Genomic DNA, 72,089 nt, shown 5'->3' with positions numbered 1-72,089 from the left:
TCTGTTTTGCCCGCGAACTTTTAAAATGATAAATGGTGGACCTATTTAATCTGTAGTGCTTTTAATAAAACGTATTTAATGTAGAAGTATAAACTATTGGTTAATTCTTAATGTGACCGCAATATTATTTTTTATTCATTATTATATGTGCCACTGAAGTTTTTCGCTGAACACCTCCACCCCCCCCCAAGTGAAAAATGTTAGCTAGCTAGCTAGCTAGCTAACATTAGTCAGCAAGTTTGCTAGCCTCCACTAACGTTACTGTCTTAAAGTAGCTCATGCCTGCTGGATTCACATTGAATGGCTGAGTCGCTGCCTATGCTTTGCTCCTCGTTATATTATATTTTAATGCCAGTGACGTTACTTAACGTTATATTAATGCGGAGCATGCCGCTCATTAGGAACACAACTGCATTCAGAGCAAAGACTGGAAAGCGGACATTTTGACCGACCCTCCCTCTCTCGCTCCCTCTCTCGCTCTCTCTCTCTCTGCTGTGTGTGTGTGTGTGTGTGTGTGTGTGCGCACGTGCATGTTTGTACGAGAGTATGCTGAACTCCGCGGGCAGCAGAGTAGAAACTGCACAGAGATGAAGAGACGGACTTTTAGTTATAGTTTACTCCTGTCGTAGAGTAAAAACATTAATTTAAAATGACAACAAATCCTCCAGTAGAGACGATATGAATTATTCAGACACGTGTATTTGACCGCTCCCCTCTGCAGTCAACTCGCTTCATCACTGGTATGTTTACACAGACAAACGGAGCTGGCAAATGGTTGAATTAACTATGTCGAACGTCAATTGTAGGTTAAACGCAAATAGTTGAGCCTTGTTCAGTGAAGGGTCGCCAAACAGTTGACATTTTGTTACAACCAGCCCCTCCTATTACCAGCAGTGTGTCTCCACATCAGCAGACAGGATCGGTGAGGCCATAGTGCTGTTAGCCAGTTTAATGTTAACTGTTGAAAAGTACAACTTTATGTAGTTTGTTTTTGTAATGTTTAGACTTGACATACATAATGATATATATTATGCAGGTTAGGGCCTGGCACTAAATGGTCTACAAACAAGTTGATACTAACAATTAAACAATAAATTATATACGTATTATTCTAGTAATCTTTGACAGGTTGGAGGGTTTCAGAGACTTCCTTTACTCATTCCTGAGACTTGCGCTGTTGAATTGGATTATATTGAGAGGCGGTTCTCGTACTCTCTACAAGTAAATGTAATACATTTCAACATCACAATCTATTGTCTCACTTATAACAAAACAAAGCTAAAACTGAATATTTTAACCATCATCAAGTTTGAAACTCTTGCAGGGCTATTATTATACTGCACACGATTTAGCTAACTCAATAAACTGAATAAGTGTATTTAAAAATTAGATGTATGAATCGGTTTATCCTTTTTTTCTAATCTCGAGGATGTTTGCTTCAAAATCACTTGATCCCTGTTTTTGTTTTAAGTATTTTGAAATTGTAAAGATTGATAATTTAATCATAAAGGAAATAAATGTTGTATTTGTGTTGAATACATATATTTGCTTTTTTCACTAAACATGCAATTCATTTATTTTTTTCTGTTTACAGATATCATCAAGAATGTCCAGTTCATGACGTGGAAATGTACGTTTTGTGCATTCTCCTCCAATGGACAAGGAAAAATAATCCAGCATTATAAACAGCATCATGGACATCATCGTAGGTGTTTAGGCCTTGTCTGTATTTATGATGAATGTTTGAAGACATTTCAAAACCAAGCTGAACTTAAAAGACATTTTAAGGAACATCTGAAAGAAGGTCAAAAAAGGGAGAGATCCATTTCTTGCCAGAGCCACCTGAGGGACAAACTGCCAGTAAATCTGAGAAGGATCGCGAGACCATGCTTCTAGAAGTGCAGAAGAAAGAACCAGATTCACAGCTTCTGGATTATCTGATGATTGCAACATTCTCGCAAAGAAGAAGTGAAATCATTGGTAACGAGCCACTCATCTCTGCAGTCATGGACAGATGGCCTGCATTGTTTAGTGAAAGACAGGTAATGTTTTGCCAACTGAGTATAGCATATAAATCCTGTATTTTCATTTCAATACTGCTCTTATTTTCCCTCACTCATACATATTTCTCTGCATTTTGTCATCTGTCTGTTTCAGCTGAGTGCCGAGTTCAGTAGGATTGTCGCTAAAGACCTGCTGGAGTCATTCCTGGATGGACTCGATGCCTTGGTGCCAAGTCTTCTAGAGCTGTACAAAGCAGGTGTTTCATCGAGTAGGAGATTGCGTCTGAGCGGTGTGCTGCAGTGTCTGCAAAAGGAGGTATGTACTGTGTTGAAAACAAGTTTGTTGTTATTGTGTATTAAAATTAGGATTATAGCTTTGGTGTCACATTAATCTACTCTTGCCTGTTCTTTTAGGACACAAACCAAAACCGAAGAACAGCCGCCTTGCTTGGTCTTCCATGCTATCTTTCAGAGGATTCCACCGACATAATCCGGATGTGTGACGTAAGAAACTGTATTTACACCTTTACTACACTCAATTTTTGTAATGTGACAATGGTAACATTTTTCATGTTCATTAGTTATTACCATACCCTTCAGCGCTCTCCCTGTCTATTACTATTGGTTGAGCTGGTAATGGTAGCTTTACTGCAGCAGAGCTGATGAGATTATAAGTCTTCAAATTATTGGAAGAAATAAATAAATTATAGTCTATTAATTAGAGTGGCAGTTATGTTTTAAATTTGGTGATGTCGGTTAAGATTTGAATGTCTTTATACATCTTCAGGCCCATGGAGAAAACCTTGACGTGATCATGAAAGGAATGCAGGTTGGACTGTTGATTGGACACAAAGGCACTCTGCATGATGCATTTCCTTTGGAAGTCTTCAATGTGGCTGTGGTAACTTTCGCGATACACTAACTTTTATAACGAAAACACAAAAAAAATCTTAAGAATTGTTTTATAAAGTTCCCAGTATCCCACATTTTACCTCTGCATCTCTTCTCTCATTCCCCCTTTCTCAAAGTATGCGATTAAGTCATGCCCTTTTTCTGTGTTTGTATTGAGATTTTATGACACTATTAATTATCTCACATTTTGCCTCATAGTACCTTACCTCAACACTTCTAGTTGTCAACATAAGTTATATGTTAATATTATGTGTTGAACATGACTGTATTGATGTTATGGCCTGTTTAAGGTACTAGTATGCAACATTTTTGTGGATGATTTTATGAACCTCTTTTAATTATCTCACAGTTGTATTGTGACAAATGTGAGATAGTTAAAAGAGGTCCATAAAATGTCCACAACCCCATTCTCTCAGATTGCCTCCACTTGTATGTGGTAACATTGTTTTAAACACAGCTATTTAGTGTCTGCATGTGTGAGATGTACTTAAACACAATGTTCAAGCTTGTGTATCTTTTCATCAAATAAATGCTATATTTTTAAATCGGCAGTAAGAATTATGGGTGATTTCATTTTTTTTATTTTCTGACAAAGCAAACTTGCAGTTAACTTTTATATGTAAGTTGAAACCAATTTAGAATTTAAATCCTCTTAACTTGAAATGGCAAGTTGTATGCACATGGTTAAGTTATTTTAACTTGAAACTGTGAGCTGCAATAATGCAGAAATGCGTGTTGGTTTCACTAGGTAAGGAAAGTTTTCTTGACCTGATAATGTAAAACAATTCTTTGTTTTAACTCTCTGTATCAAGTTCAAACAACAAGTGAAACAAAGTTCAATCAACTGACAACTTGAACAGTAATGTTGAGACAACTAGAACATTGCAGTTAAATCAACTTGATTAACTTTAATTTCTGAGTTGAATCAAAAGCAGTCTTCAAGTTAAGTTAACTCACATTTTCAAGGCAGCAGGTGAACTTTCGTTTGCAAGTTTAACTGACTTGAAATGTCTTACAGTGTACAAGTCATTGTCATGTATAAAACAGTGCAGCAGTGCATGCTTACAGTTCCTGTTAGTTAGAACAGCACTGTCATTTAGGAAAACATCAAATTAGGGTGTGACATTTATATATAGATTTTTATATCAACCTTTATATTTTTCCAGCTGTTAAAACACAATCTTGTAGGCTGTGTACAAAAATACACAAAATATTTGTGCAGTGTTAAAATGAAATGTTGGTGTTTAAACAAGCAAGAAACTGTAACATGCATGTATTGTTTGGGATAATTAGATTGATAAAAAAGAGTAAACATTTTTTTAATATAACAATGTTTTGATTCAAGTCGAAACCTCTTCATGTCATAATATTTGGAAAATAATGACCTCAATCAGATCTCAAACTCAATTAGAAGTACATCTCAAAGAACAGGAGCACAAGTCAATGACATCATATTTATACATTCCTGTCAAATTTGGCTCAAAGGGCTTTGCAGTCTGGAGCATATGTCACCCTCATTCCTAAGACCCTCGATTCGGCTAAGGAAAAAAAAATGAAATAAAAAGAACTCTAATATATTCCAAAATAAATGACCACTGTTAACATAACATATACATTATGGTTGAGACTTTGGAAAGCTATCTGGATGAGTATCCTTGAATCTCAGCATGTCAGAAAAGAAACAAACGTTATGCTTTGAAATACAGTTTCAATGTTTTAGTGTACATTCAATCTTTCATGAAAATGTAAAACACGACAGCAAACCTCTGAAACAAATGACATCAACCCACCAAATAAAATGTAACATCGATATCCCTCCTTAATGAACTCAAAATGATGAAATGGTGCTAGATCATACTTTAGTGCACACATTTTAATTACACTTATGTGTGAGTATATTGAGCAGCTGTTATAAGATGTTCTAGCTTCTGTATCAGATGATTCATATAGTCAGTGTATATTTTAGAAAGCAGGTGCCAGCAAACACAGATCCCAAATTTGGTCTATACTGGCACACTCTCTTGAACACAGCCGGCCTCGGCTTGGTTATATCCTGGAGCACACAGCAAAGTGGATAATGTGTCACAGAGTTAAGCATCATTTATCTTTATATAAAGGGAATTAAGATATTCCATCTCTCAGGTTGTCAGGGCGGAATAAGAATATCCTCTGAATCTCTGACGTTGAAGGAGGAGTTCAGAGATGAAAATGATCCACCATCATTGAATGAGTGATTACGTAACTGTCCTGAACATGATGAAAAAGGTCATTCACATTCTCATTATTTCTGTTCCTTGTGTGCATTGTCAGTCATGTGAAATACTTTGGCTGATGTGATTTAGGATCAGTTATCATAGCTGTGGGCGCCCTGTCTTTGTCAGTTGAGCATGCGGATATGAATTTAACAGATAAGCACACATGGAGAGGATTTTGTGCAGATGTTGCAGTCCACTCTGTGCACATTTAGTAGTAACGTAAAGTAGACTGCATGCTTCCATGTTTTTTGTCCCGGAAAGCGGATACAGTGCACATACAGCACATGTGTCTGTGTCTGCGCTTACGTGCCGATACACAATTACAGTACATATATTATAGGTTTGTATATGCATACGTGTGTGTGGTCAGTAATAACAGGAAGCTGCCCCTCCATGTTGACACAAACCTGAGCAGGTCATTGGCTATTTGAAATAAATAAACAAACAAGCGAGTGGCTCACTCAACCCACGAGCAGAAGAGCTCTCCACGAGACTAAAAATACGAAATGCGGAGCGCTCTACGCCGCCAAACCCAAACAGGAACACCTGCAGCTCAACCCTCGGCCGGGCCCGTCGTCAACACAACCAATTGCATCGCATGCAAATAGTTTATAGTAGGATGAGGACGGGTGGGAGAGATTTTGAAGATGCCAGATGGGCTTGAGTGGAGATAGTGCATGAGCTGCATCCGAACGGAAACACAGACTTTAAAATTAGAAGACGGCAGAGGTTGAAATAAAGAGAGGGAATCACAGAGATGATGAAGAGGAGAGAGGGGATGTATGGTGAACAGATAATGGGGATTTTAAAGACAGTGAGACCCAGTCTGGGATGTGGTTTGAGTAGGAGTTGGTGCTGGATTCAGAGTCAGCATGCGGCTGTGGAGCTCCGAAGCCACAAGGCTCACAAAAGGAATGTATTTGTATATGAACAGCAATCCTTCCATGTGGTAAATGGTGGAACACCCTCTTGTCGAACATATGGAGAAATTAGGGAAACTATAACATTACAAGAAGGGGATTTAGTTCAAGACAACCAGTGGGAATGTGAAAGAAATTATGCAAATGTGAGAGGAAAAGGAACTGGACTTCTGCACCAGTTGTCACATCTCAGAAGTATGATGTGTGCAGCTTTTGGTATGACTTCAAGCATCACAGGCCTGTCGAGCTCTGGATCTCACACCGTGCTGCTCTTAATGCATGAGGTAAGAGAAGTACTCTGCATCAGAGTCCGGAGGGTGTGTCTTTTATTTTCTGCCTTTCCAAAAAAAGAACTAATACAAGAGCAAAGCTGTGAGGAAAGGATTAAACAGTGTGTTTGCTCTAAGCCCATAACATGAAAACAACCCTTTAAAAGGTACCTCTTTAGTGCTCATTCAAACAGATGATTGTTCATGATTGATACTGTTATGTAGACCCAGACCTTTCCTATCTGACACTGGTATGTATTGCTTTGACTGCAGAGGACCAGTTATGTATTTAAAGCATTCCACAACACATATGATGTTGTGGGTCGACCCAGAGGGAGGTTCAGAGCTTTGATTTGGAATGTTTTGTTCGGCACTGTTAGTGGGCTCTTCTGGGACGTTAAGATGCTCCTGAAACAGCTGCAGCACCTGCTCATATTTCTCCCTGAGACAGTGTGTTAAAACACAAGTCTGCTTTCATACATAAAAGATAAACGCATGCTCACAACTCATGACATGGCAGGACAGCGCAGCTGCATCTGGTCTACATGTGTGTGTGTGCGAGTTAACATAGTTTGTCTTTCTGCAGATGTTTGCATTTAAATACACATACACACGACACATGTAAGAGGCCGGATGTTTGTTCTTTGGTGCAGAAGTGCATGCCTGTCTGCGTTTGTGTATTTCCCATGAAGAACATATTATACACATGTGTGCTTGTTATTTATGTATCTCCTCGCTATCTTGGAGTGTGTGAGCTCCAGATGTGCTGGGGGCTGCCCTCCACTGTCCAGATGAGTCCAGGTGTGGCCTGCAGTGTCACGCAGTCCAGACTCTCCTTAGACCCTGAAACAGGGTCAGGCACATTTCCAGATTCTCTGAATGTTTGAGAAGAAAATGTGAAAGAAAAAATTTCAAACATGTCACAAGCAACTGCACGAACTTCTCTGTGTTTGTGCTAAAATATATGAACATCTCTGGCTTGAATAAAGTAATCAGGCGATTCATCTCTCTGGTACTATCTCTGTCCGTTGATATCTATAGCAAGAAGAACAGGACAGAGCTTGAAGACAGAGATCTGGCCATTTCACAACAGGAGAAGGGCACTCACGTCTTACATTCTCTGGCACATGAAAAGAAGGGAGAGAGAGACTGAGACAGAAACAGACAGAGAGGGGTCTGTGGGGTTGAAAGATTCCGCAAGAGGTTGATGCGAAAGAGATGGAGGGATGATGAGAGTGGTTTGTTCTCTGTAAGGATTTGGGAAGTCTGTGGTGGAGAACAGAAGGATCGAGGGGGGCAGGAAGATGTGCTCTCCTTGTTATCTTGCCTCACTGTTTACTCAGATTCCTACTCACAGATAGTATCAGCAAATAAGCTGCGGCCAAGTCAGCATGCTTTCGGACCAAGCCAGAGCTGACCTTTTCCCTCTGTGTGAACACACACACACACACACACACACACACACACACACACACACACACACACACACACACACACACACACACACACACACACACACACACACACACACACACACACACACACACACACACACACACATTCTGTCCTCTACATTCTGCCCAGTTATAAACACTGAGCCTTGGTGGGGCCAAAGAAAAACAAGAGAGTTTCTTTCAGTTGAGGAAAATAAGCATTATGTTCATCTTACATTTTATTTAGTGAGGCACTGTGTGAGATTTTGTTGTAATTCATGTGAGATGACAAATATATATCGTTATGTTGTGTTTAACTTCTAGAATGTCGAAGCTCGGTAACATTGGAGAAACCAACGACAGTAAGCTTTATTTTGAGAGTATACAACCGCAAAACCCAGCCCAACTCTTTTCCAAAGAAAGTGGCAAGCAGCACCAGCTGAAGAAAGTCGCCAAGACAACAGCACTAACAGCCCGTCTCTTCAGAGCTCCCTCCAAAGCCAAATTATTATCACAAACGTAAACAGCTGTCAAGCTAGCAACTTGTGAAAGACTGCAGTGACGGGGAATGAGTGCACAGCAGCTGCAGGTAGGCAGGTAGGCAAATACCAGATTCTTTTCTTTTTTTTCCCCAGATAATTTGATTTATTGATTGCTGTCGGGATGTTGCCAACCCTTTAAATAGCAGTTGAATTTAAGTTTCAGTTCATCAAAGTTTCAAAAACCACATTTTGTTTCTGAGTGTGCCTCAAATGTACCCATCCATGCAAATAGTTTTGATTACATTTTTCTCATTGAAGAAATAATGTATTAAAACTGAGACACTGAAAGGAAAAGAGAGCTGATGAATTACGGTAATTGGACAATTTATGTCCAGTAACATTTGGAGTAGTGTGATTATTATTTCGCGGAAAGTACTGGTGAGGAGGTCGGGGCCGTAGATGGGTGTGTAGCGCATTTAGCTCTAATGTAGGCGAGTGGAGATCATGTCCTGTCAGAAATACGAAAAGAATGGCTGAGGTCAGGTAGAGATGGTGGTTTGGTAAGTCTGTGACGTGAGTCAAATTCCTGCATGACATGCAACATGCTGATCCACCACCATGAGCTCCACAGTCCTCAAGGCACACTACCCCACAGTAGTAGGCTACTGAACATTAGACGTAAATTGTGAGGTGAAGAATTGTCTGATTTGTTTTTCATTTCTAGGGATGATGGGCTGCTACAAGAGAGGGAATCTACTATTTCTGAATTTGGGTGAAGTGACCCCGAAACTGTTGCTCTTTAATCCTGGAACTCCTTTTGAAAAGCATGTTACATGACAAAATGCTGAGGTAATTGGTGGGGTATAGGCAACATTTATTGTCTACTTTCTGTCCTGTTAATGCAGTGAATGAGTACTGCGGTATCTATATCATACCACGATAATAGCTGTTTGATGAAGCAAGAAAAAGGTGGTGAGCTTTGATATGACTAGGCAACATTATACCGTATCTTTCACAAGTCCCCGCTCCCCTTAACCACTACGTCCCTCATTCATATTCTATTTCTTTATTCCTCTCTTTGCGACAGAGTGATGTGACAGTAGAGAGCAGACAATGTCGGGTTACCCTGGTCATTTGGGAAGGAGGACGGAAGTATCCTGGGCGGCCAACGTCCCTCCTCCGTGTGCGGCGCGAGGCCCGCTGATGATTCACCAGCCTGCACGATGAAGGTTGGTGACCCCAATTTGAGTAAGGCAGGAGGAGGAGGAGCGGGAGAAGAAGGCGGATGTGGAAGGGGGATAATAAGGAGGAGGGGAAGGCGATGGCTACGTCAGTGGCACTTGCTAATAGGCAGATGTCCTTGTCCCTGACACAAGTAAATCATGTCTCTTGGGGGAAAGAATAAAAGAAAGAGAGGAGGAGAGGAAGGCAGAGAGTGAGATGGCCGTGTGGAGGAGCGCGTCACTGGGGTTGGACGTGAGTGCGTGTCTAAGTGAAATCATGAGCAATTAGTTCAGCCTGAGTCCACTGTTAAAATGCTGTTTTGATGAAGGCAGAAAACACGAAGGAGGGAAGCCGGAGAAGGTGAAACGACTCCTTTAAAGTGTTTAAAGACATTTAGGGTGAGTGGGCTGCGTTGCCTGAAGAGACGGAGGAGTGGACAAAGGTGGAAGAGAGAAAATGAGAGGTAGAGGTTGAGAGAGGAGGAGGGAGGGGGGAGAAATGATTCAGACCCTTTTCTAAAGCTATGCAACATTATAAAAATGCACAATTTGTAAGTAACAGTCACAAGTACAAAGTAATGCATAAGTTAAGTATAGAAGAAGTCAGGTAAAGTAGAACTACCACAAAATTGAACTACGGGAGTACAAAGCAGAGCACTTGGGTTCAGAAACATCCCTTCATCCTTGTGGGAAACACTTCGAGTCCAGGTCTGTCCCACAGACTCAGTTAATGACCATAGGATGATAAACTTACACAAGCATGTGATCTTCCTCCTGATTAAATAGCTCTGTAGACAACCACCTCCTCTGCCAAGGCAGCTTCCCCTCTACAATCACCATCATTCAACCTCCCTCACAGACACCATAAGCACATCTCTTTAAAAGCCATGTAGTCATTTCAGGTCATGGAAACATTTCCAAAGGAATTTCTGTTGGCTGGAGTGTATCCATATGTTTTCCCACATAAGATGCTGATAATAATAATATGATCCGTTTTGAGAGTGGGCACACACAGCAGAAGTCAGGATTGGGTCTGTGCCTGCAGCCGGTTCCAACAGGAAACCACTTCTCAAATACCGCATGGCTACTTCCTATTTTTGTCCGATTAAAGGATGGTAGCACTGAAAAAGAAACTGCTTCGGCAACAGTCACTGGCTGACCAGTGGTTCTTCACTCTCCGTGCAATTTATGATTCAAATGATGTTTTAGAGGTGAGGCAGGAAGTCATTTTATGAATTAGAATCAGTAAATAACGAATACATAATACTTGCGTAGGCACAGTCCTGCTTGGAGTTAAATGCTAATGTGAGCATGTTTACGCTCAGTGACATGTGACGAATGGCATCCATCTATGGCTTAAAACAAACATTATTCACTAATTTGGCATTTGTGTAAAACACATGATACACATTTGACGCACTACCCCACAGTTAGCCTCACAAACCAGTCAGCAAAAGTTCCGCCCTGCCACTTCTGATTGGTCAGGATAAATGGTCACAGATGGTGAATTTATCCGTGACGAAATCGTTGGGTCTTCAGCTTCACAGACACTAATTAGCATCATCTTCCTGTGTTTACTCCTGTGGGAAAGGGAGTGGACCACGATGGAGTCTACAGACTTATAGATAAATGAAGATAACTTTAATCTCACTCCTAATGAGCACTTCCCTTCTCCTCCCACCTCCTCACATATCTTCCTGTCTAGACATCAGTTGTGCAAATGTGTCCCCCTTTTCCCGATGATCTTTTGTCTCTTTAAATTGGACATTTACAGCAGCATTCACTGACCTCACGGGGCTGCAGGTCATAATGTGACTGACACACTAAATATCTGATGAAGAAAACCACTGCTTTGATTTCTCTAAGTTGCCTAAAAGCACTCTAGTGAAACAATCGGCAACTTTATGCAAAACCAGCTGAATATGGTAAATGGAATATTGTAAATTAACATTATATTGACCTTAAACCTTTGTTTATGTTTGGGCCGGTGCTCAGTGGGGTCCAGCTGGCATGCTCCCCTGCCAGCCTCTTTATCTCGCTGGCCACTTGAGTCGGGGAAGTGAGGCTGCCACACAGCGCCTGGTCCTCACAATCGCTGGAGCTCCTCCAACATTCCCCCCCGGTGGCAACTCAAACAAAGCTGGGGACTGACGGTGACTCAGCCATTCCTCTCGTGTCTGCTTGTCTCGCGACCTCCAGTGAGCACTTAACCGTAAATATCACCATGTAGTCGTACTGAGAGAAACATATAAATGAATGATTGTACTGTATGCATTGATGTAGATGGGGTGTGTTCTTATTAATTGTGATTATTCATGACTGATGATTTTACACAATACATCTGTATACAATAATAAAAACACTCATGGACCGATTCCCTATTCCCTATAGTACACACAGTTAAGAGTACTCATTGCATTGTGGGATTATCAGCAGTTTTCTTTCCATTGTGAACATTTATCAGGGTAAATGCTACATGGACTTGTACTTGTAAAGCGCTTTTCTAGTCTTCCAACCTCTCAAAGATCTTTTACACTACATGTCATTCATCCATTCACACAACTTCATACACTGATGGCAGGGTACCATGCAAGGTGCCATCTGCCCTTCAGGACTAGCTAACACTCATACCCAAATATACACCAAGGCAGTCTTCGGGAGCAATTTGGGGTTAAGTGTCTTGCCCAAGGACACATCGCATCAAGGTAGGTATATAGTGCATGCAATTTACATTTAAGAGTTCAGACGCTAAAATAAAATGGCTGTACGTTAATGGAATGCACTAGATAGGAAATAGGTCTAGAACCAGCTCACAATGACAATATTTACATGCTGTTGATGGTCCAGTACATGGGGATGGTTTTGCAGGTATTTGGTCATAAACCATGACTGCACTATAGGCGAAAAGTCATGACAATAAAGTACCTAGGACCCATGAATGCCTGTACCAAATGTTTTGTCAATACATTTCGTACATTTTGAGATGTTTTAAAGGGAAATTGAAAATTTGACCTCATGGTGGCGCTACGGGAAAGATTCACCCTCAAATGTCTCGACAAAATTTCATGACGATTCACCAATATTTGTTGAGGTATTTCAGTCTTGGCAAAGGACCAACCGACGGTCATTGCTATCCCGAGAGTCTGGCCTCCGAATAACAACATTAACATACAACAAAACTGCACTGCGAGTGACGTCTTGAAGGAAACACATTTTCTACCGGATTAGCTACTTTTGTTTGTGACGTAGGTCCCATGACTCACAAATATGTTTCTAATTATAATCTGCGGAAGTCTGTGTATGGAGGACATTAGATGGATGGGTGGGTCGAACAAACACAGGACCTTCAACCAGGAGACTGCTGTTTGTATCCAAACCATAAATCTATTTTAAGCCAAACCACGATGATTTCACAAAACTAAGTTTGAGTTTTTTTTTACCTAATCATAACCAAGTACTTGTGTTGTGTTTTTGTTTTAATTTACAATATTAACCATGTGTTTAAAGCTTCAACCGTAATAGAGAATGCAGTTCAGTCGCATGGGACCATCATTTAGTAGGAGACGGGGTTGCTTAGAGCCACGCTGTGAGGCTAACAATAAAATGCACAGAAGAAGAGAATTAAAGCTGGAAATAAGCAAAAAAAGACAAGTCTACACCAATGTTATTTAAAGGTGGAATTAAAGTCAAATGATCAGCAGGCAGAGCCATTCTGTCACTGTTTTACTTTAGTTTCATTATGAGCCAGCAGTGAAGCAGAAGGCCACAAACAGGAAGAAGCGGAATGTGCTTCCTGTTGACCAGCGCTGTTATACAGGGCAGATTCCTTGGACCATCATAACTGACACAACCAACACGCGCACACACAAACACACATGCATACTAAGAGGTAGGAATGTTTTTCCACTGGAATCGGGGAGAAGCAGACTGTCAGGAAAGACAAACAGTAAGAGTAGATAACACTGAGACAGTGTGTCCCCGGGCCCGGGTACAAATTAGAGAACGTGAATCCAGCTCGAGCTCTTCAGAGCAGCCCATTCTTATGGCCGATCCACTATTAAAACATATATATTCTCACTAAACCGCTCATATCTTAATCATGTCATTTCTCTACAGTGGAAGACAAACAATCTGTGTTTTACTTAAACACAACACTGGAAAACCAAAGCAATGAGCTCAAAGACGCGAAGCCACTCTAGCTGTTGATGTATTGTGTAATACTCGTATTAATCACTCGGAAAGACCCCTCACATTATGCACAGTCACCTCATCCATTCTTACCATAAATCATATTGATTCGCAGCTTTAGATGACGCAATATGAGCCAATGATTCCTATATTATGGCAGCATTTGGCCAACATCATTAAATCAGAAATGTGGATGTTATTATGGCCAGATTGGAATGCGTCTAAATCTTAAGTCAAAAATCATCACTACTGATGAAATAAATAAGTTAACTTCACACCCTGCCCCTCTCTGTCCTTTCTTTGTATCCGTATTAATGCTATTCAAAGGTTGTATTGGTGATGCTATCTCAGTGTATTTTCTCACTGTCTCGTGTTGTTTTTTAATGTTTATGGTGACACCAAAAACTGTTTCCCAATTAAGGCACTTACTGAACGTGGTACTAATGATTTACAAGTTAATGCATGTCGTCTAAGAATAATTCAGATCCATATCTACTTAAGAACAGTAACACGACAATGTAAAAGCAGTTAATTAGACTGCAAGGGACTTAATGGTGTAGCTGCTTTAAGGGGAACTCATTTTAACTACTTTCTATACTCTTGGGCAGTTTCATCTTCACGATTTATCATATTTGATTAGATGGTTATGTGTTGAGTTGAGTAAAAATGTAGTCTGTAACATACCTACTGTACAAGTACAACAAAAACGTTATGTAAATGCATATGTTCATGTACAGTACGTGTTCTCACCACAGAGGAGAGAGTGAGAACTGAGGGAGCAGGCTTGTGTATATGAAATTAACATTGGTCGTCCTTGAGGGCTTCCTGATTGAATCACACAGGCTCGATGACGTAATGCAAGGTTTAAGTCATATTTCGGATTAGGGAGGGCGAGAGAGAGCGAGGATGAGTCACTGACTCATTGATGACTGTCTCCACTGAGTGGTCAGATAATTCAGGTACAAACAGAGACACAGGCACAGCACGCCCGCCTAATGGCACTCAAATAAAATGACTTACTGGGAACTCGCAAAATACACCTTTTAGTAAGATTAAATAGTATTGATGCCCGCTCCTCCTCCCCATGAGGCTGGTGCTAAACAATGAAGAATCCTGCTCTTCTGTATTATTTATGACCAAGGATCTAAATAAGTGACTACAATGAATATCTGTGCTGCCATCAGACGTGGGCTCAGTTTGTGTTAGATTACTGAAACATTCAGGAAGAATGATGTAAATTCACCGGATCCATCTCGGACTTCAGTATATTTTAATATCCCACTCTGTAAAGGTTTTAGATCGGTGACTGAACAACAACAAAGCTAAGTCATAGCTCCTTCTGGTGTTCTCCGGTTCAGAATTTACTTACGTTCTGTATTCATGTGTGGAGTACTGAATAGACCTACTGGACACAGGCCCTGTGGCCCCTATGCCTGAACATGTTTAAAGGGACTCGATGCAAAACAACCACAAAGAGACACATGAGATGACCACAAAGTAATGCACAACTACCTCAAGGGGGCACAACAAGATGCAAAACGACCACAAAGAGATGCAAATCAACTGCAGCAGAGTAGCTGCAAGGAGATGCAAACAACTAGACGGCAAATGGCTACAAAGAGATGCAAAACTACGACTACATAGATGCTAAATCTGTCATTATTGTGAACAGGGTTGCATTCAATAATTATTTTCATTATCCATTAATCTACAGATGATTTCTTTTAATTACCAATTTGGTCCATCAGACACCACAGGACAATGAAAATTACCATAATTCCCTGGAGCCCGGGGTGTTGTCATCAGAATGGATGTGTGGGGGTTACACACGTCAGTTACAACTTATTTTCTTAAGCAACATCAATCTTTATCAGACATGAATCTTTTCAGGTGTCGTGAATATTCTTCCAAACAAAAAAAAATACAAAATAGACAAAATAGAAAAGTGTTCTACTCAAAAGAAATGTTAAGTGCAATGTTTCATTTGCATCAGTTAAAGAATATAACAAAAGACATAACATGTCAACTCTAGCACAGTAACAACCTCTTTCTGCATCTCAAAAAGTAAGACAGCAGCGAAACACAGGCTTATCACTCCCTCTTGTGCTAAAAAGAGGGACTGCTCGTCAGCGTCTGACAGCAATCTCACAGAGCAGTATGATCGACTGACGCATACAGACTGAAAACAGCTATGTACAACCACACCTAAAAAAAATATAACACATTGTATGAACCATCTCACAGTGTGAAAACAGAGCTCACTTGCAACAACAAACGAGACTCCCAAGTGCCTCTCGTCCCAAATGGCGTATTCTGTTTAAACAGGGAACAAAACAAAAGTGTTCACGCATCAAAAGTGAATGAAATCACATCCTGACACCTGATCAGAGCCTCTTTTTGCACCCCGATGGGAGTGTGCAGGTCCGACACCTGAAAGTTCAGCACGTCGATGTCGGACGCTCTAAACGTGGCCTCCACCTTCACCCGCTCGTACATGTGAAACTGAATCTTCTTATTGGCCATGGCCAGCAGACACCGGAGGAAACTCTCTCTCAGCACGGATCGGGCGTGCTGCTCTCTCGGCAGCTGCTCAGCATCTGCAGAAGAGGGGATGGAGGTTCGACAGAGAGCGATGAAACGGGGGGATTTGGGGTCAAATCCGCGGCTGTTGGGGTCGGGTCCTTTTGGCAGGCGGAGCACAGACACCGGCGTCGCCATCTCGAGTCTTTCTGCCAATTAAAAATAAAACACAAATGATCAACCCAAACCAGGCATAATGCCTACTAAACACATTCATTTGGCGTATAGACCATTCACACAGATGACCAAGAAATATAAATTATGATTAAAGACTTAGCATTTTTGTGATTCGATTAAATCAATTACATATCATATTATACATATACATATACATATACATACATATCATATTGGGATGTGCATGCATTACCTCGAATCACTCAAAAACAATGCAAAAACAATTGATATAACAACCAATAAAATGTGAAAATAATGTTGGTAATCGATTCATTGTATTAGTCACTAATTAAGAAGCTTCTATCCCATGTGAAGGTGTGCTGCTCTCTCTGTTTTATAACATGAATTCAATAACTTCTAAGACAGTTCAGCCTCGTGTTTTAGGAACTTGTGATGGACATTCTTCACTGTTTGAGCTTCTGTTTTTGGACATTGTCTTGCTTACTAAATGACTAAACTTAAGAAGGCGTTAATACTGAAACTCGTGCGCATTTTAAAGACTCGCGTGCTTTGATGTTTGGATGTATTGCTGACGTTACACTTAGCTTCATGTGGTGTAAGTTACAACACGCTTCACATTGCTACAGGTTATTCATCCTCGGCTAACGTTGTAGCTTGAACCGCTGTTACAGCCAACGTTTGACATTTAAACTTTAATTTAGCAACTTGGTCGGAGCACGTTGCTAATTGCTCAGACTAGTCCGATACAAAATAAAATGGCACAACGTTTATTTGGACACGCTGTGACCGCAGAGCAAGCGTTCTTCCGCACAGTCGAGGCCAATAACGTGCAATAGACGAACGAACGTTTCACTAAACACTCATATTGTTCATCTATACATTTACTCACTGTTTCCTCCAGTTATCAACATCAGCGGTACCAGCCAGCGGGCACGTCGGCTTCTTCTTCTTCTTCTTCGTTGGACAGGAAGGTGGCTTATTACCGCCGCCTATAGACCGGAGGGTGAAGGCGGTAAAACGAGGAAATTAACGAATGTGATTCTCTGTTGGTGATGGTAGAAGTTCTCAATTTATATAACAATACCACAGTGTAGAAATAATCTGTTTACGCAAGTAAAAGTACAAAAGTATTCGAAATATACTTAAAGGGCCAAAAGTATAAAGTAGGTCAGAAGTCTCATCATTATGCAGAATGGCCTATTTCAGAATGATGTAGGCCTGCAACAGCCTATTGGATTAATGTGTTTATCACGTTCAGCTGGTTAAGGTGGAGCTAATGTTAACTACTTCATATACTTTATTTGCTGGGTAGTTTGAGAATATGAGTGCATAATACTGTTTGGTTTATATTATGCTGAAATCCTCCTCTTTAATCAATGTCCCATTATTCTTAACATACTGTTTGAATATGGCAGAGTCTGAACCTGAACCTGACAAATCTGTTTGTCCACATCCCCATTGCCTCCTGCGCCTACATGGGGACCCTATACAGTCCATACAATATATGAAAGATTTCAAACAAACTACTCTACATGATGATTTACCAGACACGACACACAAGAGGGCTATAAAACTAGACTGATATCACAATGGTTTAGTTATTTCCCGTCCATTCTAAAGCTGGTAATACTGCCAATAATTGCCCTGCAAACACAAACAATCGGTTCTCTTTTCAACAGCTATATCAAACGAAAGAGATGAAAAGTGCTGCACCGGTACTTACATTCTTTCAGTCGTCTGTAAATATGAGAGTGGGGGTATTTTCTAAGACAAACATGACTGTTTGTAAAAGATATATGCAAATAAATGAACAACCTTCTCCAGTGAATCGTAAATCATATCACAAACTTTTGAAATTCCAGTATCATTCATGTTGTTCATCAAGTGTGTGTGTTCTCATTGGCAGATAATATTGTCTTGAAAATATACTAGAATTGAGCATCAGACAAAGCCAAGCTGATGAAAATACAACATTATATCGTAAAGTATCAGATATCTATGAAGGAAAGATTCGTGCATTAACAACACAGAGGTTAGGTGTGTTGAACCAGGATTATGTAACGTAGCCGAAACTCTTATCCTGTCCAAGAATTTCATCATTTTCCAAGTATTTGTTGAGATCAGGTTGGCAGCTGAGTGAGTCCCATGTAAGGTGTGAATTGTTGTTAAACCAGTCAAGATACCAACTGGGTGTGGTATGTTGTGGAATATTTCCTTAACAAGTTCAGGAGTGAAGTTGGTTTTATCCAAAGTGTTTAACATAAAAACAGAGTCTTGATGAATGATCAAAGTTTCAAAAAGTCAATTTAATGTTTGCAAACAGAGAACACAAAACACAACCACGTATTGCAGTGAACTGTGAATATGCTCTCCCGACACAAAATCCAAACAAGATATTTATACCGGCCCGCAGAGAGGAACAGATAAAACACAGGAGACTAAGGCAGAAATGTTTAGTCTAACAAGAATCAGCTGATATAGAGAAAGACCACGTCGGCGGTTTGTCCCGACTGGGAAAGAAAAGTGACCTTCGTCCTAGACCAAATAGGTCAATGTGTTCAGACATCCAGACGCCCATACAAATTAACTTTCTAAACAGCAATATGTCTCACAGATAATAAGATGAGGAGGTTAAAACATTTTTTATCATTACACTCCACTCTTTTGGTTATACCATAACCACAATTAACATAATAAAAAAAATGTAACCAGACTAACTAGAGCACAAAGGGTGGACTGCCTTTGTCTCAACAGACCCCAGAGGATTATTCTGCCTCTGTCTTGAGAGGTCTGTCCCTAGCTAGATCATGCTTCATGATGAAAGGCCTGGGTGTGCTCCGTTTCGAGCCCTGCTTCTCAGGAACACGTTGAGGTGGTGATGGGTAGCGGGTTGTTGTCCTTTTCTTTTCCCTCGTGGTATTGATGAGTTGTAGACAGTTAGCACAGATCACGACGTGTCTGTCGGCCACTGCCCGTTGTGATCCCGTCCGTGAATCACTGCTTGTCCTCCTGCGATGGTTCTTTCGGTGGTGCCCGTTGGCTGGCACTTGATGCAGGTGTTTGCTCACCTGAGCTTCTCCTGGGTCGGGAACCTTTTTGCAGTGTGACGCGTGGACCCAAGTGGTTCTCTCAGCTACCTTTACTGCCGTGTGGGTGATGAGGAGGATCTGGAACGGGCCCAGCCAGCGCTGTGCTCTCCAGTTCTTCCGTCTGAAATCTTTCACCACTACGAAGTCACCGGGTTTCAGGTTGTGGAGCGGTCCCTCCGCTTGCCTCGGGAGGGCAGCTGCCACCTGTTGTCGTATGTTAGATAGAGCAGAGGACAGTTGCGCACAATATCTCAACATTTCATGTTCGCATAAGGCGGTGGATGGGAGCGGTGCCGTGGGTGCTTCCGTGCCTACATGAGGAGGAAAACCAAACAATATCTCAAAAGGACTCAGATTGCTGCGTGTTCGTTTCCTCATACGCATGTACATCAGCACTAGAGGCAGGGCTTTTGTCCATGGTAACCCAGTGTCAGCACAACATTTTGCTAACTTTGTTTTGAGGGTACCGTTCTCTCGTTCAACAGCGCCACCACTGGCAGGATGGTAAGCACAGTGTGTTCTTAAGTCGATACCCAAATAGGCGCTTAGTTCTGTAATGGCCTGGTTTACAAAATGAGAACCGTTGTCACTTGATATTTTCGTAGGAATGCCCCAACGAGGAATGATTTCCGAAATCAATGCCTTTGCCACTGTTGCAGCGGTCTGTTTGCTTGATGGAAAAACTTCAACCCACTTTGACCACATGTCCACCATCACAAGACAGTGTTTCTTACCTTCAGATGGAGAGAGCTCAACAAAGTCCATCATAATGTGTTCAAAGGGCCGTGTTGGAGGCGGATGTGCAGCTTGGCTGGACACCGCTACCGGCCTGCCTACATTGTGAGTAGAACCGGTTACACATGCAGAACAAAATTTTTGTGCATATGAGGTGAACCCCTTTGTGAACCATGTTTCATTTAATGCCCTCAACATTCCCCCTTTTGACACGTGGTCTAACCCATGTGTCAACTTGGCATAATGATTGAAATAGTGCTTAGGCAGACATGGCTTAGCATCAGGTCCCACCCAAAGTCCCTCTGTGTAAGTACACCCTGAACTAGACCACAGCCGTCGCTCTTCCGGAGTGGACAGAGTTTGCATTGCTATAAGAGAAGAAGGAACTTGCACGCAGCTTTGGCCGCCGCGTCTGCTCGTGCATTTCCTGTTGGTACGTCATTAGTCTGATTAGTGTGTGCTGCACACTTACATACTGCAATGGCTGTAGGCAAAAGAATGGCCTCTAACAGCTCAGCAATGAGAGTGTGATGAAGGACAGGCTTACCGTCAGACTTCAGGAATTTGCGATGTTTCCACAAAGCGCCAAAATCGTGCACAACGCCGAAGGCGTAACGAGAGTCAGTGTGGATGGAGTGGTCTCACCGACGTCACGATCTCCTTAGTTACGAGGTCGGTCGGCCATGTTGGAGTACATACAGAACCTACATGGCGGCGCGTAAGCAAGGAAGTGCGGCGAAAATACAATACTTTGAATCACTGGATAGTGCATCAAAGGTTCGCTACCTGGCCAAATTGAAGGTTATTGGTAACTTGGATCCCTATACGATGAGTGCAGATCGTTTCAGTGCCGATCCTACTTATCTTCCATCGGTAAACTACGCCAACATCTACGCGTATCTCGTGAACACCCCCAGTCCTTACACAAAAGACGAGCTGGAGTGCTACAAAGGGCTCGACGCTTATAATCAGTTTGTCAGTGGATGGGTCCGAGACGTCAAAGCAACGGTCGTCGAGAATTCTCATCTCGTCATTGGGAGGGTAAATATATACAGATCTGGTCAGATATTTAGCAATATTCAATGTTTACTCCGCGCAAACAGACACGTGTGTTTGTTTACATTGTACATGCACGTCATTGTGTGCGTGTGTGTAGGAATTCACTTTCAACTAACTCCTAACTTCATCCCCCCCCACACATATATATATATACATACATATATATATGATCTGACGTTAAACTCATATCAAGCAATGCTGAGGCTGCATCTCTGTGTTTCGCCTGTTGTACACGCTCGACACGTCTCTGGTACCGACTGCTGTCACGGGCCGATGAAGCTTCGGTAACCTTCTCATGTAAAAGTTTAATTTATATTTCCTTTATTAAATACTGTTAACAAACGAATTTGTAAATAAAATCACTGACCACTTATAAAGTGATCCGCACATACTCTAGTGTACGCCAAATTCTATTCCTTTATATCTCGAGAGATGCGTGACAGCCATTTCTCGCGAAGTCGCTTGGATAGCTCCTTCGTGTCATTTCCTTGATGTGTAATGACCGCTGGCAAAGGAAAGAATGATTTCTTGTCTCTATCAGCTCTGCTGCCACAACCAAAGACAGCACAAAAGTTCACCACCGATAGGTTATGCGACTCAGCCGTGCATGCCAGTGGCTTTGTGTGTACTCCAACATGGCCGACAGCTAAACTGTGACGTCACACGAGACCACTTTAGCCAGTTTACAGGCTTTAGTGAGTGCAATGAGCTCAGCTGCCTGGGCTGAGAGGTGACATGGTAGGGAACCTGAACACAGCACATCAGAGTCAGAAACAACAGCAAACCCCACAAGATTAGTACCAGTCTGAGGATCGCGAGAGGCCGATCCGTCTACATACATTACCATCTCGCTGTTAGCCAGCGGAGTGTCCAACAGGTCAGGACGAGGAGTGCACTGAGCTTGGAGCTCAGCCAAACAGTTGTGCTCCTCACCATCCCCAGGAATAGGAAGTAACGATGCAGGGTTAAGATTAGTACAGCGTTTGACCGTTACATTCGGCATGTCTAGGAGACATGTGTGATAACGCAAGTATCGCGCTGCAGAGAGATGAGAGGACTTTTGTTCGAGGAGGATCAAAGAGACTGAGTGAGGTACGAGCAGTGTCAGCGGCGCGTAACTCAGGCACAGTAGCAGAAGGACACATTAAAGCTGCTATAGCACCTAGCACAGGTCTGACCTGTTGGACACTCCGCTGGCTAACAGCGAGATGGTAATGTATGTAGACGGATCGGCCTCTCGCGATCCATGGTCCATGGTAACCTGACACTGGGTTACCATGGACAAAAGCCCTGCCTCTAGTGCTGATGTACATGCGTATGAGGAAACGAACACGCAGCAATCTGAGTCCTTTTGAGATATTGTTTGGTTTTCCTCCTCATGTAGGCACGGAAGCACCCACGGCACCGCTCCCATCCACCGCCTTATGCGAACATGAAATGTTGAGATATTGTGCGCAACTGTCCTCTGCTCTATCTAACATACGACAACAGGTGGCAGCTGCCCTCCCGAGGCAAGCGGAGGGACCGCTCCACAACCTGAAACCCGGTGACTTCGTAGTGGTGAAAGATTTCAACTTCTTACCCGATTTGTAGAAATTAATTCTTTCCGTTGGATACGCGTGCCGTCAATCAGGTCTCCCCGGTTTCCGCCGGTTCCCTCTCTCTTGTCTAAGGAGGTATGAGACAGGAAACTGGTTGTGTTGTCCTGGGAAGGGCCCTTCCTCCGGACGGTCCTCTGGAGCCTGACCAACGGTCAGCGTATCCTGTTCGTGACGCCAAATTGTTGTGGAATATTTCCTTAACAAGTTCAGGAGTGAAGTTGGTTTTATCCAAAGTGTTTAACATAAAAACAGAGTCTTGATGAATGATCAAAGTTTCAAAAAGTCAATTTAATGTTTGCAAACAGAGAACACAAAACACAACCACGTATTGCAGTGAACTGTGAATATGCTCTCCCGACACAAAATCCAAACAAGATATTTATACCGGCCCGCAGAGAGGAACAGATAAAACACAGGAGACTAAGGCAGAAATGTTTAGTCTAACAAGAATCAGCTGATATAGAGAAAGACCACGTCGGCGGTTTGTCCCGACTGGGAAAGAAAAGTGACCTTCGTCCTAGACCAAATAGGTCAATGTGTTCAGACATCCAGACGCCCATACAAATTAACTTTCTAAACAGCAATATGTCTCACAGATAATAAGATGAGGAGGTTAAAACATTTTTTATCATTACAGGTATTAATGCGAGTGGTGTTGCAGCACAGTGAAAGGCCCGTGACCAGGGGCGGACTGGGGGGAAAAAGTGGCCCGGGAATTACTGTCAGACCGGCCCACTCAATACACAGCGCGCTGCCCACTCAATGCTCGGTTTTTGCAGCAGCTCACTCTTTTATGCAACACTGTCTATGCTTTTCTCACTGTCCAGCATCTGCAAAACATCTGTCTGAGTAGCCATCAACATAAAAGCCTCCAGGTGCTGTTGAGAGAGCGAGCTCCTGAGCCTGTTTTTGATATATTTCAGCGTCGAAAAGCTTCGCTCGCATGCTACCTGTGTGACAGAGAGGGTCATCAGGAACCTGTATGCAAGGCCTATGATGTGGTATGCATCTGTCAGGAGGTTGTACTGCTTCAGAACTCGGTAGCAACAGATTGGACAGTCCTTGCAAGATGAGCACTTTTTGTAAACCATCTCTGCCTCATCTTCAGCCTCATCTTCAGCATCCTCCGGCCCGGCTTCTGTTGTCTTGGTTGTGTACTCCTCAAATACTGATGCCTTCAGCCTATCCCACTGTCGTGCCAGATGTTTGAGCTCGCTTTGTAACTCGCATAGTCAAATCAACGTAATTAACACAATGACAGCCACAAAGTCATAAGAACCAGTCACATATATTCATATGACAACAAAGCACATCAATCCAGCAGACCTGCAGCGGATCCACGCATTCCACCACACAAGAGCACGAGCCATCAAATATTATTCATAAAAACGTTACTGCAGATGTAAAAAAACAAACGCAGTTTGTCAATTACCAAATTCTTTGTTGACAAAGAATTTAATCCCAGTACATCGTTTCAGTTCCAGTAAGAAGTCCTCGATTCATGGACGCCGTGACAGTCGAGCCGCCCCTGTATTTCGCCGGTCTACGCGGCCATTCGCACCTCCGCGGCCCCGCCCCGACCGTCGCCCGGCACGAGCGCACGGCGCAGACCGCGGTTATGGAGAAAAGTTTTTAAAAGCACCGTAGTGTCCAGCCGTGCTATGGCGTCTCAGATCGCGAGGAGTAGTATAATGTCAGTTTATACTGTTGATACAGTTTTCACTGATTATTGACTTTCGGTATTAGAGTCAATTGAACGTGTTCTGTGAAGCATATAATATAGTCGGGGCCGGCGATGTCAGAGACCGGCCCAAACCCCGTCGGCCTACCGGGGATTCCCCCGGTATCCCCGATGGCCAGTCCGCCCCTGCCCGTGACAGAAGAGGGGAAATACATGCATCTGAATCAAAGCATGTCTTCAAGAGAACTACCGCTTAGGAGATCATGTATTTTATGATACCTAACCTTCCAAAAACGGCACCAAAATAGCTTAAAACCGACAATTTTAAGAGATAAGTGCAGGTTTTTTCCACATCAGTTTTAAAATAACATCAGTGGCCTTGAAACAGGTTTTGCTTCCTGTTCACATTGGACGCTAAGAGATCCTTTCCTAATGTACTTCAAATATAAGAGGAAATCCCATTTGGAGGTAACTTTGGAAGATAGCCACTTGGATCAGTACGGGCAGGAAGAATGATGACAGTGATCCTACTGTATTGAATTTGCAGATATTTGTTTCCTACTTGATATTAAACAGAAATATTTCCGTTGCTCAACATTAACAATAATTCAAAGTTGTCAAAGTTAAAGGTTGTTATGGGCTGTATGAAGAGCTGCATCATTAGGCCAGCATTCAACATGAACTCAAGTAGAACCTCAACTGACTCTACAAATATTCATCAATTTGCATTCCACACAACTTTGGGAGAAAAAAAGTGATAATGCAACTGAGTTATTAACAAGTGCCACATTTTACCAGATAACTGTTTAAATGCAGAATGGCACCTAACAGAAGAATTAGCGCCACAAACAGTTAATTATTGTTCTTCTTTTACTTTATGGAAGAAGTAATAAACTTCAAGTGGACAAATTAAAATGCATTTCTTCAAAGAGTTTTATAGCATTCAATGTCAGTGTTTTAAAATGATTTATGTTGACAACAATCATCATGACAATGTGACGACCCTGTCTGCCTGTGTGGCTGCTTTCCTTGCAGGTGTGGCAGAGGATCGTCAGGCAGAGTGGGGACACCTGAGGCAATTAACAACACTGGCCCTGTGTGCCAGTGCACCCTTTATAAGAACCCTCTGGATCCTCAGTGATAAAAACACTGCACCAATTTTCAGCGGTATGTTTTCACAAAGGAAACATACATAATCAGAATGATTTCAAGGATAACAACGTGAAACATAATTAATGGCTTTCAATGTCCAATTAAGTAATTAAAGTTGTAACCTCGACTATCATAAGTTCTCATAACATGAAGTCTCAAAATAGTAGAAAGATTAGCGTGACTCATCTGTCTTACAACAGCTACTAAATATACCCTTCCTCAATTTCATCATGGTGATCACTGTGCAGATCTGTAACATTAACAGAATTGGAAGTCCACATAAAATCATGAACAGTATTATTAGGATCTGTATGAGGGACTTTTCTTATAAAGGGATGCAGATGTTTCGTGACGGGGTCGGGGATTGTTCTTTCCCAGATGCATTCATAAACACTTAGTCACAGAATACTGCGTACTTCTCGAATCAGTTTCAAACCAGGACGAGGCACTGACTGCTATTGTACAAAAGTACTGTAACTGAAGTGACTGGATGTGGAACAGTCACAAACTTACCACTTCCATCTCTACAGGCTTACGAGTTCAAACATGTATATTGTTCTTTTCCTGTCCACCTTAAATACTGGCAAGTCTGGCAATACTCTTTTTTTATCAAAAAAATAATGAAAGGACTTCCTGTTTAGCCAGAGCATGTGTCTCATTTTTCAGTGCCAAAGACTTCCATTGTTGTCCCAAAACTGTTAAAACACATTGATGAGCCACACTGCTGCACTGGGTGACATATTCCCTCGTTCAACTACACAGTAGTTTGTTTTGAGTCAATCACTCACTGTCCTGCTACTGGAAATGGAAATACTCCATTGGCTGAAGTCCCCATAGAACATTTACTCCTGTTTGAGTAACATTTGACTCATGGAGATCACAGCTGTTTCATAAAACCACAGCCTTTATGAAACAATGTGCTATATATTCGTAAGCTGTTTTTAAGGATGAATGCCTGAATGGCCTGAGTGCCACAGACAGGTTCGTAAAGTCAGGAAGCATGTAGACTGCACTGCTTGGAAAGAAAATCAAGGAGAGAAACAATGAGTCAGGAAAGATAAACAGTCTGATTACAGTTTTGTCCGGTGTGCTCATCGCGTCCATGGCTGCTGAACATTAACCATTGACTCAGCCCACTAACCTCCGGTCACGTACACATAAATCCACTGTTTATTTTACTGTCGATTGAAGCAATCGAGAAATATACTGTATTCTACTTGTACAGTAATATGCTGTAAAGTCCTGCCAGCATTTCACTTTTATTTAGGCAAGGCAAGGCAAGTTTATTTGTAACATTTCAACAACAAGGTAATTCAAAGTGCTTCACATAAAACCATTAAAAGCATCAAAACATAAGGCAAAAGAAAAGGAGATTTAAAAACAATTAAGAACATTCATTAAAACATTAAAAAACAGTGTAAGAAATAAAATGCAGTAGTAAAATGCAGAAATGCAGGAAATTGATTAATATATGAATTGAACGTGGTTCAATTAAAGGCAGCAGCAAACAGAAAAGTCTTCAATCTTGATTTAAATGAGCTGAGGGTCTCAGCAGACCTGCAGCTTTCTGGGACTTTGTTCCAGATATGTGGAGCAGAAAAACTGAACGCTGCTTCTCCATGTTTAGTTCTGACTCTGGGAACAGAAAGTAGACCGGTCCCAGACGACCTGAGGGGTCGGGATGGTTCATAAGGTAGCAGCAGATCAGAGATGTATTTTGGCCCTAAACCATTCAGTGCTTTATAAACCAACAGCAGGATTTTAAAGTCAATTCTTTGTTGGAAAGGAAGCCAGTGCAAAGACCTCAGAACTGGGGTGATGTGATCCACCCTCCTGGTCTTAGTGAGGACTCGAGCTGCAGCGTTCTGAATCAGCTGCAGCTTTCTGACAGACTTTTTACAGAGACCTGTAAACACACCGTTACAGTAGTCCAGTCTGCTGAAGATAAATGCGTGGACAAGTTTTTCCAAATCCTGTTGAGAGATAAGTCCTCTAATCCTTGAAATATTCTTCAGGTGATAGTAGGCTGATTTTGTAATTGTCTTGATGTGGCTGTTCAGGTTGAGGTCTGAATCCATAACTACACCTAGATTTCTGGCTTGGTTTGTGGGTTTTAACATCAGTGATTGAAGCTGAGCGGTGATTTTCAATTGTTCGTCCTTGGTACCAAAAACAATTACTTCTGTTTTATCTTTGTTTAATTGAAGAAAATTCTGGCACATCCAGTTGTTGATTTGTTCAATGCAGTTACCTAGTATGGGATTATAGTCCCCTGGTGACATAGTTATGTAGATTTGTGTGTCGTCTGCATAATTATGATAACACACTTTGTTGTTTTCCATAATCTGAGCTAGTGGAAGCATGTAGATGTTGAACAGAAGAGGCCCCAGTATTGAACCTTGGGGAACACCACATGTCATTTTAGTCAGCTCTGATGTGTAATCAGCTACAGACACAAAGTATTCTCGGCCCTTCAAGTAGGATTCAAACCAGTTAAGTGCTGTGCCAGAGAGTCCCACCCAGATTTTTAGTCTTTCTAGGAGTATGGCATGGTCGACCGTGTCGAATGCAGCACTGAGATCCAGTAACACTAAGACTGAACTTCTGCCATTGTCTATGTTTAAGTGGATGTCGTTGAAAACCTTAACAAGAGCAGTTTCAGTGCTGTGGTGCTGTCGAAAGCCTGACTGGAAAACATCAAAGCAGTTATTTACAGCCAAGAAGTTGGTCAGCTGTTGGAAAACCGCTTTTTCAATTATTTTACTTAAAAATGGGAGGTTTGATATTGGCCTATAATTTTTCATCGTTGCGGAGTCTAAACTAGCCTTCTTTAGGAGCGGTTTAATAACTGCAGTTTTTAGGGCTTGTGGGAAGACACCTGAGAGCAGGGATGTGTTTACAATTTGTAAAAGATCAGTGGTCATGCAGTTTGAAATATTTTTGAAAAAGTGTGTTGGTAGAATATCCAAGCAGCAGGAGGATGACTTCAGATGTTGTATAATGTGTTCTAGGCTTCTACGGTCGATTGAATGAAATTGTGTCATGATATTTGAATGGATGTTATTCAGAGATCGGGACAACACATATCCTGTGGTTGGTGTGGAGGCACTGACTGCTTGTCTAATTTTCTGAATTTTGTCAGTAAAAAAGGAGGCAAATTGATTGCATGCCCAGGTGGATTGGAGTTCAGCAGCTACCGACACTGGAGGGTTTGTTAGCCTGTCGACAGTAGCAAATAAGGCGCGTGTATTGTTCTTGTTTTTGGTTATGATGTCAGAGAAGAATGACTGCCTTGCATTTCTAAGTTCCAAATTATAATTGCGAAGTCTCTCTTTATAGATGTCACAGTGAACCTGGAGATTAGTCTTTCGCCACCTGCGCTCAGCTTTCCGACACTCTCGTTTCTCTATTTTGACCAGCGTAGCATTTCTCCAAGGAGATCTTTGCTTACCCGAGACAACCGTCACTTTAGTGGGTGCAATGGCATCAATAATATTTTTAACTTTAAAATTGAAGCCATCTACAAGCTCATTGACTGAGAGGCAAGAGAGGGCTGGTGTGGAGGAGAACTTCTGAATAAATAGTTCACTGGTGTTTTCAGAGATGTAACGCTTTGTCACAACCTTGGTTTGGACATTTGTGTGCAAGGAGATTGCACTCTCAAAGAAAACACAGAAATGATCAGAGAGTGCAACATCAGTCACAGCGACCTTGGAAATGTTTACACCTTTGGTGATGATTAGGTCCAGAGTGTACCCCCTGTTGTGAGTGGGTCCTGTCACATGCTGAGTCAGATCATAGTTATCAAGGACACCACATAGTTCTATAGACTCTCTGTCCTGGGGATTATCAACATAGATATTAAAATCACCAACAATAACAACACAGTCAAAATCAATACAGATTACAGACAGCAGTTCAGTAAACTCATCAAAGAAGGTTGCACAGTATTTAGGCGGTCTGTAAATGTTTAGGAATACAGCTTGAGTGGAATTCAGAGCCACATATTCAAAAGAACTAAAATGACCAAAGGACATCTGCTTGCATTGAAGAGAATCATTAAATAAAACAGCAACTCCACCTCCTTTCTTATGCGCTCTTGTTTCGCTCATGAAACTGAAGTTGTGAGGTGTTGATTCAATAAGAACAGCTGCACTGTTATCTTGATTTAACCAAGTTTCAGTTAAAAACAAAATGTCCAGTTTGTGCCTAATAATAAAATCATTGATTAAAAATGTTTTTCCTGACAGAGACCTGACATTTAATAAAGCTAAGTTTAATGTGGTTAAAGCTTTCTTTGCCCAATTTATTTGGACAGGCTGACGAGGAATGTATGCTAAGTTTGATAAGTTTGCATGTTTACTGTTGTTTCTTCGCAGCCTCACCTTTCTTTTTCTATAAACTTGCAGGACAGGAATTGAGACGGCTAGCTGCATACAGGGCCCCGACTTTTCCTGGAGAGAGTCATTGGTGTCATTAGCCTTGTAGCCTGGACCCAGAAGATATCAATTATTTCCTTTATCGGGTAGGGGAGACAGAGGATGGTTGTGGATCCGTCGAGGAGTGTGTTTGGTTCCAGCAATGACCAGCTCTTTCATGCGGTCAGTGAACTCCAGGTGGGGGGAGGATGGGGAGAGTGTGAGAGAGGAAAGGGACCTGGATGGAATTTGGGGGGTGGAAGTATGTGCTGGGGAGGGAGGTAAAGACTCCTCGTCCAGGAAGGGTGGGAAAGTGGGAGATCGGAGGCGGTCCCTGATGATGAGGTTGGAGACTCCTCCTTTTGGCTGTCGTTAGGGCATCCTTCCCGTAACAGAAAAATGATATGTAGCTCAAGCGCAAGTTCAGTCAGGAAGACACTCACTAGTCATCTCTGTCTTTCCTCTCCTTGTAATTACTCTATCAGCTGATTGGGGGCATGCACTTTTAAGTAACCAACCAGATTCGGCACACCGGTTCCTCAAGCCAATCATATCGTTGCTGTCAATCTTTAAATAGTGTTCTCCTCTCTGCTGCTGTCAGTTGTCATTTCAGCGAAGCAGATGCAACCCTCCTCCACCCCAGTCGCCTCCAGTCAGCATCACAGTCATGCGCCTGATTCATCATCAGATTGCAGCAACTCCTTTCATCACCACCACCAGTGTCTGGACTCCAGGGCGGATTAGGCCTGTTGGACCTCAGTATCTCGGTGATAGTACTTCAGGATGGAGTCCAATCGCCAAAGACTTTGCACTTTTCATATTTGACGCTTGTATAATAAAGCATTGTTAACTTATGAAACAAGTCTCTCCTGATTGAAATACAGTCGGTTAGTTTGCAGACAATTTAGCTGTCAAATGGTTTTATTTTGTTAAGTCATCATGACTCTCCTACTATTGCTGTTCACGAGTGAGAGGATTAAAGTGTATTCTTGGCAGACATTTCGACTTGTCAGCAGTAGGAAAAAGTAGAGCTACTAATAACAGTTTCCCAGTAAGACATGCCAGTGAGTCTGCAAACATTCCAAGACAATGAAACTGAATTGACTGCAGCCATTAATCTTCATTTAATCGTCATTAAAGCTGTATTACACATTTTCAGAATCTGATGAGAACGTTGGTGATTTGGTTTATGTTGTCACTGCTAGACTTGAACAGTCAGAGCAGCTCTGGACAACACTGTTATCGAAGTGAAACGTATGAAATGGACTACAATTGAAAAATACAGAGACAGGGAAATATAAATGAATCCACGCAAATATGTTGTATCTACATTACAAAAATTCGAAATACAATATGAGTTGCATGAACTATTCAAAATGAATGCAAATATTATAGTAACTGTAAAAAATTCAAAATTGGTTCATGCAGGACACAGAAGTCATACGCCCCCAGCTGTAAACAGCTGACAGCCAGCCAATTATATCACAGCTTCCAATCGCCCACACACCAATCACAGCCCACTCTCACTTCAAGGAGGTTTATTTAAATATGACTCCCTCCTCACTGATTCATTCTATACGCTGTTACAGACCGTACTGCTGGCAAAGCTTTGCCTCCTCCTCCCCACCCTCCACCCTTTTTTAGTTCAGAGTTCATCTTTTATGGCAAAGAGTTGAAATGTATTTAACAAATGTACTTCTGGCTCATTCCTGTAAACCCTAGTGGGTTGATGCTCAGTGCTCCCCGTGTTAGCTTGGTAGCTGCTGGCTAATCCGCCAAGTTTAACTGTATTTCCATTTGTTGCAATAAATGGTTAAATATGACGAGAGTGTTCCTGACTGAAATACCGTAAATAAATGTACTTTCCCAACACATCATGCACACAGCAGATTTCTGAATGTTATCTCAATAATGCACATGAGATGGACCTATAAGACTTAAAATAGAGGATTTTAATATTGTTTTATGTACAAATCTTAAATTCCCCACCCATTCTGTACTGATGAACTCTAGCAATTTGTTTTACAATAAAGCTGATGCAATGCAAATGTGAGGTTGATGGACAATAAAAAGGCACACAATAAATTAACACACATTTTCTAGTAAAAATTCTAAGTGACTAAATGTGAACCTCTGGTTTAATTTGGTAAATATGGTTGAGATTAATTCATGTTTTGTTGCATCGCGACACACCCAACGTCCTAACGAATGACGAGTGCATGCTGCGTTTCCCTATTAAAATTGTATTTATTTAGTTTTAATCCTTCTGCGCACAGATGTCATATGATGTGTATACTCAGTAGCAGGTCTGAGAATTAGTCACCCAAAGCAGTGGAGATCTGTTTGACAAAGAATCCAAAGAAGCCTCCATTCATACATGTGTGTTTGGTTTTGTCCTGCCTGAAAATTTCAGGAGATCAAAAACTTTCGGGGTTCACCTTTAAAGGTACTTTAGGCTATGATTATTATCAGGAGTGTAGTATTATTAGTATTATGAATATTATTAATAATAATATTGTTTTAGTAGGCCTAGTATTTCGTTTGATTTTCTTGAATAAGAATGAAGACTTAATATTCTCCACGTAAACAAACATTGTATTATCCACCCTGATATGAAAAAAGTGAAAGTAAAGATGTCCTAACATGTGATGAGATCGAGATGGCATGATCGAGATCATCGCGCTCCGTCACAACACTGCTAATACAGAGACATTGAGTATATGCAGTATATGTTTGTTTTAAATGATCATTATTGCGCTTTTATTTCCAACATAATCTCACATCCTACGTGCTGCTACAACTGCATTCACATTTTCGTTATTTTGTTACTGGGGGTGAAATCTGTCGCAACCGGCCTCAGCAGATCCACGCTTTCTAAAGAGAGTAAATTAATCACAGGAAATATCAGAGGAAACAAACGAAAGCTGTGGTTTAGGTTAGAGTTATCGTTTTGAATGCGTTCAGCTGCCAAACGCATTTAAACGGATTTACTCGTTAAGTGATACAATGGGCTAAGGGCGCACAGTGAACTGAATAATGCATGACGCTTCAAAAATCAATTCTGTTTTAATTTTAGATTGCGCATTTAAATTCGACTTATTTTTAAGAGAAACAATTGTTTGCACGATATGGTTCAGGACGGGCTTTTTCTTTTCTTTTCTTTTATTGCGTAAGCGAAAAACAGATGACATCGCACTTTCTCGATAACACAAGTTCAGACTGAGATACTCCTGGATAATTTTTGTACAGGCCTAATTATTTGTTTTGTTCCACGCATTCCACTGTGGGGTTTTTGCTTACAACCTCATACGGGAAGCAGCTTTTACAATAGCCTTAATAACGTATCAGGCTAACGTAAAACATATGAAACAATGAAACATGAGACAGAAATGTACAGTCACACTCAAATGCGGTGTCATTTTCAAATGAACAGTCCGACAGACTTTGACCATCAAGCATATTTCATCAGAGTAAATTGGTGGTCCTCTTAAAAATGCAAAAAGACATCCTCAAATATTACTCGTATTTTCTGTTTGTCCTCCATTACATTTCAGAGGAAATATTTTACAGTGCGAGGTACAGTTGATGATTTGTTCTTAAAAACATGATTTTTATCAGATGGTGTTCAGTTTGACTCGAGTCAATTTCAAATGCAGGACTTACCTGAGTGTTTACATGGTGGTTACTAGCATGTGGGAAATGAGTTATTGTCTAAGGAATAGCTGATCACAGCCGGAAGGTCCGACCACCAGATAGACCGGTGAATGTGTCAATGTCTGCACGAGGATGTCGGTTAGAATTACATGTGTGGGAAGACGGAAGAGAGAAGTAACCGGTGTCATGTTTCATTCAACAACCACAGCGTGGTGAAGATGAAGTTCAGCAGCCAAATGCTCAAAAACATTTAAATTCAACACCTCAGTGCTTTGTTAATGTTTAGCGGGTTACAGCCTTCCTGTGATTTTATAGCCTTCTCGCCTCAATCTGTTCCCCCAACTACATTTCACTTAGCGTGTAAACAAACGATCTCTATCAACATATTACATTTATATAAAGTCGGGTTATAAAAACAAACACAGTTCTGTAGTGCTTTGTCTAGACTCTACATGTTTATGCAGGTACTCGATTGGCAGTCTAGTATTGCACATACGTCACGTGACCCTGATTCCACAGGTTTATAAGTGCCATAGCCTATTTTAGGTGGGAGGAGTGGCTCATTGGTTCTATTTAGGCGTCGGTTCATTTATTTGCATGTCATATCAGTTTCTCAGCAGCAGTCAGATGATCCAAACAGGCTCCAAGATGCTCCCACTTTTGACTCTCGGCTTGGGTAGGCTAGGGGCGCAATTTAGCACAAATTAATTTGGATTAATGACACTGACCGCTTCTTACCAATATAATCATGCCTCTGGTTACACTTTTTCAGTTTCTCTGATTTGCGGCTTCACCACTCTCTGCGCTGGTAAGTGGCAATACTGTTGATTGGTTTTCCTTAATTCGCAAAAGCTCGTTCAGTGCTCTTGTTCATTGAGTCATCCCAGAACATGTTTCAGATGTATTTTGTTTCGGTATTCCATGTCTGAGATGCCAATGTGTTGTGTGTGCGTGGTGGGGAGAGAGGAGTCAAGGGGGGAAAGAATGTTTCAGTTGTGGTGTGGTGGTTTTAGAGAGCAAATGATCAGTCCGTTTTTATGTGCGCAATGATTCCCCTTTAAAAACCAACATGGATTTTAAAGTTTGAGTCAGGTTTTGAACCAGAATCCACTGACAGGGAATAGCCTGAAATGCATGAAGAGAAACATTAAACTGCTCGAATATTAAATGCTACTCAAGTAAATATAGATGGTCAAAATATACTCTGAGTGAACCTACTGCTTCCCTTTACATAAAAAAGGGTCTGTAAACATAATATACGGTTGCAGCTCTGTCGCAGAGTGCCGGCTCTGACGCAACTTCTTCTCTTCTGCAGTTTCAGCACTTTTCTTTTGTTCCTTTCTGACGCAATTGAACTTCTTCACCTGACTTTTGCTAGGCTAACGGATGCGACTTAAATAAAAAATGTCATGAATAGGAATTAAGAAAAGGTAAAATGACCATTCAAAATAAAAAAAACTAGCCTACACATCAAAACTTGCTGGTAATCTAATACACTTGATCAGAAAGGTAATCTGGGTTGCATTGCATTGGCTACTGCAGCAGGAGGAGACTTTACGTAATGTTCATCTAATGTTAAAAAATGTGGCCAGGTTAACAAATTCTATAACGATATTGCCAATGACTCATAACTTGTGACTGTTGTGTTTGTGCACAGAGACTGCGATGGGAGCGACTGCAGCCTCTAAAAGTGACAGCAACCGGTGAGTGTTCCCAATGAATGTGTGTGTGTGTGTGTGTGTGTGTTGGTGTGTGTGTGTGTGTGTGTGTGTGTGTGTGTGTGTGTGTGTGTGTGTGTGTGTGTGTGTGTGTGTGTGTTCACAGAGGGAAAAGGTCAGAGGGAGTTAGGCATTTTTGCAAAGTGAAGACATTGTGGCTGGTCTTTTGAATATTAATGCCAGTATGAGGCTGGAGAATGAATAATGTTGGTGAAATTGCTCACAAGTCCAGAAGTACAAACATCTGTAGTAGCAGTCAGGCCCCCCCCCCCCCCCCCTCCGTTTTTATTCGACATTTCCATACTCATTATGCCTCATTGATCATTGTGATAGCCAATTAATACAACTCTTTCCCATCATTGCACATATTTTATACAGATAGCCTGACAACACTTTCTTTCTTCTGATTTCTTCTGATTACACGCAGAATTTGATGTATGGGCACCAACAGCAAGCATTGAGAATAACTACAGCAAATGTTCTCGCTGATGGTCTGGTTTACGTATAGATGCATCAGTATTACATTGAGTGCAGGTAAAAGTTCCTCAAAGTAACTTTCATTCATTTTAGGCTGCTAAAGTGTTCTATAGTTTCAAATAGCGGATTGCAGGACCAGCAACATACATTTGCCCTTTAATCCTGATCCTGCTAGGAATGTCCCCCTGCCCTCTCGTGCAGCAAGCTGCAACGCGATTTACCGAACCATTTCAAGACTACATGCTGACCACACATCGATCAAGCACATTTCAAATATTTCCCTTTGCTTGTGCATGTATTTAGTTGTTTAGCTAATATTCTCTCAGACATGGATAACTGTCAACACACCAGGTTTTCAAGTAACTACAATGTAAACCTATCCCTGACAGTAGACGCTCAGAGAAAACTCTCTGTGAGTGCAGTGACGTAGTATAAAGACCAAAGAAATCCCCCATAGGGCAGGATGGAGGGGAGGTGGATGGATCAATCAAACACCGGACTTTCAACCAGGAGACTGATGTTGAATTAGTTACAAAATGTTTGTGACGTGTTTTCTGTAATTAAGTTACATTGTTAACTTAGTTGACATAGTTGGTCTGGTTTACGTATAGATGCATCAGTATTACATTGAGTGCAGGTAAAAGTTCCTCAAAGTGACACTGATGTCCTAAACCCAACTAAGTGGTTTTGTTGCATAAACCCAAGGAAGTTTCTCTTCTCTCTTTTGCAAACCCAATTTCCTCTTTTGGAAAAGGCATGACTAATCAACTGGCTTCATCAAGACCAGGGCAGAACTTATGGCTTTCTCAAAACGAAAATATTCGGAGAAGTGGATCGATCCATTAAGGTCGCAGAAAGGTTAGGCGGGGCCATTGGGGCACCTGCATGAGGCTATGTTGTTGTTTTTTTTATTATAGGGAGTCTCTCTGTTTATTCAACCATTACACTTTGTAGAAGCCTTATTTGCAATGGTGGTATAATAATTTTAAAATTATTATTCCAAGCAATTTTTGTGGGGCCCTCCAAACCTTTGGACCCTATAAATTATACTCTCTGTCCCTTGTATCTCAAAATGTATTGCCATAAAATGTTATATGTTAATGGTTCCCAGAGAGCCATCCTAAGTAACCCTATGAGTTTTTCTCAAGTTTATCATCAGGTTAAAATATCCACTTGGACAAATAAAATATCACCTTGAGTGGACATCTTGTCGTTTTAATCACAGAGCACATTCATAGTTCCAAGATGAATAAGTTATGTATTCGTAATCTGTAATCTGTTCATGCACACAGCAAGGATGGAAATGTGTATTTACCTAATTGTTACCTGTGCAACTATTCTAGTTAAGAGTGTTTTCACAACAGTCCATCAGAGGGCAGTATTACAAAGGATAAGGGTGAAATTTGCAAAGAAATGAAATAAGGCTATGTTTATATGTAAAAATAACATCATCTTTTACATATTTACTTTGATGTATATGCAAAACTAATGACTGTCTTGCAGAAATGCCTGTGTAGAAGGAAAGTATGACATCCGCGAGGCCGTGTGCTGTGAGAATCATCTTTATCCAGGGGCAGGGCTATCATGTTGTGGAGGGCAGGCTTTCAACCCAGAAGAAGCCACTTGTTGTAAAGTAAACAATGGAAACACCACAACAGGTAACAATCACACATTTGTGTCAAACAGAAAGACAATTAAATGTCGATTTTTGATTTTACCCCCCCAAAAAAAGGAGGGGAGCTGTTGTATGCGGTGAGGAACTTTAATAATATACATAAAGACGTTATCTAAGACACACAAATAACACGAAAAGGCACAAAGTGGCAGCAACGCTGGACTGAAACTTGTAACTTCAGTGCTCTTCCTCAGGCAGCATCAAGAAGCTTATGCTGACTTGTCTAGGAATAGAATCAAAGCACAAAGCGTGGCCGTGATAATTGTGTCATAGCCATGGCAACTGTAAATATGAAACAGCGCTTACACTGTCAGTAAGGGGTAATCGACTCTTCAATTCAATTTCAATTCAATGTATTTAGTGTCGCCCAAAATCAGAAATTTGCCTCAGAGGACTTTACAATCTGTACACATACGACATCCCTTGTCCCGGGACCCTCACATCGGAACAGGAACCCCCCCAAAAAAACACTTTAACAGGGAGAAAAAAAGAAGAAACCTTAGAGAGAGCAACAGAGGAGGGATCCCTCTATTAGGACGGACAGAAGTGTAATAGATGTCATGTGAACAGAATACAACAACACAATATAATAACACAGTCAATGCATATAGCATAAATCTTTCAAATAATGAGAGTAGCAGAATAATGATGGAAAAATGATGACTCCTAATAACAGCAGCAGTGGATACAGTTGAATAACAATGATAGTAAAATCAGCAATGGTATTGGTAACAATAGCAATAGTAATGTGACTAAAATGAATAAGGGTAGTAGCACTGGGTGTCAGTCAGACTCAGCAGGTTCATGGCAGTAGGAAGGACCACGGTCCGGATATTACCACGATCCACGGAAACCTGTGAGGCGAGAAAGCACAAAGACTCCGGTGAAGAAGCAAAGTTAGTAATGTGCATTAATGGAACATGAATTTATACAGAAGGAGAGAGAGGAGAGGAGAGGAGAGAGGAGCTCAGTGTAGGATGTCCCCCGGCAGTCTAAGTATAGCAGCATATCTATAGTGGACAAAGGCAAATCTGAGCCAGTACTAACTATAAACCTGAGCCAACCAACACACATCTTGTTCCCATTGCCTCCCCTCTGGAAGACATCAGTGTCAGTATCTTGACTCCATCTCTCTTTGCATGTTAAATTCATCTCTTTTTTCCAGCTGTTACAAAGGGTCTAAGTGAAAAGGTGTCAGATTGCTGTGGACTGAAGGCCTACAACCACCTCAATGAAATATGCTGTCAGTCAACGGTCGTTGTCAAACCCGCGCCAATGGCCCAATGTTGTGATAAACGTGAGTTAAGCTGAACACAATGGATGTAAAGCATCATAGAAACAGTATACACTTACTTGATACAATTTCCTTAGATTTCCTTATTGTAATATACCATTCCCACAACAAATACTTGATTCTTCTGATTGGCTGGCAGGTGTCGATTCGTTTTTTTTAGTAATCAGACAGTTTAGCCAAGCACATATGGTGCAGATTTTTGTTTACAGTGTTAAACTCAAGCTAAAGAGCTTGAAATTTCACCACATTGTTGGGTATTCCTCACGTATAAATACGATGTTTTCCTGGTACATCATTTCAGAAATTCATTATTAGTTTGTCATCTTAGTTGTGGCTGAGCTAAAAGTGATACCGTTTGAGGAATCATCCAGATCTTTTTTTTGCAGAGGCTTATGATGTGGACAAGCAGATGTGTTGTGGTCTGATTAACAACAAGACCATTCTGACGATGAATTCTGCTGACCACCGGTGCTGTGGACAGAACCAGTTTGACACTAAGACTACTTGCTGCTGTTCATGGATGGAAGAAGATGTAAAGATAGAACCCATCATTTCCAGCTGCTGTGTGACTCAGTCGGGTGCGTCGAAACGTCGTCCCTTATCTGCCTAATGAAGTTGCATGCAAATCTTTGAAATCTGTTTAGTATTGTTATCTCAGGTTCATGCTTATTATTCAAAATATGACGATAGATATGAAAATAGCACTGTGTATAGGGGCCTTCACACATCTCCCATTGTCATGTCAATCTTAGAAAGCCGTTGCACAAGGAACAAAGAACTTCCTGCTGATTAATGTGTGCACGATGCCTGTATGTTGACGGGATCTTTGTCTTTACAGCTCACTGCGGAACGAAGGCCTACAACAAATTCCATGAACTATGCTGTCAATCAACTGTTGTAGCCAAACCTGCATCAAATGCCCGATGCTGTGGTAAACGTGAGTAGAGCTGAATCGAAGCACAGTATCCTGGTGGAAGACTCTGACTCATGTCAGCTGTGTTTTGGCCGATCTTTTCCACAGAGGCGTTTAACGATGACACACAGTTGTGTTGTGGTCGGACTGACAATAAGGCAATCCTGAAGAGAAATTCCAGTGACCACCGGTGCTGTGGACAGAACCAGTTTGACACAAAGAAGCAGCGCTGCTGTGGGACGGAAAGTCTGAAGATACAACCCATCAGTTCCAGCTGTGTGGAGGAGTCGGGTGCGTCTAAACCTGTTCCGTCTTCTGCCTAACGTAGTTTCATGTAAATCTTTGAAATCTGTTTGGTTCTCAAAGGTTCATATTTATTTTTTCAATATTTGCAGCTCATATTCCCAACACAATCCACCCTCATGCAATTAGAGAGAAGGAACTTTGAATTATTACATCGATGATTGTAGACCCTACTTGAATATAATGCCTTTTTATTTATTTTATTATAATTAACTTGAGAAGAAGTTATTGCAGTTTATTCTCATGACAAGGCCGGTGTGCTCTCCATCTTGATTAGGCACAGAGACAGAAAAGGCGAAATACGGCAAATGTCTGAACATGCAGGATGAGTCACTGGCAGCTCTTCAATTTTGTCTCGATGGGATGATAAGCTGCCTACGCACGTCTTCATTATCTCCTGTTGACATTTCTGATTTATTTAATCATGTTATGCTCAAGACATGTTATGTGCTTTATCTCCACAGGTGTGGAAAAACAGGTAAGAAACACACTTTTATTTTCAGTTTATGTGACACCTCTCTGGTGTGAGAGACGACAAGTGAGCTGTTTTGAAGCTGTCCACAATTGATTGCACCACAACGTTAACTTTCTACATGGACAGTATCGACTATCTGCAACACATTATAATACATATGTGGATAAAATAATCAGACAATATAATGCAATCCACAGAAGTTATTTAATAAAGCTTGCCATTGTGAGGCAGTTTAATTTGAGTGTGAGGATGCAGATGGATCATAATAATGTTTAAAGCCTGAGTCATGTTGTTGCATTGATCAGTGAAGAACAGGGACAGAGCAGCAAAGTAGTGGGTTGCCCTATATGAGAAATTTACATTTCTGTGATCTATTCATTCTTTTCAGAAACCCGAACCTCAACCCGACTGGTAAGTCAACCAAAGGTTCAAACTATCTTACTATTAACTACTCACTGGGACCAACACAACTTTTGTTTTTCCTACACACTGACAGTCTTCAAATCATCCTTCACAGTAGAAATTGCGTGGTTAAATATTGACCCAGTTTGGGTCGCTATACTCAGTTACAATGAGTTGTTTTCTTGTAATGTTAATGCATTGAGAGTTGCTCACCAATATGCATTGTGGTCTAACAAACATGTCGAATGCAATGCCTTCCTCGTAACATTCTTGCAAAGCAAGCAAGCAAGCAGCAGGCCAATTTATTCACTTTCTTACTTATTTACACACTAGATGAAGAGGCCATTGTTTTGCAAGAGTGAGTCTGCGACGTGCCGCAAGTCGGTTTGTATGGAAGTTAGCCCGCTAACGGTTGCAATGGAAACGGTTCACATTGAAATAGCTGCCTCTCTGACCATCCTGCTACGTTTGATTCAAATCGGAATGTTAGTTCTTCTCTCATTGTACTTGTATGCATGAAACCATCCACGATTACCATGTCACCAGTGTGCGTCTTGCACTAGAGGTCAAAACCTCCACAGGGAACCTTTAACCCAGAGATTACATTGTTGCTAATGTGACTGTTAATGGGTTGAACTGAAGTCATGCACACTTTTGATCATTTTGCTGTACAAAGAATTGTGTGTCCATGCTTTTTACATTACTTTTGCCTGTCTTTGCACCATCACAGCACTGAGCCAGACACGAATCTCTGTGGAGCATCGTGTTACAATCCGAGTAACTTTCGCTGCTGCATGAAACTCCAGGGAAAGTCTCAGCGCTGCTGTGCCAGAGGTATGAAAAGTGGTTTCGTTGGTTTTGAGTGTGTGGGTGTTGCGTCAGTTGTTATATGATGGGAATACTTGCACCACAAATTCCTCCTGCGGGCATGAGACTTAGATTCTAGAGCCGTTTGTTGAAGATATTAGGTAATGGTATAAGCACCTGTAAACTGTGAAGGGAAAGACTAACATGCTGCTGTGCCAGGAGACAATGCTAAGCTAAGCTTGTGAGAGGTTAGGATGATGAAAATCAGTGATAGTGTAGTTTACTATAACTCCCCTGCATACGATTTGAGTCATGATTGATTCAGAAAAGTCCAGCAAGTACAAAATTCTGTCAGAGAGGACAGTTTCCGGTCTGAATCTAAATAACTAACTGCACACTGAAGAAAGAGTAGTTGGAACATCAGAAACATCTATAGAAGAACAGCATTGTGATCTCGGGTGTGTGAACTCTTACATTATTTTGGAAGAATGCATGGGAAGTTAAGGAAAATATGTTTCATTCTAAACTGGCTGACGCCCTTCCTTTCCTCTCACTTAGAAAAGTTTCCAGACCTTAAAGTATGTCGTAGCATGAATTACAAACATGTTCATTTTATTGCATTTTCTATTTGCAAGATCACTATCACACTTTGTATAATATGGGGACAGAGGGCAGGATGACTCGTGACAAGAGTTGTTTGGCAGCATTAGAATGTGAAACATAAACCTCAGGGGGCTCTTCACCGTCCCCTGAGGTTACGGATATCTCATCTGACTAATGACTCCTGCATAACAAAAGTGCTTTCCTCAGGGCTGTGGATCAGCTCCTGTCTCCTTGTTGTTCAGACCTTGGATCTTGGAAATATGGGGCAGTGGACGAAAGAGCACGAAAACCCCTCTTCTTTATTAATCTGTACAGCTGGAAAGTAACGGCAGAGGAGAGGCATGAAAGATCAGATGGGAGATTATTGGCTTTTGGTCTCACAGATCTGGGATCATTATCCTATCTGAGGGCTCTCTGCTCCTTCAGTTGTTATTGTCTTCTTAATGTTTAGCTCAATACAAAAACAACGAATGACAGGAATTCACGCACATGGTTTCCCACCCGTTGCATTAAAAGACAGGCTATCACGTTTGTGTATCAATGAGGGTTGTCTTGAAAAACAAGATGTTAAACTGCAACTGCTGGTAAACTCCCTAACAGAACGTGCCTGCGGATTTTTTTCAATCAATATTCCCTTCCACAAATTCCATTCTCTTGTCTTTGTCTAGTCGTCTGAGTCGTCTTTCCCAGCCGTCGTTCTTCCCCACTCCCTCTGTCTGATAAAGCAACCGTTTTTTCTTCGCCCCCTCATCCCGTCCCCTATCTGTTTAGGTCGACCTGCTGATGCCCCCTCTGTGTATAACCCACATACACATGTCTGCTGTGATGGCTGTGTATCTGAGAGGATGCCTTCGAAAGATCAAGTAATGTATTTATGACACTTACTGTTTCTGATTTACTCAGCTGGGTGGAGTATTTTTCCTGCGAAGGTCAAACATTTTCTGTCTTATTTAGTTTTTTGAAACGCAAACCACAGTTTTCAGAGAGATATGTGGGCTTGGTTGACGTCACACCCTTCTCAAAAACTGAATTGAAAACAAAATTGCTTTTTTAAGGTGGCTGCCTTGTGTGTCTTCTGACAACATTTTGAATCAATACAAAAGCTGGTTTAATTAAGGAAATGCAGCATATTTCTTTAATATAATCTATGCAAAGAATATTTTTTCAGTCTTAGAACTAACAGCAGTGCATCTCAGATAATACTGTAAAAAATAATACAACTCTGCTGTATTGTGTCAGCTTTGTTGAGAGGACTCAGAGCTCCTCCCAGCTCCTTTTATACAGCAAGTGCGTGTATTTTTTGTCTCAATGGAGAAGCGCACTGCTAACGTTAGCGTCATTTACATTAACCGCCTGCAAAATGATATTGGATCTTTTTGTTTTGGGTATGTCTTTTTGTCAGAATTCATGCATACATATGTTTCCATATGTGCATTGAATGTGTGTATGAATGTGCCTGCTTGAGTCTGTATTGCTGCACACTCTATTGCCTCTGATTCTTCAAATGCTGCGGAGAGACGCTATATGGCACAACATGGAGATGGAGAGAAATGTTCAGAGATCAGCATTCCTTGTAACCAAGCTAAAGGGACTATTTCTTGTTCTTAGTTTCATGGCTTACCTGGACAACACTGGTCGTGGACAAAAGTCCGTCGGCCTCACACTGAGATCTGCTGCGATGGACAAAGGTGATTATTTGTGCACTTGTGTTTCCAGGAAAGTACTGATGATATTCATGTGCTGTTTGTTCATAGTGGGTTTTCAAAAGCTAAAGAACGTGTCTGTGTGGGAAACAGTGAGAGAGAATGCAGACAAACTCAGACAGGAGTGACATGGAAACATTCTCCCAGTCTAGTTTCATACTGTCGCCGAGACAGCCAGGAATTCCAGCAGACACACTGACCCTTTGCCTCTTTTGAATTGTTACTGGCAACCGTTCACATTGCTGAGTGTCTGGAATGTCTGTGTGTGGCTTCACGGCTGCTCTGACGAACTTCTGCTTTTCCTCTGTGTATGTTTGTCACATGCTTTTGCTTGTGAATTAGTTGTGATTAGTTGGTGAACAAAACCTGGCCAGCTAAATAACTACATCTTTTTGAGGTTTTGGTGGAGACCACATCAGAGCTCAAAGGAGAGTGATCCTTGGATTGACATTTGTCAAGTGGCAAGAGACACATGCAGAGGCTTGCTCTGTGTCTGCCAGATGTGTTGAAAATCGTTTGCTGATATGTTGGCAAGATCAACTTGATAAAATTGACGTCATGGGTCTCATGCTTGTCTGATGAACAGACTACAGCTGTCTACACTGGCCACGTAACAGCTTGAGTTTTACTCCGGTTTTACGCATGTAACAGCAGCCCAAAGAATTGCTTCATGCTTCAGGTATGTTTAAATACTGTGGCAGTACTGAAGCTGTGCTGCTGACCTGCTTCTTTCCCCTCACATCCTGTGTAGACACTGTTTTCACAAAGTTATCTTCTATTCTGACATCCAGCGTACTTACGCGTACGTACCCGGAGGAAGCATATTAGCTGATCCTCCTTTGAATGTAAAATGATCTGTCTTCATAACAACTTCTTTATCCCACTCACCTGATTTGATATTAACAACGAGCTTTCTTTGTCCACCCAGACATCTCAGAATTGAAAACACTCACTGTGGGGTAAAAGCCTACAACATTAAAGACCCACTGATGAAGTGCTGCGCAGGGACACTGCACAACCTGACTGTTGGACATGAGGAGCAGTGCTGTGGATCCATTCTGCAAACCGCGCCGGTAAGTTTTATTGATAATAATAATAATAATAAGGATAATAATACCATGGTCACAAACTCTGGGTCGTGACCGAAAGAACGAGGTTGCGGCTACAAGCGGCCGAAATGAGTTTCCTCCGTAGGGTAGGCGGGGAACTTTGAGTTGAGATGCTACTCCTTTGCGTTGAAAAGAGTCAGCTGAGGTGGTTCGGGCATTTAATCAGGATGCCTCCTGGGTGCATCCTGAGACCCCGGGCAAGACCCAGAAGGGATTATATCTCCCAGCTGGCCTGGGAACGCCTCTGGATCCACCGGAATGAGTTAGAAAATGTCGTGGGGAAGAGGGAAGTCTGGGTCAGCCTGCTTGGCCTGCTGCCACCTTTTGTTCAGAGTTTTGAAAGGCATGCAAGGCCGACAACACCACCACAAGGGCAATACATATGAGACTGTGTTTGTTTAAAAAAATGTAAGCTTCATTATTTTTTTCCTGAACGTAGAAAGTATTCTTTTTTCAGTCTTTGATGGACTCCTCCGTAGATATTGGCAGCAATAGAAGAAGTCCTGCAGAGAATCCTACACCTCTAATTTGAATATAAACACAACCAATTTCAATCTTTGGTGTGTTTAACAAGGCTTATGCCTAAAATGAATAATTTCCAATATTATATACCAGAACTCAACCATCTGAAGTGGTGAACTAGTCACACCTGCTCATAAGCCTGGTGATGAGATTCATATAAGTGTGCTCTGAATCGTTTAACTGAATATTTTGTATATTGTGGACATCAAGGAGTCGGCATATCAGTAAGATGTCAAACAAGCATATTTGTACTGACAATTAATGTGACACTGTTTATGAACAGAATGTGTGCTGTTCGAGTGAGGACATGGAGGTGCTCTACTCTGCCAAGACGAGATTTGGATGCTGTGGTCACCTCTACTACAACACCTCCCTGTGGTCATGCTGTGCAGGGAAGCTGAGTCCTGTACCTCAACCAGGACAGCATCGGAGTGAGAAGATTAAAGGTCAGTTTTGCGGTTCTTGGACATTGCCTCACAAAAGAGTATTTGATCTGTGTCATTTTGTCACGTCCTGTATATTCCAGTTTCTGCATCTTAGCAATAATATATGTATGATGTTCTTTTTCAGAATCCAAACTTCTGTCCGTGAACAATCTGAATGAAGCAGAACTTTGTGACGAAAGTAAGATATCAGTTTATACATTTTGAATTTTTGAACACTGTTTGTGAATATATGTGAATTTGTAAATTTCGTCTTTGTTTATGTCCCTGTTTAGTGCAAATCGGGACTGTGGAAAGTGTTTCCCGGCACGGTATCACGTTCAACAGTGTGTGGAGAATCCATGGAAGAGAGGCCTTCATGATACTTCTGGCCTCGCCTCACATCCTGCAAACACCTGATTACTGCAGCACCCCGAAACTGGTCCCTGGGAAGAGCTACTTCTTTGATAAAGTTAATGTCTTCACTGATTTCAACCATGACTCTTTTCTCCAGTCCCTCCATTTCATTATTTCTAAGTGTCGCCCTGTTACCACCACCAGTTAATCTGTTCCTGTATAGTTAGGATTGGACAATTTACTTTAATCATCGTTCATTACTTGTCGAAAAAAAAAAATAATAATTTGCAGTCAAATTACCATCAACAAATTGCTAGCCAATTAACCTGGATCCTTTCGACCAGTCTCCATAAGACTCGTCCTCATGAATGAATCTAACTCCGAACAAAGCCTGCTGACTCCTGAATATTCCCAGATGCCTGCCAGCTAGATGTGTAAACAGCACATCTGTGGAATTATCAGAGGGAATATTCCTTGTCTTTTAGCGGAGGCTAGCCATCATCTCCCACCTGCAGCCTCCTCACAAAGTCCACACATCCCAAACAAGTCTGTTCACTAACAGACATCAAATAAGGCAACTCTGCACAATGTTGAAGTAGCAGAGCATCACTACAATTATGAACTACAATGGTTTTTATTTTATTTTACTTGTATCTAGCCAGGATAATATGTAATATTTTGAATATCTTTTACAAGGGCATCCTGGCCAAGATGGGACAGATCACAACAAAACAGCAAAAAGTTTAAAAGCATCATAAAAACAAACAAGAATGAAACGGTCTTAAGAAATATGTATGAATTAATTTGCCGGCTTAATGACTCTGAAAATGAAATAATCTTGCTTTTATCAAACATAAGGTTTAATACCACACGCTACCAGTCCCAGCTTGATACAGCTGTCTCTTGGTCAGGCATTGCTAGGCCTATGTACTTGTATGGTGCTTTTGTATGTAATTTTATTCAATTTAGTCTTATCTGGACCCTGAGTCTGTAATATAGTTTTGATTGATTGATTGAATTCACATGAAATGGACGACAGAATTAGAATAATCCAGCAAATTGCATCTAACAAAGAATTCAGTGTTAGGACAAGTACATCAGTGCTCAAATTATCCTTAATCCTGTGTTTAAACTCTTGCATGCTTATGAAATAATCTCGTTCAAAATGTCTCTGTAGTTAACGACAGGATGACCAAAAATGGTGCGAGTTCTAGGAATGACGTACCGAATGTTTTGGCATGAATGGTGGTTACAGCTATGTTCATTAATCACTATAACACTGCCCAACATGGTGTATGGTGACATATTCATCTTTACGCGGTGAAGTTGACTTTTCAAGACTTTGAGTAAAAGCTGTGCTCTCTGCAGAAACAAATAGCTGACTGTCTGGTAGCTGGCAGCATGCAAGAATATATTCATTTGTAGCTTGATTTTCAAATAAGCTAAACATCTATTAGCTAATGTGTTTTGGTTTTTGGAATATCATGTTTTTATTTTTATATATTACTCTTCAATTTGCACACAACTACATAGTTAGTGGCAACCGTTTGTACACAAGTCACTCATGTTTAAATATAAATGAGAGGATTTTTCACATCCCTATTTATAAAGCTAGTAATTGATAAGCATTCTTCAAAAATATCAGGGAGTCAAATATGCTAATTGGAACTAAAATCCCAATCACTTAAAGATTGAGCTGATTTTTGTTGTACTGTTCATTCCTGTACTGTACTGATTTTAAGCAGCATTAACTCATACTATTGCATGTTTAAGTATGTTTTTTTTATATATGACAGGGCTTCATGAGTGCTTTCTTTTATCCACTTTATCTAAATAAAAACCATATATAAGCAAACCTGTTGTGTCATATTTTACTTCGTTGAAGCTTGAGCTTGGGCGCTGGAGGCTTATGAATACTTTGACATTGTTTGCCTGTTGTTTTTGTGTGGGTCTTATTTGAATAGTTTCATTTTAGCTAACACTAAGGTTTCCATCCACATGTAACACAAATTGAAACAGTTTTTACAGAAAATCTGCAAAAAGGAGGATCTTGTCATGATGTGGTTCTTTCCCTCGATGCAAGCAAACATCATACCAACAATTGTAGTACTTTGTCCCACTGTCATGGTGTTGACAGGGAACAATTGCTTAAATAACTCACTGTGTTGTAGCTCTAGACAGGGCTGCCATTCGCTTAGTCATGACCCCACAACACCAAGCACTACATTTCTCTGTCTGCAGACAATATGCTGCTATTCACAGTGCCATTGACTTCCCCATTGAACATGTTTTTCAGAATATCAGATTTTTGAGTTTCAATCCATCCTTTACTTGTAAACACAAAGAACTAATACATGTAAACGGAGATTACATTTAATGTACAAAGATAAATAATTCTTATCTCATTGAAAATGTGTGCGAAATTATATCCAAATGGTATCTTCAGTGACTTAAAGTTCTGAGTTTTCCAGACTTCAGATGATGTAAGAAGGGAAAGCCTGAGGGCCTCAGGCTTTCCCTTCTTACATCATCACGATACTGCCTCTCCAATCTACTCAGCCATGCAGTTACCTGACTTCCCCCACCCATCTACTGCCTGGTTCCTACTTCGCCATGCTCTGCTGCTCTACCTGACATTTCCCACCTCCTCACCTCCATCTCATTTCCTTGTCAGCCACTCCCAACACCTGCCGTGCCATGCTCGTACACCAGCTAGTGAGCATTTCAGCAAGTGCAAACCAGATTTTATTGAGCATGTGTTGTACCCCAATGATATGATGTTTGGCATCTCCTCTTTTCACTCTTTTTCTGTTTTGTTTGTTCTTAGTTGCTATATTATTTTCAGTCTGCCAGACCTACTGCCATTTGGACTCTTGAGGCATGTAATCTATTTACAATAACTCACTGAAATCACCCTACTGCCATACACTGTAATGATTAGGTATTTGGTGAATTTGTAAAATTAAGAAAATCCCAATTGCCTTCTTGCCTTTTAGCAACATAGTCTTGTTACCCAGAACGTATTTAATCGATTCCCAATATGTACTGAATAAATTCAATGGTATTTGTGGGTTAAAATCCAAAGCTCCACAGTGTTTTTTTCTTCCAATCTGTAGACATAAACAGATGATAACTTTCAAGAGTGGAACTGTGTGGCAATGATAGTAATTCACAATGATCAATGGACAAGGACGTTAAGGAGGTAAATATTTACCATTTTTAACCTGTTGACCTTTGCTCTCAATTGGAAGGTATCGTTCAATTCCCGTTAGTCACACATTCTTCATGAAACACATGTTTATGTTGCAGACATTTATTCAGACATTCCAGTCTGAATAAATGAGGTCCTACTGTTGTGAGGGTTTAAAGTTTTATTTCATGCATTAAGTGTCTGTGAGATGGGGTTTGAGGATTTCTCCCTGTGTCCAGAAGTTGTAGCCTTAACACTGTACAAGAGAAAATACCAGACATTTGGCAGCAGTTATGGAAACACTGAAATGCTTAACATGCCATTATGTAACCACAACCACTTTGTGTTGGTTTTTGCCAACTGACTTTTTTTATTATCAATAAACTAAATCCTTTCAAATGTGACATTTGCACAAGATATAAGACTGCTGACCAGTGTTTCAATAGGAACAAATTCATCAGGGACTGTTCAGTTTTGTTTAACGTGGTTTGAGGATGCTAAAAAGAAATCAGATCAACTGGACACCTTGACAGCTTCGACACAAACGCACTCTAAATATATTGTGAAATGATCTTCTCAGATAAGACATAAGAAGGATAATTTGACACAATGATGGTGAGTGTGGACCTGAAAGCACAATGATCAGTATATCTGAAACAAACTCAGCAAGTAGACACGTGTTGTCTGTTTTATGTGAAGACTAAGACAACGCGGAAGTGTATATGTTTGAGTATGTTTGTGGCTCATAAAAGGAGAGTAAAGATAGATTATTGAGTTGGTGATAAGCAGCAGCCATATACAGATCATTAAAGCCATCGTTGAAGCCACCTCCAGTTCCAGAAGCAACGAGTACCAACTCGCCTTCGGATGGGGAAACTGTTGTTGTGTAAGTAGTGTTAATTGCATAGAATGAGACAGAGTTACATGGATTAAATATATAGACAGTGTGAAGAGCAAACTAACAATTCTCTCCTCTGTAGCTCCTGTATACTGATGGCGTCAAACAACTGAGCAAATATCGTTCATCCTGATGCTGTTTCTCAGCACATGACTTTACAGCACACAAAGAAGAAACTCCATCTGCAGCCTTAACAAGAGACAATGAAGAAAGATGTATCCTGCTGCTGCCCATCCCTGAGCCCCAGCAGGGAAACTGCTTGTTTTTACCTGCTTTCCGTGCTCATTGCTCTTTACATGCTGGCTGGTGCAGCCATATTTTCCTCCTTGGAGAGACCAGCAGAGCTTAAGGCCCACCAGCTCTGGGAAACGAGGCTAAGAGACTTCAGTCATGAGCATAACATTAGTTGTGAAGAGCTGAAATCCCTATTGCGCCACTATGAAGAGGCGAGGACTGCAGGCATCCGGACAAAACAAGGCAGAGCCTTATGGGACATCACAGGTGCCTTCTACTTCGTGGGTACTGTAGTCTCCACCATTGGTGAGTCAGGATATAATACTGTTGAAAATTGGTAACATCTACTGTTTCATCTACAATCCATAATTGTAAAACAGAATACAAAATACAGTTTCAGTTCCAAGATTGTTCTGCCCAACATCATTGCTATTTTCTTCAAATCCCACACATTCATATGTGGCTTGGTTTTCATGAATGATCAGCCTGTGAACAACTTGAATCTTAACTTTGTCAATTTTACAGTTAAATGTGAAGTGCAGAATTTGAAAAGTTGATAACTTCAACAGATTATGTAAGACAAGGCCCATTACCAAGTGATGGTTGTTTTCCTTCTGATTGCTGCGGACAAAATGTTATGTCATGCAAAATGACAGATACACAGATAAAACAAAGGCCAATTGTTCAGCATGTGCTGAAACAGAGAGGACCCGTTGACAACCAATCAATACCATTTCCAAGTAACAAACACAATTTAACTAATCCTATTAGACCGGCCAAGCCATATTGATTTGGGGAGAGGGGGGTAGAGATGTTTTAACTCCACTGCAATCCATCCAAATCCATATTTCACCTGAACCTATAGAGCTAACATTACAAATTAAACCAGCCTCGTCTCTGAGAATCAATTTACAGCCTTCTAAATGTAGCCACTATCTTCAGGCACTCTCTGTCACTGTGGAAACTGAGGAACAGACGACACTCAGCCTGGATCAATTTCCTTTGTACAACAACTTCCATATTTACCGACTGCAATCATCTCATGATGTAACCGATGGGATTTGTGACAGACTTTCTGGCGTTTTTCGTTCCTTCCCCAAGATCAAACACATAACATTTATGACCCATGGTTATGACTCCCACATTTGTATTCCCTCACTAAAGAGCTGCCTTTCATTCCTTCCTTCCTTTCAGCCCCCAGTCTAAAAACATATTTTTATAACTTTTTGGACTGGGGATAGGCACAACGAAACAAAACATACTGTATGTGGCTGTCCTGGCCGACCTGGACATCATTTTAGATGTTAATCACTTCCAATTATTGGTCTAAACTAAAGGGTTGATAATTGTATTTGAGTAAAGAAATGTAGCAATAAAATGTATTTATTTGATAAGTTATTTGCTTCTGTAACATTTGTAAATGAAACTCTGCGATAGTCAATTACATATCGGTGGTGCTACGGCTTTGTCGGCTGTGCTAAAAGAAGTCTAAGAATCTCCAGCTGCAGCTCTGTGTAACAGAGTGGTTACACCACATACCACATGGCCGTAATGACGCAGGTTGTACAGGGATCTTTTTCTCTTCCCCCATTTGCTGTCTCCCGCTTCAGTGCCAAAACAATCTTTGAAAAAAAACAAGTTCACAGCTATGTAATTGGCTCTGTTAGGCTGTACTGAGGGATACATGTTTTTTTATTTAACTAAATGCTTATATGGTAACATGGCCACGATAATGATGTTACTTGTTAGCAAGTATAATGTTTACCATGTTCTCTGTCTGTCTGAGCTTAGTTTGTTAGCATGCTTACATTTGCTGACTAATGCTTAACACAAAGTGCAGCTGAGGCTAATGAGATTACAGGTCAAAGACCAAAGTGTTTGACCAATCAAATTTTGACCGGATGGTGGAGCTAGAAAAAAATAGTTAACGGCTCATGTTATTACAATTTATCCTAAGGAAGGCATGAATGTAATTATAGCAATTTTCGGCAAATACCACAAATGTCAACTTCATGGTATGTAGCACTAAAAGAAAAGTCAGACTTTGTGCCAATCCATCAAGTAGATGTTGAGATATTTCTCAAGATTAGTGGAAACTTTGACCTGTGGTGCTTCAGGAAAAGTCAGAGAATCACCAAAGTCATTCGATTCAGAAGTTTGAGACCGGATGGAATGTGTGAAACCACGAGATTGGAGGAGTTGTTTGGTATGCGCCAGGAAAGGAAAAACTTGAGCAAGGAAATGAGTAACATAAGATTCTTTTCATTAATGAGTGGGATGTTAGAGTAAACCTGCTCCAAAGGCCTGTGAGTGTTTGTGTGAACGTCTTTTGACACCAAGCGTCTCAGCTGGTTTTACGATGAGAATAAATGTCCGGTTTAATTATTTTTAGATTGGCCTCGAGGGAATTTTTCTAACACTGTACAACAGCTACTTACTCGCTACTAGGGTAAAGGTCTTGACATCATCAACAGTAATAGATTTCTGTTTCCTCGGAAAATGTTGACCACATTTTAATACAATCCGGTCATTAACTTGTAAAAAACAAACCAAGGGAAGGAGGGAAGACACAACCTCCACTACAACCTCCGGTGTTTGCCGGAGGTAAGGACCTCACACAGACTCACTGCTGACCCAAAGGTCAAGTTTTAGTTCAGGGAAACTTGGAGGAAGCGTCAAAACAGCTTTGGCCAAAAATAGACTGGGCCTTTACATATTTTTATGCACAACCGTAAACATTTATTTTATCGGGAATCAGTGAAGATTTAATTTTACTCACACAAACTAAATCATATATTATGGGCCAAAAAATACCTAAATGAGTTTGCAGGGAAATAAGCAAATATGGATGTCATTTATCTTGATAATCCATTTATTTAATGTAGATTTCTGATCACTTTTTCAGTTATTTTCAATATTTCATAAACATTAACTTTTACGAGTTTTGCATTTTTGTTCCATATCTTCTCCCATCAAAATACAGGCCATTTTTATTTTTCAAATGTACACAGTTTAAACTTCGAACGTCCTAGGGCACACGTGTCAAACTCAAGGCCCGAGGGCCGAATCCGGCCCGCCACGTCATTTTATGTGGCCCGCGAATCCGGCAACAAAATAAATATATATTTTTTTCTTTTTTGGAAAATAAATTTAAAGTTGAAAAGTAAAAGTATCCCCATGGTCGAAATTATGAGATAGAAAGTTAAAATTATGAGATAGCATGTTGTCTGTGTACATTAAAACGATCACAACAGGTGGACAGGAGAGGGAACAGCCCGTAAAGCGGTTTTCCAACGATTGAAAAAGATCGACAAATAATCCCAAAATGTCCACGAAAAGGAAAATTGATGCAGAGGGAAGAAAATGTGATGAAAGATGGGAAAGCGAATACATGTTTGTGCTTCAAGGAGAACAACGGGTCTGTCTTCTGTGTTATGAGGCGTGTCGGTGATGAAGGACACAATTCACGTCGGCATTTTGACACCAAACACGGAGATAAATTTAGCCTCCAAGAAAAACATCAAATTGTCCAAGAATTAAAAGGCAGACTGCAATCACAGCAGAATCTATTTACACAGCTACAGCCCAGTGCATGCTGAAGGTATGTGAGCAGAGCTCCGACCAGATACAGACTTTTACAAATGTCAGTTTGTGAAGAAACACCATCGCAGACCGAGTTCATGAACTAGCAGCAATCTAACAACACAGCTAGCTAAGAGACGAGCAGGTACTCGTCTTCTTCATTATCTGTTGATGAAAGCACAGACAACACGGATACATCATCTATCCATGTTCATCAGACTTGACTCTCAGTGAGCAGCTCTTGGATGTAGCTGCCATGCACAGGACGACGACAGGGAGGAACATTAGTGATGCAGAGAGGTGACACAAACAGCTTTGAACAAAGTTAATGTAATAACTTGTGTTTGATATTTGTCTTTGTTATTTTCTTTAATAGTTTGATCTTTGATAGAGTCATGTGGGTTTCTTAACCCTAAATTAAAATGATTTATGTTATAATAACAGAAATGTGCTTAAATATCATTTTTCATTTATATAACTGCATGTACAATATGTTTACACTTGAATGAACAATAATCAAATGCAGAGAGAGTTATTGAACAATATGTTAGGAGAAGTTACAGTTATACATTCTTAGAGTTACAACCGGCCCTTTGAGGGCGACCGTGATGCTGATGTGGCCCAGAGTGAAAATGAGTTTGACACCCCTGTCCTAGGGCATACAAGGGTATGTTGACTTGTCATACTTTCTCAGCAATTGTTTAACACAAGACATTTCCAGTGACACAATCCTCTGTGAAAAGACACCAATGTTATGATAGCGTGTGCAATCACAGATGAGACCTTTAACCTTCATTGTTTCTCTTAGGGTTTGGAGTGACGGCCCCTTCCACTGTGACAGGGAAGGTCTTGCTTGTTTTCTATGGGCTGCTGGGCTGCTCAGCTGCCATACTCTTCTTCAATCTCTTCCTGGAGAGAGTCATAACATTGCTGAGCTTGCTGATATTCTGGTGCCACAGAAGAACTGGACACAGCGGACTGGAGGGCCGAGCCAGTGAAGACAACAACAATGAAGGATGGAAACCATCTGTATACCAAGTCACACTCATCCTTTTTGTTGTTGTCCTGCTGGTTGCATGTGGGGCTGCATCTCTCTATTCAACCATGGAGGGCTGGACTTACATGGAGTCCCTCTACTTCTGCTTTGTGGCGTTCAGCACGGTGGGCTTTGGGGACTTTGTTAGTGGCCAGCGAGAGCACCACGAGAACACCTGGGCGTACCAGGTTGCAAATTGTCTCCTGATGCTCTTGGGAGTGTGCTGCACTTATTCCCTCTTTAACACCATCTCTGTGATCATCAAACAGGGGCTGAACTGGATGCTTGGAACAATGGCTTGGATGTGTAGCTGTATCCGCCACTATAGGCTGCAACTCAGACCACTGTTCAAACTCTGTTCTTCTGACTCTGAGCCACCTATATGCTATTGTGAAGATGACACTCTGCATAGACACCAGGTACAAGCAGTTTTCAGTTCATGCCACTGTATGATGTGGCACTCCTTTGTTCCAAATGCTATTGGAAAATGCCTTTGTGATGAGGCACAGGTAGAGACGGTGTGCCACAGAGAGATAGAGCAGGACATTAGTTCATATGAAAGGAATGTAATGTATGCTAGACCACTGCCTACCTGGCAAAATTAAATGATTTCTGAACACATAATAACAAACACAGCAATATCTGTACCTCTATTTAGTAATCAAAGGGTTAAAATGCTGTTAATGTTGTCTGTCTCAGATGACTGAGTTACTGCTGTGAAAACGTGTAAAAATCATCTACCACACATTTGGTTGTTGGTGCGTTTATGCTTGAATTAAACTAAACCAAGACACAGAATTGAAGAAGTCATCAGAAAGTTTCAAAACATACCAGTTAAATAATTGTGTCCATAAGTATTTGTGTACAAGATTAGAAATGACACAACCCTTTGGAGATCATGTGGAGAAGTGAAATTTGGAGGACAACACACCAGCGACGCTGACACGGTGGGGAACTGTTTGTCAAGAAACCCATTATCCAACCTACGTATAAGATTTACACATAAAATATTGAATTAGAAGTTTCTCAGCAAGTTGAATGTCGCTGGGTAGCACTAGATCCACCTGCGTCACCACTTATAGCTTTTAACAACATATTTCTCGGCATTTGGAACGTGGAAAATGATCCTGCACAGGATTCTCATCCTCGTGATCGGGTGATGACTAGTCATCGACACAGTCTGCAGCTGTGTAAGAAAAAAACAAAAGACTTAAAAATCAGCCAAAGCTTTGCACTGATGACAGAGCTCACAAAAACATGTTTGTTACCCTCCATTTGTTGCTGTACCTCATTATTCTGCAACTCATATCTGATGCAGTGTGGCGTCACTGTGGGCCCTCTGGCTGACCTTCCGATGATGTAATTGTTCCGGTGAAATCATATCTATCGATCTGCAGTTTACACCTGCTGGAGACACGACAAGCTGAGTGTTGTTTGTGGTCTGAGGGAATGACGCAGGCAGCTAGTGATTAAAATGATTGAATTGGGGTTTCCCGCAATTATCCATTTGTTGCTGTTCCTCAGCATTCTCCAACTCATTTCTGATGCAATGTGGTGTCACTGTCAGCTTTGGGTGCTAGGAAAGCAATACCAGAGCACTGTCTCCCTCTGCTGGAGTGGCTTTTTAACTCACATGAAAAAACTAGTCACTGTAGTGCAGGACAGTAAACCTGTTCAAATAAAATATCTTGTTCAAATTGTACAAAGGCCTTTGCACAGACATTCATCAGGTTGTCATCATGGCAATGTTTGTGTGTTTAAATAGAACATTGTTACTGGTCCAAGAGATTACCCGATCTTCATATAAACTTGATATAAAAACACTGCATTGCTGGATGCCAATGCTAATTTAATAACCGTAACAATAATAACCATCCAATTATTATCTATCATCATCATTATTGTAATATTAAATAACTGTACTGAAATGTATATCATTTAAAATAGTTTTTTAAGTAAGTAAGTGAGTAAGCAATGATTCAAGTTTTTAGTAGGTGCTTTTAAACCTTAATTGATGTTCCTGCCCTTGGATCCAGAGGCATAAATTCCACAGTTTAGGTAAGAGAACTAACTGAAGATAGCAGCTTCAGTAAAGTTGGGTGAGGTCATCAGGATCGACAACAGTCTACAGTGGATCTGCATCATCTGCATATCAATGAAAGTTAATACTGTGCTGACCACGAGAAGTCAACATATGATGGATGACAAGTAGTGCGCCCAGTGCCACGTTACATCAACTAACTAACTAACTAACTAACATCAACTCTTTCTGAATATATGAATATGCAAGTATTGTTAATTTCTAAAATGTAAGGTCTGAACACAAGATGTCTCCTAGTTCACTGAAAAGTCTATTCTCTGTGCATGTGACCTGGAGTTTTCAAGTTTCCACGTCACTCTTGTGTTTGTTGCATATTCAACCATGGTCTGTGTGAGATTTTAAAGTCACAGTTGGACCACTTCAAGAGTATAGATACAACTTTATTGGTTAAATCATCAGTCAAAAATATTAAGAGCTGCGATGAAAATATCTGGTTCTTTGGTAAATAGTCAAAGGTACAAATTTCAGGGGAGAAATGAACTTTGACTCCCAGGGAGAGCTGCCAGCCAGACATGCTGAGATTTCTGAGATTTGTGAAAAGACAGAAATAGTTTACGAGAATTGCATTAACAGAGTAACAGTAAGGACACTGTTGAAATAAATAATTGAAATTGGAATACATACAAGTGAAAAACACTTCCGGAACGAGGGGCCTCTATAGCAACTCTATAATCCGCACTGTCCCTTCTCAGGCAAGGTGGTGTGATTGTATCTTTGCGCACTTTGTTTAAATAGAGCAACAGATATTGTGGTTTTGCGCTGTGTTGTGTGTCAAATGGACATTCAGTTATGCGTAGTATAATATGTTTTGCAATTAAAACACATTCATATGATCAGTGTTTAATGTTTAGCATGCATTGAGAGGGAGGACCAAAGATGTAACGTTACAGGCGGAGGGATACAGTGCTGAAACAGAGCCATAGCCCACCGGTGTCGCTGGATTGAGGTTTCCTGGCCACTCTGGTGCAACACAGGGATACAGATTCTCCACAGATTTCCCGAGACATATACTGTAATAACGTTTGATATAATTTAAGTACTTTATCAGAATATCTGCCGTCCAAGCAAGGTCGAAACAAAACCGTACATCGGTCGTTTTGTCATCTTCACGAAGCTTGAAACGTCAACGGGACAATGGTGAGTAACGTTGGCTAGCTACTTTAGCCATGCTAGCTAACGTTAACGTTAGTTGTACAGTTTTGCGCCATCTAGTAACGTTAGCGAACTGAATCGATATTGCGTTAAATGACATCCTCCGCTACCGTTTTATAGTAACACTATAGCCCCGAGCTAACGATAGCTTTCTAGTGTCTTTACAAGCTAACGTTGGACAAATGCAGGAAACCATGCGGTGGAGGGTTACTTTACATGAGCAGTTACCGATTGTTGGTCAGTGGGTTTCTATATAACGTTAACTTACTCTGTAGTTAAACAGAGAATACACTTGTCTTTTATCTGTCATCTGCGCTGCGTAATGCAACGTTACACGTCGTGTTGCGAGAGCAAACACGCGGCCTGCTGTACTCGTGTCATATCAATCATTAAACTGGTTTTATCAAGTGTTTGTAAATACTGTGGTTTAACCTCCATGATCTAATCGAGGTTTGCATCGTTTACTTTGAGTCCCTTTGAGTGGGCGTGGTGGTGAAGGAGGCGCTCTCTAAAAATAGACCGTTCAGCGTTAACGTGATCTCGAAACATGTCGTTAATCTTCCAAGACCGATATCAAAACTCTTGCTACCAACCATTTTGACATTCCACATAACAAGTGGCTGCAACACGGGTAGTACAGCACCTCTTGCAGGCACACCAGCAGTGCGCTTTGAATGCAGTGTGACATGCGCAACAAGCGAAAAAAAGGTTGTAATCGCCACCAATTGCTATTACATAAACTCACGGGTAGTAGTTTGCTGCTCACCGCTTGCAAAACATATTTTTTTGTCATAATGCATAGAGATCACGAAGGTTATGTTGCAACATTTTGGGCTACGTCTTCTCACAACACCACCATGACAGCATCTCCTCCGTTACGTATTGCGCCATAACGTTGAACCGCATTCTGCTCCTGCTGAATGATCCTCTTCTCCACCCCTCCTTCCGAGCCTCCCTTCCCCCCGCATTGAACCAAACCATGCTTGGTGCAGTAAGCTGTCAGGACCCGCAGTGCACCCTCCAAAATATTCCCCTTTTTGGAGGGTGCATTGCGGATATATATGCTCAGTGAAAGAACAGACACGCGATCTGTGATAGAAGTTACGGAAACTACAATATCCTACGATCACATGCTTGTCTGTTTGATTATTTTAAATCACCGGCAGCCTTTGCAGTTGTCTTTACTTGACATTAGAAAGGGAACATGGTCTCTTGTTTACCGATGAGTTGAAAAGCAGCACTACTGTTTTGCTTTTGCACCACTTTTCACAGCACTCCTTAAATCCTCTCACACTCAACGGTGTGCCATGGTCGGTCTGATCCAGACGCTGCTTGCTTCAGCACCACTGAATTGCTTGGCATTGGATGGCGTGAACGCTCTGCAGTCTGTCTTTTTAACCCCCCTCCCCAACCAACGCGGTGACTCATTGAATTTGACTCGAAGAAGAACACGTGGCGTTACCACCACTTGGAGCTACAGACATGTTAGCTTTACTTCTCCTTGGTTTTAAAAAAAGCAAGGGATTGTTTGAAACTTATTTATTCTTGTGTATCTGGTGCGAGAACAAATGGACAATGGAAACAAGATTATTGTTTATTTCATTGATTGGCTCTGTAACTATATGGGTTCAAGTGATTAAATTTCAACTTTTGATTGTCCTCTCATGAATGATCCCTTAGTCGGTGCGATATTATTGTAGACTTATAGGTTTTATTGAATGCCACAGTTATTGTTGTGTGTGTGATCATGCCAGTTGTTTCCAAGTCATCTGATAATCACTTCCTGACAATAAAAAGGACTAAACACAGACACAAAGCAGCAACCACTGTAAAGCAACAGTTGCCACAGGGGTTGGTCTATAATGATAGAAACGAGCCTCTCGTCTGTTCAGTGAGAAAAAAAAAGATACGAGGTGGTTGGTTATGGTGATATTCAGTGTGCTACATTGGCGACCCTGTTCGTGTCTCACTAATTATAGCAGGCGTGTGTATTTCGGGCGGTGGAGTATTTATACCCGTCCCTCATTGCACTTTCTCAGCCTGAAGTGGGCATGTTGACTGACTTAGAGAGGCCCGGTAAGACCTAAAGAGGACGGCAGAGTGACTTATCCGAGGAAGTTTAAAAATCTGTTGCGTGTATGCAAAAGTAAAACCAATCATAAGAGCAGCAGGTTTGGATAACATCGTCACACTGATCTCAGCATTGTGGGTTTGTGTTAAATAGCAATGCGTGTTTCTCATTGATAAAAAACATGTTAACTGACTATCTAAAGACTACTTCCAAATCTGGTATTTTATGAAATATCATCTTTCAAAGAGAAAAAGGCCCATTCATTAATGTCTCATTTATTAAGCACCGTCCTAATAAAGGGCAGTGTTTTCATTGCCTTGCATGTTTAAGGATAGTCTTTAGCTCCTTAGGCCCAGCTGTGAGATGATGTCTGTGCGTTTGCACAGATCTGTGTATGTTAAGTATGTATGTATGTTAAGTGTATGATAAGTTTGCTCTGCTGCAGCTGCTCCTCGTTAGGCCTGCCCAAAGCTTTCATCTCTTTCATCATTGTACTGTGATTTTAAAATCAGATCCACCCAAAATGAATCTCTTTAGGATCAACCACTCGCCCACTGAAGACGTAAAAGGTGACTGTTAAAAGTCTGTAGTTTCCCTCCTCACAAAGAACAGCAGGTGTGGCAGCTGTGCTGTGCAATGTTGGAAAAGAAAGAAATGGACAAGTAGCAACTTACTTACTCCTGTAGCTGAATCCATTTAGTTTGGGATATTATCTTATCTGTTATTTAGGATTTAGCTTCTAATCGTGACAGAACACTACATTAAACACAAATCCTGAACATTTGAAACACCCACCCATAACATATCCTGTTCGGGAGCTTTATGGTTTTCGAGGAACTAGACTGGAGTACTGGATTGAAACTATTTTCTGTTGGCAATCTATATTTTGTCTAGTTTTATATCCGTTTGTCCTCTCCTAATATATAAAATAAACGTGCCTTCAATTTCAACTAACCAACTCAATTTAACATTTGACTGCTTTTTAAAAAACATACATCATTCTACAGAGCTAAAAACATTCAAATGATGAAATATACGTTTATCATTAACATATTATTTTCATGATTGAATATCCGTGTTTAATCAATGTCTTGTTCTTTTGTTAACAGGCTGATCAGCTGACCGAGGAGCAGATTGCTGGTGAGGGCATGTTTGGTTTGTTTTGGGTTTAGCTCCCTAATTCTCCACCAAACCCGAGGAGCTAGAGTCTCTCAAGAGGTTTCAGTAACCAGAGGTCTGTTAAGATTAGTTGGTGGCATGTCTAAAATTCAAATATGACGGGTTTTGAGTCACAGGATGAAACGTCCCATTGAAAGCTCACATATGCACATACATTTTAGATATTTTGCAACAGATGCACCAGTCCAGCGCCCCCTCATGTTTAGTTCCTTCCTAGCATTGAGTTAGTCACGCACAGACCCTGTTTATGCTTAGCGTGTGTTTTCTATTCAGACTGCTTGGAAGACTTGAAAGTGAAGGGTCTTTGTCGGCATGAATGCCCGTGGCAAACTAACGGTGTTATTTCTGTAAATGCACAGAGTTCAAGGAGGCGTTCTCGCTGTTTGACAAGGACGGTGACGGTACAATCACTACCAAGGAGCTGGGCACTGTGATGCGCTCCCTGGGACAGAACCCCACCGAGGCTGAGCTGCAGGACATGATCAATGAGGTGGACGCTGATGGTGAGGATCAAACGCACAAGAAAAATTACACTCGTTGAAACTTAGAATTACTAAAGTTTTAAAGGTAATCTTCATGTTAAGTGTTCCTCTAGCCTTCAAAAAAACTACTGGGAAGTTTCACCTGTATACTGTGGAGATATTTAGTTTATCAACTGAAGCACTTTGCTTTAAATGACCATTTATATTTCCACTGGTGACTGTAATTGTCTAGCAGATTATCCCACCCTGTTACCTCTGTGATATGCCAGAATCTTACTCCTATATCCTTTAAACACATTTTATACACGTATACCGGGTGCTGAGATGAGCTAAGCATGTGTCGGTAGTATCCCCAGTCTACATGCATCGGTTCTACTCTCGACGGAATACAATCTGTTTTGGAAGTTCATTCAAATGTATTTCCTTTATGTTTTGTGTCATTGAAAGTGTTAAGTGTTTTTGGATTGATATGCTCAGGTTTTGTGTGACCGAAGTCACACATCCACTCTGACCTCATTCTGCTTGTATCGCTGTGTAGGCAATGGTACAATTGACTTTCCTGAGTTCCTCACCATGATGGCCAGGAAGATGAAGGATACAGACAGCGAGGAGGAGATCAGAGAAGCCTTCAGAGTCTTTGACAAGGTATGTTAAGACTCAACAGACCGCCAATAACTAGCAGCGCTCAACAAAACGAGGAACTCTGTTTTTTTGCCGCAGATTTTTTATAGCCGTTGTATCCTTGTGATTGCGAGAAAAGACAAACAAGTTAAATTCCCTTCATGTGATATATTCCAGTATGTTTAGAGAGAGATTTGTGCATGATGGTATGTTTTCCTTTGACCAGCACTCTGGTCCATTCGAAGGCTTTTCATTGGTGTCTCTCTGCTAGCTCAACGATAATCATTAGCATGCAGATGTTTAGCATTGAGCTCTAAGTACAGGTGAGGCTAAAGAAGTACAGTTCACATGAATGTAACTGGCCTCAGAGTTGGTAAAGAACAGTGAAAAACTCTTAGATAATGAAGTTATACTGACCTAGAACATCACAGTAGGACACTGGAACCTTCTTCAGTGGTATTCAGCGTTTAGCTGCTCTATAACGTGATAAATAGATACAATAACAATAGTTCCTCTGTTGGTCATTGGCAGGATGGTAACGGCTACATCAGTGCAGCAGAGTTACGGCACGTCATGACCAACCTGGGGGAGAAGCTCACCGATGAGGAGGTGGACGAAATGATCCGCGAGGCTGACATTGATGGCGATGGTCAGGTCAACTATGAGGGTGAGACGCTCTTTATGGTTATTTCCTTCCTGAAGAGGTGTGATGTTACGTCATCTTATTGGAACGAGGAACACATTTATTGTTGTTACTAAGATTTCAGTTGCAACATAACCTTTATGATCATTTTAACAATTTCTAGTAACAAAACGTCCCTTTTAGCATCTGTCGTTAAAGCATTGTCTTCTGTTGTATTCACAGAGTTTGTCCAGATGATGACTGCCAAGTGAAGAAAACAACACATTTCTCTCAACGTTGCTTGTCCTCCTGAGATCACTGTTTTTAAGAACCACAAAAAAAAAAGATCAATTATCAGACGATAAACCAACTTCCCCCCCCCCCCCCCCCCCCCAAAGAAATCACTATAAAATCAAACAATTTGCACTTAAGTACATCCAAATACTTCTACGGTATCTGTTTAGCAATCACCAACAGAATAATCCCGAGAGAAGTGAATGGACCTTTAAGAGGGCCTGTACTTCAGACCAAGTTTCTGCTGAGTCACCCAGCTCCTGATTAATTTAGAGGAAAGAGCAACACTGAAGACGCGGAGGGATTGGAGCCCTCGCCACAGTTGGTATAGAGACGTTGGCTATTTCATTCTTTCCAATATTTAACAAAGAACTCTAAATACTGAATTGAGTACTCTTCTTGCATGCACCCTTTCTGTTGGCGGTCTCTTGTCCCAACAAGGAGGCTCTGATCAGAAGTAGCAGTCAGACTGTGTACACACTGGAGGTATATACATGACTATATAGCTATATATCTGTAACATTTGTGTCACTATTGGTTATTGCAAGAGCAACTAGTTGCGGTGTAGGGTGTTGGCTGGTGCTCGGTTGCAGTCCTTGAAGAGTTCAGAGAGCGAGAGACTGGAAAGTGCAACCGGTGTTGTCCTCTCGGGGGTGACGTGTTGTCTGGTTTTGAGTCGTGGGCTTTAACAGCGTGCCTGCAGCACTGATTGGAGACGCTAGTGTCTGATATTGCTTCAGGAGGATTATTGTGAAGACAACACTTGCACTGGACTGCAGTTAATATATTTGTTCTGCAATGTTCAGACATCCTGTTGATACAATATTGATGTTATAAATGTGTTCCTCAAATAATAATGTATTAATAACAAACTTGGTCACCAAATATATCCATATATATATATATATATATTAGTGTATTGTAAAACGTGTTGTAGTAAATTATCTGTGACATGTTTTTCCTTTTGGTTTTGAAATGTGCCATAATACTCTAAAACACCTCCACCTTCTTGCAAGACTCGTAATTCATTCGAATAAAATGCATCAACTTAATATAATAGCGTATAAAAGTACATGCAGTTAAACATATTTGCACTTTGGTATAAACCATGTGGATATATAAAAAAAAAAAAAAGAGAGGTTATGTTGTAAAAGAAAACAAAACTAAATGTTGCTGCTGCTGTAACAACTCATTTGTTGTCCTTGTTTGTGTCTGATCTTTGATTAGTCCAGTGATTCAATCTTCAATCTGCTTGCTGTTTTACTGAACTAAATACATATACTGTATATTCACAGAAACTGGTGGTGGGGGTGATTGTGTTTAATTTGGGCTGTTCGAGTGGGACTTCCAAGATTAGCGATGAAACGGAGTTGTAGCAAAGAATTCAGCTTTAGAGGTGAGATGGGTTAGGGTTTTTTTTTTTAATTTAAGGAGCTGGTTAGCTGAGGCGTCTTTTGATTTCCTCAAAGCATGACACTTAAAAACTGCTCTGCTTGAGGCGTTGAAATCGGTTAACTTTTGATCCGGACGTCGGGGAAGCGAATGGACTGTTGAAGGTATCTCAAAAATGTAAAGATGTGATATATTTTACATAAATCAATAAACTGAGCTTTACTTCACCTGCATTTCACTGTCATCTCTAATCTAACGTGAATCTCTGACACGCATCCTGTTTCAATTGGTTTGAAGACAATGGTGTTCACAAATGCCACTCTTCAGTATTGAACTATATCCTTTTCCCTGCCAGTGAAGGAACACGAATCCCATCCCGGCAGTCTCATGTTGGGACGGGGCAAGTCCCTCTAGTTCTTAACCGGAGAAGCATCTCGGACGCAGGCTATATTTAGTGGCTCATGAGGTAGCTATACTGGAGCCTGTGGTAATCCAGGTCAGCTTTAGGGTCGTGACCCGTCACCCACACAAAGGGGCCCTCGCCTTGTGGCTGACGGGCAACTCCCTCCGCCAATGGAATGAGGCGATATCTGGGGCAGGTAAATGTGAATGGATGTGCGTTGACATGCTAATCGTTTGGTTAAGTAGATAAGGAAAATGAATTGTGAAACGGGAGCACATTCAGCAGGACAGTAGAACTGTAGCATCACAGGCACATGCAGGTGTGATTACCCCCCCCCCCCCCCCCCCTACGGTGAGAATTACAGATGTTCTTTAAATGTAAGGCTGGTTTCATCAGATGCACTTCAAATAAATCGTACATGTCGGGAACATCCGGTATTTGGGTGTTATAGTGGAGATATTTGGGTGTCTGTTTTATTTTACAGTAAATCTACAGCATTATCTCCATTGATGAAGAGCAGCTAAATGCATTTACTGGAATTAAGTACCGCTTGAGGTATTTGTATTTGTGAATATTTAAATTTTGTGCTACTTTAAACTATTTCAGAGGGAAATATTTCACTTTTAACTCCACTACAATTGGACATAGTTGCTATAGTTCTACAATTATACATACATGACGCTATAGATTTGATGCAATATTATAGAATGAACTACCCAACAGGATATACATGTACTTAATTACTTTCTACCACTGTTGGCACTGGTATTTTATTTTTTATTATTTTTTATTGAAAGACACGAGACAATATTAAGACAATACATTGACATAACAAGAGGATGACAAGAACAGTGGGACAAAAGCCAGCAAATATCATATAGTCAGTGTGTATGTGTGCGTGTGTGTGTGAGAATGTCCTTGAGCCTTTTGAGATGGAGGGAAAAAAATATATATATAATAATTTAAAAAACCAAACCAAAAAAAAAATGAAAAACAGGTAAGTATGTGTGCATATGGATGTTCATGTATGCATGTACGTGGGTTTCAATTGGTTGTCCGGCAAGAAAAACAAAACAGAAAACAATAGTAAAAAAATACACAAAAAAATATATATATATACACCGGTATATATACTATACATATTTCAATATTAATAGAATGGGTGGTGTCACATTTGCAGAAACATAGTAAGGGATGACCAGGTGGAATGGTGTTCTATGTATTGTATATGATGGATGAGGTTAGATTTTCCATTGAAATATATTCTGTCATTAAGTTTCTCCAGTGTGTGATGTGTGTATTATTCCTTGATTTCCAGTTCATGAGGATAGTTTTCTTGGCGATAGTTAGGGCCACAAGGAGTAATTTGCGGTTTGTTTTACTCAGATGTATTGTTGAGATGTCTCCTAGTAAGCACAGTGAAGGGGATAAAGGGACGAGGCAGCCCAGGAAGACAGACAGTGACTCACTTATTTCTTCCCAAAAGTGATTAACTGGTGTGCAGTGCCAGGTGGCGTGAACAAAGCTATCCGGGCTGTTTTGAGTGCAATGTGGACAGATATCTGACGTGAATCCCATTTGAAACATTTTTTGCCCGGTGTAATGAATTCTGTGAAGTATTTTAGACTGTATTAGTTGTAAAATGGCATTTTTAGTCATGAAGTAGATGTTATTGCAGATTTGGTTCCAGAAATCAGCATCAGGAGTGACACTGGTATCTTTAATCAAATGCCAAATATTACATCAGTGAAGGTCCAGTTAGTCAAGTTCTAGGCACCATACACACTGTGGCCCATACACATTAAATAAATCCACAAACATCATATGGCAGCAGAGGATTTGACCATAACTTCAACACTAGGTGGTGGTGTTTAAACATCCTCTAACTCTATTGCCAGTGTCTTATTTGGGACGCACAGCGAGGCTGAGACAAGAAAGAGACAATATAACTAAAAACAGCTGCATTTTCAATGAATTTTCAATAAATTCAGCTTGTTTTAATTCAGTTCTTCTTAAATACAGATATAAGACTTGTGTGTGTGATAGGGTGTCAGTGTGTGTGCATGCATGAATTGTATTGTTAGATATTAATGTGTTTGCTTGGTGGCACCACACCCACTATACATAACTGTGTACACGTGTAACCTAACCAGCCCTTAGCTTGAGAAAACCTTTCATTCTCATTATTTACCCGGGGGAGGTGGTTGTGCAGTATTATGTCAACTTTGCTCTGCTGAGTGTGTTACTATTTCGGGAATAATATGTTTCTTAAACAGTTCAACGAATGTATTCGCGCAATACTTCCCCTTCCAAAAACATTGACAACAGAATCTCCCTCTTCGTCTTACGTCTGCCGCTTTGACGTGGTTCACTATCTCGTGCTACTTTCCACCCTTTCTCACTTTGCATGTTGCCAAATGAAAATTGTCATCACATGTGCTTTTTCCTGCACACTACGTGTGTCATGCCACTTTCAAATCACATTACATCATACAATAACCACTGCACCATTGTTGGCTGTTGTTGGAGAATTAATCACCAGCTTCTACTGAAACAAACAGATACTGGTATGTTTTTAGGGTGTGTATGTTTTTTTGGCAGAAATATGTGCTTCCCTCTTAATCATCTCTCAACGCGTTGAGACGTCCAGACCAAGCACTGCTCTGCAAGACTTCTTGTTCAGACCACCATCTGCAGGTCACCAGCTGCACACGGTGGGTCACCAGCATGCAGAAAGTACCCGAGAATGTGCTTCAACACGTTTTCTCAACTAGAAGGGTGTCCGAGAGGCCACCTCATGATGTTTTACCTACAGGAGCATCCAAGAGGGCACTTTAGCTGCTGTTCTGCACCTGTGATCCATACACTGTGCTATCTTTCCTTTGTGTAGGTTTTGCCTTTGAGATGAAGACAGTATGTTAAACTCATATTTGATGGATGTGTCAGATGTGAAAACCAACATATCTATTGTGAGAACACCTAAGTCTTATCTTTAAACTTTCATTTGTTTTCAACATCCTTTTTTTTTGTTGTATTGGATAGTTGACGGAGAGAAGCAGGGTTATGACGTGCAACATAGCCGTGGTTCTGTGGTATCCATCTTAACCACTCATCAGCGGGATGCCCCCCTTCATGTATTTTCTGGACACACAACTCGGCATTCATTTGCAGCACGTACCACTGCATTAAGACCAGATGTCCATGTAATACTAGACACATTTTTACTGAACGCAAATATCTGATGAACTTGAATATGGTCATGTGACCATTTTCCATTTAATGATTTGATAAAGAAGACCAATCTGTAATCTGTATCATTTCAAGGACATCCTCAAGATGCGCTTGTTTTCTTTTCAGTCACATTCATGTGTTAAACTGTACTTAATCACACTGTCCTTTGTGCCTTTTCTGTCATTTTTGCGCCCGAATACGTTCTTTGGTAGATGACTGCTGTTAATTTGTAAAAATGTGTTGAGTTTAATTCTCTAAAATTCATGTTCAAAAAGCTCAAAAGCAGTTGAACGTCTTTTACAATAAATTTCACAAACAATTGTGTTTTCTCACAATTAACTTTCAGCTAAACGTGCGAGGCAGTGCAGCCGTCGCAGCTTGTATTGCACTACAAGGGTACAAAGGTTATGTTATTGTTGTTGTACAACAGGGTTACTCAATGAAATGCAGATTGCGGTCACATTTTGTTACACAACAAAATCCCCCAAAAAACGAAAACATATGTGGAGGGTGGAGGATGAATTAAGGAGTCTCACAGCCAGAGGAAAGAAGCTGAGACTAAAGGACGTCACGAAGAGACCTCTCCACAGAATACTAGGCTGAGAATGTCAGCATAACATTTAGTGATATCACTGAGCACGTACATGATTAGACAGCGATTAGACTGTCTCTTGTACAACATTTCAGTCATTGCTGTGTGCTATGACTGCCTGATTGTGCTGTTTGATGACTGCAGCTCACTATCGCTCAATGCAATTATGAGATTATGGATGAGTCATGGGAAACTATGAGCTTCAATCTATAGAGCAAATCAATGCTCATAGAAGAAACGATGAATTTTGAGAAAATCCTCCTGTGGCCTTCAAAGATTGGTTCTCATGACGTTATTACTCTATTAATACATTCGTGAAGTGGTTTAAAATGGGAAATTCCCAGGTCACATTCACATTTTCTAAATACACACCACAATGACTTTCTGTTTGTTTCTTGAACTGTATTACGCTGCGATGTGTGTCCAGTAACCGAAAAATCCAGTCCAAAATATCGTATTGGCTGATAAACAAATGTATTTAGTGAAAACTGCTAAACTGTAGTTTTATTTTTTTACTTTATTTTGAGTTCAGCGCCAAAATCACTCTGATGACTTTTTAAAACACATTCTGGATGCAAGAAAATATTTTAAATTTGATTTGATCTATTTAGTTTTCTCCTCAAAGCTCTCAAGCATAACACAAAGTTTGAGCAGACATATCCATGGCAACTTAGCTTCATCTGCTGATGAAGACCACAAGGTACAGTCAAAAGCTCCAGAACAAGTACCTAGACCTTGAGTTGAGTTGAGTTTTGTCAACTGCTGTTTCAAAGGTCAAGGCTCACCTATAGTTGGAAGAAGCTCAACAAACAGGAATAGGAATGCAACATCTTGACTAATTGACAGACGAGAGTAGTGCCTTTCAGTACATTAATGCACGGAGACCTGCTGCAGGCTAAATGTTGATCATATGACGGAAACCCGACAAAATCCGCAAGTGTCATTGTTTGGATTCACACCGTTATTTATGTGTTTAAAGTGATGCCACGGTCTGACAAAGAGCCAGAATGTGACGAGTTGCAATGAGAACGTGTTGGTGGGACTCTGACAGCGATGACACAACATGCTGATGATTAGAATGTGTTCTATTCAGTTTCTATTATATATAGAGCGGTGGATGACAGTGTCTGAGCTTCTAAATTGTATTAATTGTCTCATACTGGTGCAGCGAAAGAGAATGAAAAGAGAAGTGAAAATGTTTTTTTCTTTCAACACTACTCGAAAGAGGAACCACGCATTGTAACCTTTCTTCTCCCTGTCTTGAAGAGCATGGGAAGGCTGAAGTGATATTTCACTTTGGTAGAGTGTTGTCTCTTTCACTTTGTGGCAAATAATGTACATCTGCTTAAGGGTTCAGTAGAAGTAGTCTGGAATTTCTGGTCTTTCATTTTTCATTTCTATCCTTACAATGCATGATTAGAAGATTTGTAATGGCCTCAATATACTTCAAACGAACTCGACTATACCGTGTGTTTTCTACCTGCATGTGGGCTGAAGTGTTTATATTGCAAGTGCTCCAAATGTCCACGAGCAAAACCTGCCGTCATAGCCTCTTCCTGACTGCATCCCACTGTCTGCGGTATCTCTTCTTCCCAAGAATTTGGTGTCTTTGTGGTCTTGATATAATGAATTTTACAAAAAGGGCTACAAGGAAAACAATGCACTCTTTCAAAAAATATCTTCAAATCCCACAATGTTTGAATAACACCAAACAAGTTAAGTCAGTGCAGGCCTGGCTCATGTGTTGTCTACAGCATTGGGAAAGTCTGTTTCCGTGTAGATTTCCACTGTACTGTGGGTGTGTTACTTAATGCCTGTCAAATGTCTTTCACCACACTATATTTTACCACATCTGGGTGAATAGGTCATTCATAAGCAATGCACTCATTCAAAAAGTATATAGTTTAATAAAGAAAGAAATGGGTGAACTGAATAATTGTCTTACTTCACTTTGAAATCATTTTCGTATTATTCCTGTTATTTTGAAGGACTTTGCTTCAATCGAACCAGAGAAATCTGTTGTATATTAGCTCAGAGTAGCAAGAAGCATCTATGCGTACTGCTAGAAACAGTTCAATTCATGCTTTTAATGTGTTATAAACTTTTTTTAAAGGTGCACGATATGAGTTTGGGAGCATTTTGATTGCCTCTCAACGGTTCTCAACATGGCGAAGGCGAGCAAGTGTCTCACAGCTAACGGTGCCAAAAGTGAAAACAATGACGAAAGTGCTGACCGAGCTAACAGTGTTTACCTGAGGGGGGAACCAGAGGATGCTACACCTTCGCGATGATCGGGACGGCGGTATCAGCTGTAACCGCCGTATGAGTGAGTTGCAGAGCAGCGGCCGTGAAGCTCACGTGCACTTACATGTGCTAAAAGCCTGCGCAGCCGGCCTGTCTTTGAATCAATGTTAAGTCTTTTTACACTCAGGGTCAA

The 72,089-nt window shown here is 40.9% G+C and overlaps 5 protein-coding genes across 5 annotated transcripts in view; 4 read left to right on the top strand and 1 right to left on the bottom strand.

Moving 5' to 3' along the window:
* The window catches only part of LOC306780328 (uncharacterized protein), a 3,664-nt gene extending 205 nt beyond the window's left edge, over positions 1-3,459 (top strand). Inside the window, exons 2-5 of the mRNA XM_079272656.1 lie at positions 1,595-2,042; positions 2,158-2,319; positions 2,418-2,507; positions 2,791-3,459. Of these exons, the coding sequence (XP_079128782.1) occupies positions 1,887-2,042; positions 2,158-2,319; positions 2,418-2,507; positions 2,791-2,925 (543 nt within the window). The 5' untranslated portion in view covers positions 1,595-1,886 and the 3' untranslated portion in view covers positions 2,926-3,459. The remainder of the gene's footprint in view (positions 1-1,594; positions 2,043-2,157; positions 2,320-2,417; positions 2,508-2,790) is intronic.
* A 12,187-nt stretch (positions 3,460-15,646) lies between these two features.
* Positions 15,647-17,356, bottom strand: gemin7 (gem (nuclear organelle) associated protein 7). The gene is made up of 2 exons (XM_079272270.1): positions 17,293-17,356; positions 15,647-16,414 (listed from the first exon to the last, which is right to left on the bottom strand). The coding sequence occupies exons 1-2, from the start codon at positions 17,312-17,314 to the stop codon at positions 16,029-16,031; spliced, it is 408 nt and encodes a 135-aa protein (XP_079128396.1). The 5' UTR covers positions 17,315-17,356; the 3' UTR covers positions 15,647-16,028.
* Positions 17,357-34,423: 17,067 nt separating this feature from the next.
* LOC306779755 (uncharacterized protein) lies at positions 34,424-48,332 on the top strand. The gene is made up of 17 exons (XM_079271754.1): positions 34,424-34,468; positions 34,565-34,600; positions 35,450-35,495; positions 37,491-37,645; positions 38,828-38,959; positions 39,343-39,534; positions 39,795-39,893; positions 39,978-40,160; positions 40,637-40,650; positions 41,036-41,058; positions 41,780-41,883; positions 43,231-43,322; positions 44,068-44,147; positions 45,091-45,235; positions 46,077-46,239; positions 46,364-46,417; positions 46,512-48,332. Exons 1-17 carry the CDS (start codon positions 34,441-34,443, stop codon positions 46,778-46,780), a joined length of 1,815 nt encoding a protein of 604 aa, XP_079127880.1. The 5' UTR covers positions 34,424-34,440; the 3' UTR covers positions 46,781-48,332.
* A 2,531-nt stretch (positions 48,333-50,863) lies between these two features.
* LOC306779619 (potassium channel subfamily K member 13) lies at positions 50,864-56,232 on the top strand (the record flags this gene model as incomplete). The annotated part of the gene is made up of 3 exons (XM_079271587.1): positions 50,864-51,200; positions 55,285-56,030; positions 56,212-56,232. The coding sequence occupies 3 exons, from the start codon at positions 50,864-50,866 to the stop codon at positions 56,230-56,232; spliced, it is 1,104 nt and encodes a 367-aa protein (XP_079127713.1).
* Positions 56,233-58,510: 2,278 nt separating this feature from the next.
* Positions 58,511-65,653, top strand: calm3a (calmodulin 3a (phosphorylase kinase, delta)). The gene is made up of 6 exons (XM_079272514.1): positions 58,511-58,750; positions 61,946-61,976; positions 62,375-62,518; positions 63,036-63,142; positions 63,650-63,785; positions 63,984-65,653. Exons 1-6 carry the CDS (start codon positions 58,748-58,750, stop codon positions 64,010-64,012), a joined length of 450 nt encoding a protein of 149 aa, XP_079128640.1. The 5' UTR covers positions 58,511-58,747; the 3' UTR covers positions 64,013-65,653.
* The last annotated feature ends 6,436 nt before the right edge of the window (positions 65,654-72,089 follow it).

This window comes from Melanostigma gelatinosum, assembly GCF_949748355.1.
Source record: "Melanostigma gelatinosum genome assembly, chromosome: 7".
Classification (NCBI taxonomy): Eukaryota; Metazoa; Chordata; class Actinopteri; order Perciformes; family Zoarcidae; genus Melanostigma; species Melanostigma gelatinosum.
The sequence above is the reverse complement of the archived record's forward strand: the minus strand, read 5'-3'. Positions and strand labels throughout refer to the sequence as shown.

Bases quoted from the DNA above. Each gene is read 5' to 3' on its own strand.
- calm3a (XM_079272514.1), top strand. The intron at 62,519-63,035 runs GTGAGGATCAAA...ATCGCTGTGTAG, and splicing joins CAATGAGGTGGACGCTGATG to GCAATGGTACAATTGACTTT. The intron at 63,786-63,983 runs GTGAGACGCTCT...TTGTATTCACAG, and splicing joins TGGTCAGGTCAACTATGAGG to AGTTTGTCCAGATGATGACT.
- LOC306779755 (XM_079271754.1), top strand. From the start codon at position 34,441: ATGCTCCCACTTTTGACTCTCGGCTTGG. The intron at 34,469-34,564 runs GTAGGCTAGGGG...ACACTTTTTCAG, and splicing joins ACTTTTGACTCTCGGCTTGG to TTTCTCTGATTTGCGGCTTC. The intron at 45,236-46,076 runs GTAAGTTTTATT...GTTTATGAACAG, and splicing joins CCATTCTGCAAACCGCGCCG to AATGTGTGCTGTTCGAGTGA.
- gemin7 (XM_079272270.1), bottom strand. From the start codon at position 17,314: ATGTTGATAACTGGAGGAAACA. The intron at 16,415-17,292 runs GTGAGTAAATGT...TTTAATTGGCAG, and splicing joins GTTGATAACTGGAGGAAACA to AAAGACTCGAGATGGCGACG.